Source organism: Amaranthus tricolor, chromosome 11 (assembly GCF_026212465.1).
Source record: "Amaranthus tricolor cultivar Red isolate AtriRed21 chromosome 11, ASM2621246v1, whole genome shotgun sequence".
Lineage (NCBI taxonomy): Eukaryota > Viridiplantae > Streptophyta > Magnoliopsida > Caryophyllales > Amaranthaceae > Amaranthus > Amaranthus tricolor.
This window is the reverse complement of record NC_080057.1, coordinates 19,448,751-19,520,839: the sequence shown is the minus strand read 5'-3', so window position 1 is coordinate 19,520,839 and position 72,089 is coordinate 19,448,751. Positions and strand designations below refer to the sequence as shown.

The window sequence follows — 72,089 nt, the reverse complement described above, 5'->3', positions numbered from 1 at the left end:
TCCCTAATGGTATTTCTTCTACGTATAACTCCAAAGAGGAAATTTGGATGGACTTTGAATGCTCCCACACAGCATCTATAACCTCATCATCCTCAATAGGAAAGGCAAGCAATTCTCCACTCATGTCATATTTAAAGATTATATTTACGGTACTTCTAGTAGGGTCCAAACCAATCTTAGAACATATAAAACGTTTAAAGTGGTTCAAATCCATGTTCTAATTGCAAGCAAACAACTTACGTCTTCCCCCAACATAATGAACTTTGCCACTACTTTCTCGAATATAACCATTCCAAAAACATACTATAGTCACGCGAAATGATGCCATTTTCTACATTAATACAAAGAAAATCAACATCAACATCAACTCATGCCCATACAAGTACATTATATTCGTTTGATTATAATCTTTTTTGGTCTAAAAATTATTAAAATCCATAATGTAACTAAGTTTATACATATATAATACACATAAAATCCAAATAATAAATCAATTCATAAGTTCATAAATAATATTTCTAATACCAACATCAACATCAACATCAATATTTCTAATAATATTATCAACATTGAATTCAACTAATTCAACAATATTACTTCAAAAAATAACATAAAGCTATAAAAAAAATTCAAAATTACCTTCAATACTTATGGATGATTAAGAATAGTCTTGATTTAACAACTAGTAACCTACATTTGAAAAAATAAGCAAATGTAGTTAAAACCCTAAAAAACTACATATGCACCAAAAAAACAAAAAAACTTTTACCTTTGAGCAAGCTAGAGTTTCCCACACTAATTTGGAAGTGCCAAATTAAAAGAGGAGTGCAAGAATTGATGGATTGAATCAATGGTTTTAGAGGGAGAATGTCGATTGTGAAGTAGGGTTTTGAGAAATGGGGAAAATTGCGAAAAACAGAAACAGATCTGCGTATTTGTGGAGCAGGTTTGTTCGTAGTTACTAACTGCGAACAGCCAAATAGGACAAATTAGCTGTTCGCAGTTAGTAACCGCGAACAACTATTTTGTCTTATTTGGCTGTTCGCAGTTACTAACCGCGAATAGCTTCAAACCACAGGTTTGGGATTTTCACGCTTACTTTTGGAGTTTTTTTGAAACTTTGTTTATTGTATTAATTTTATTTCTTTTTGGTTTAACGGATTCAAATTTTCGCTTCTGATGTGTCCAAGGATTGTTAGGAAATGGACAATGGAACTGGGCCTAATTGGAAGGAGCCCAATAATGGCAAGAAGGGAATTGCCAAGGATTTGGGCCAGAAGGTGGCATGCGGCTGGACCGAGTACTACGCGGTTGTGGGCCTCTATGACGATAAGCATGAGTAGGCGGCTGATAGCCGGAGTTGTGGTGGCCACCACGGTGAGGGGTGCCATGAGATTTGAAAGTGTCAGAATTTTTCAAAGTCGAATTCCGTGGAGTAGTAACACAACTTTTAATATGAGTAATCAAAGGAGCCATGGAAAAGGGAAAGAAAAAAAAAAGGAGAAAGAAGGTGGCAGCCACCAAGAGTGGCGGCTGGCAGCTGGCGGTAGATAGGGAGGGTAGAAGAGAGGGAGGTTGTGGGGAGGATCAAAAACCTAGGCAAATGATACCATATTGGAAAATGATTTCTCTTGCCATTCATTTCATGAATTGATGAATATATATAAAAGGGAATCTCTAGTTTTAGAAAACTAAATAACTAGAGAATAATTACCAAATTTAAAAATTTACAAAATATACAAGATATTATTTTATTCAAAGATATTCTATACTAATATTTTAAACAACTGAAATAGGTGTTTTAGAATTCAACGTTAATTTTAATATTTAAAATGATGTACGCTATTCGTTATTTTTTTGTTTGTCCATTTTACTTTTTTGCACGAATTTCAAAGCAAATTTTGAGTCTTAATATCTTTAAATACACATCATAACAATTGTAAAAATTATATACAAAAAAATACTTTGCATCAAAATGAATTTAACAAGATCTGACATGAATATATTTTATCTTCAATATATACTTCAAATGTGTAATTAAAATTTTTTTTCATAAAGTAAAAAAAAAACTTTAAGCGAACAAACAAAAAGGAAGGAAGAAAATATCAAACATTACACAAATAAAAATAAGTATTTTAAAGTAAAAGGAGATGTTTTAATTAGTTTGATCTAATATATAAATGTCTCACGGCGAAAACTCAAGATTAAATAAGAATTAATTGTTATCTTAATTATCAAATAATTCATTAAGCATTATGGGTTGACTTTGAAGTAATTGCAAGATCATTTATTTATACTTATTAATATTAGACTATAATTTAGTGCAGTTGTGTGGAACTACGAAAAAGATGTAGCAGCTTATACAATAAGGGCAGCCATGGATTCAAGAACACTTAATAAAACAGTCAGTTGTAGGCCATTAAAAAATATAGCGTCTTTATTTGATGTTATTTCTTCATGGGAAATAAAGACTGCAAAATATTTAAACAAAGTTCATATGCTTGAAGAGGATGTGCTCAAGCTCACTACTGAAAGTAAGGACATTTATTTCTAATATTTTTCCTAGTATTAGTCTAATATTGAGCATGAAACTATTGACAAAAGTAGTACATGAAAACATTCATCAACAAAAATTAATTACTTAATTTCCTAGTTTAATGTTATTTAATGATACATACATAAACACAAATTAATGTATGAGACGATCTCATCGAAATGCGCCTCGGTTAAATATTTCAACACATATTATATATGAGAATATAAACTCCTTGTTTATGATCGTCTAAGCATCTAAGCATTTATAGTTAAAGTTAGGCTCAATATCCAACTAAAATTATTTTTTATTACTTTTATAGTCAAAAATTTTTAATTTTAATTTTAACATATAAATTTAATAACAAAATAATTAAATTTGTGGATTCAAAAAACAAAATAAATTTTAAATCTTCTTAGCGTTATTAAAGTTTTACCATGAAGGAAAATGTGAATTGGTAAATCTAATGGTAAATTTTACTCATAGTCTCACAATTTTATTTTTCAACTTAAATAATACTCTCTCTGTTTTTTAATGATGATTCCACGAGGAATGTTCACGGAAATTAAGAACAATAGACTCTTTTAGATAGTGAATTATTAATTTATTAAATAATAAATTTGATGGAGGATAAGTGAGAACCATAAATATTAAAAATATATTAAAAGAAAGTTAGTTAGAAAGATATAGCGACCGCAATTAATAACAAAAATGTTTTTTCAAAGTTAGTGGGAAACGTGTGGGGACCATAAGGAAAATAAAAATGTTAAAATAAAGTTAGTAGAAGATATGTGGGGACCATAAGCATTATTAAAATATTAAAATGAGAGTGGACAATGTTATATTGTCCAAAATTTATAATATAAATAAATAGATTCTATATAGGAAAAACAAATGAAACACCCAAAATAACAAATGAGAATTTCTTTAAGAAACAGAGGGAGTATATATTAAATTTATGTTAAAGGTGTATGCTTTTTCTCTATGAACCAACTCAACCAATAACTTAAGATGATGCTTGAGGTGCTCAGAATTGTTATATAGAAGTAAATAATTGAAAATTCTCCTTTAAATCAGTATTCCAACTCATAAACTCTTGTCACACTGAATCTGATATATGTCAACGTTTATGTTTATATCCATTCTTTGCCAAGTATGATATATGTACGTGAAAACCAAAAATGAAAAATATGTTAAAAGCAAATGAAAAGAAGTATCATCAACTTTAGAGGATAAAGTGTACCTGTTAGAATATACAACATATACTGGGACTTTAAATACTAACTTAAGTTTTTGGTTGAATTAGTTTATTTATTATCCCATCCCAATTTTAAATATAATTGTCTTACAATAGTTTATGTGCTTATATGATAATGAATAACAGCAATGCCACAAGAGATAAGCATACCAATGTCCATACTACATTGCATTTTCATCAAAGGAGATCCACTAAGCATTGAACTCAAAGAAGATGAGCTTGAAGCTTCCGATTTGTACTTAGACTACAAATATACTTCCATTGATGAGCTTCTTAACATATGCACCGTCGATCCTCCAATAGTCACCTTGTCAAGATTTGTATGATATTATTATACTTTATACACTATGCATATTTGTGTATGTTCTTAAATAGTCCCTTGGTTATCATGAATTTGCTTTAATAATGACATATTGTCAATAACAGTGTCCTTAGGGACTAAGAAGTGTTTTTTATTTGTATAATAATTTGGAAAAAGATATTTCAAGAAAGTATCCTTTGAACCAAAAAAACTTGATCCAGCGACTAAAGTATCGAATATTAATAGTCAAATAAAATGTATTATGTTGTTGGCAAGTTGTGTTGGAAAACTTAATGTGAGACAAGATTTCATATCAATAAAATAGTGGGTTGTGGACTTGCATATATATTAAATAGGTTAATTCTCCTATTACCATATCATTTTGGGCAGGGGCGTTTCTGAGAGTAGTTTTGAAGTGCAACTGCCTAGAGCCCAATTGATAAAAGAGCCCAAATTGAGTTAATCCTTATTATTAAAATTTAATTTGTGCATAAGTATTAAGTATCTTATCATTATATGATCTTAAATTTGTACATTTATTTCATATAATGTGATGGAAAAAAAATTATATGATTAATAGTTGGAGAACGAAAACAACTGAAATTTTACTTTTGTAAGGGCCTTTTTTATGTTTCACCTAGGACCCAAAAATGATCAGGAACGATACTGGTTTTGGAAAACAATGAACCTCATTAAGTGTATGTGCAAGTCAACGCTATTGACCCGTGGGTTTGTTGGCCCGAGCCCACGGGTGTCCCGTGTCCACACAAGTGGACCTCGGTGAAATTATGTGACAAATTGTCACGGTCTAATAGATTGAATTTCAATATTTATTTATGTATATTAGTAATGAGTGTTTGTCTGGTGGGTTAATAAAGCAATGTCCCTCTGGGAAGGTTTGGATGTAATAAATCTTACCCTTATTTATGATAAAACTAACAAAGAGTATTTATTTTCGATCGTCAGTTGATAGCAAATGTCATGTGCAAGTTATATAAATAAGAAGTGCACTTGATTTAATGAATCATTTTACTTTAGTCCATTTTAATTCGAAATCAAAAACTATAAATCTTTGACCCCTATTGAAATAATGGACATTTATATGCATGTGTGCCTTATTAATACACTAAAAGTTGCATACTACTTGCATCTATCTACACTTAAAAATACATTAGGCACGCTTATATGTGATGCGTATGCTTTCAGCAATGCTTAATTAAGTGTTTTTCTAATTTATGAAGGGTAAATCTTTTATAAGTCTATTTTCCTCATTTAATAAATGTGGTTAAATAGTTTTATACTCTATTGTTTTACTTTTGTTTTTGTGTAAGAAGTATGGCTAAATGGTGCTGAAAGCTTTATCATTGTTTCTATTATTATCATTATCATTATTATTATTATTATTATTATTATTATTATTATTATTAGTTAGAATTATTTTCATTACCTAAAAAGTAACAGAGAGTTTATTATTTGATTTAATAATTGGAATTATTTGATGGAGAAAAATAAAAAAGATTTTAAAAATTTATTTTTTATTCAAGATTAGAATCCTCTTCAAATTTTCAAGCTTTTTAGTATAACGTTTAATTCCAACAGACCTTTAAAAGATGCAATTAAAAGGCTCTAACTTTAGAATTCATAAACCAAAAACACCCTCTAATTACATACTTTCTAGCTAACAATAATCAACATAATATTAAAGAAGTGATTCTGTCACGTCACAATGTCTTCAGTAAAACTTACATTATATTCTTTTTATATATATTCATATCTCCAACCTTGCTTACACATGAAATTAACACAAATATACATAACATTAAATAGCATAAATTAAAACATACACACCTCTAAATAGCATAAAATAGATACATACACATACTTAGAATAAATAGCATAAAATAAATATTTCCCACTTTATGTTGGTTCCAAAAATAATTTCCAAAATACAGTCCACGTAAGACAGCCAGGGAAAAAAAAATTTTCGTTTTTTTTTTAACAATACCGCTACTTCAAAAAGCAGTTAACTTTGGAAAGTAAACTAAACCGTTATTTCATAAAGCGTTTTTCTTTACCATGGGATTTTTAAAAATAAATTAAAACATATGAAACCACCACATCAAGTAGCGGTTTTGTTAAATTATAAATTCTAATTTTCAGTTTCTTCCTCCCTCATTCGATTAGCGACTGGATACTTAAAAAAAAAAAAGCTTCTTTTTCTCCTCTCAATCTCTTCTTATTCACAACATCACTCACTCAACTAAATTAACCAACAACATTGCAATCATCTCTTTGATTACGTGTTCATTCTCATCATCAATCAAACGTATCAGTCTAACCCTAATTTTTTTCAAATTTGCAAATTGATTTTTTTTTGTTCATAATTGTTCTTACATTAGCTTATAATAGTTTGGTTGGTTGTTATATTGTCTCAATTTCATGTAATAATGTGCATTTTACTCATTTTAGTTGACTTACATGATTTGTTTTGTATGCATATCAAGTATTTGATGAAATACTTCAATTAAAATTTCACCAATTTTTTATGTTACTTTAACATTTTTAGTATATAGTCATATTATTATTATTATTATTATTATTATTATTATTATAGACATTAATACGCCTTATTATACATATCATTTATCATGATTTTCATGTCTGGCATATTATCGGGATTCCTTTGACGGACAGCGTGATGACCAGGTATCTCACTATTTAATTATTTCATATAGCTATGGAAATTACGTGCTAGATTAACTTACTGTTTAATTGTTAACAGATGGTATGGCAGCCATACACGGCTGCTAAGCTGGAGGCTTTGCCATATATTTGTACGGTGGGTCAGGGTATTTGGCGCTCCTGTTGCCCGCTCATTTGCTTTGATGCTATAAAGTTTCATCTTCCAGACCGCGTGATGCACCAGTTTGGTATGGAGCAGCGTATTCCAAAGGCTTGTGATACGAGGGTTGATCTTCATAAGATTGATCGGAGGAAGGGGGACAAGAACTTCCTTCATCGACATCGCTCGTACGTGGATGCATGAAGGGATCGAGCATCCAGTCTAGTCCAGGGAGATAACTACACTGGTCAGACTCTAGGTGATTACATGGCGTAGTAAAAGAGGATCACGAGGTTGCGCATCACGAACCCTACATCAGCACAACCAGCTTCACATCACCATCCCACTGCCACACCGACCTCATCTACCGGTAGCAAACGAGGTCGAGGACCTTAGATTGCTTCACTTAGGAGTATGATGTCTCTTGTACATATTGGACTTGTATCATTTTGGGTGATTGCGTTGTAATATATCTTTTATTATTTCGACCTCGTTGATGGATTATACTGATGATTGGTTGAGGTTGTCTTGTTTGAGACCTCGTAAATATTGGAAGTTAAGTTTAATAATGCAGGTTGTGTGCAAATTAAGGAGGAAAGAAAACATGTGAAATCTATCAGCTTAAACCACTACATAGAGTAACGGTTTAGTTTTTTCAAATAAAAAAATATTTGAAAATGCAGACAGAGAAAATCACTACATGAAATAAAGGTTTATTTTTCAAATAAAAAAAATAATTGAAGTTGCAGACACAAGAAACTGCTATATGGAGTAACGATTTTATATAGTAAACAAACCGCTTCTCCATGTAGTGGTTTACCAGAAATATTTTTCCAAAAAAAATACGAACTGACATAGACGATATATAGGGAATTATTTTTCCTCTTTAACGCATACTGGGAAAAATTTTCCCTAATAGAATTATTGTGGGAAAAGATTCATAAAATAAATACATATATGTACATTAGAGCTAGCATTCATCAAACAAGGATCAAGATGATCTAGGATTAGCAAACAATAAAAGTGGAATATTCTTATGGGCAGTAATTCCAATAGCTTCTTCCATATCTATATCATCCTTTGTCATCCCATAAGGCAAACCCCAATCAAAACAATACAAAAGATTAGCAAGTGCAAGTTCAATCAAAAGAACCCCAAAAGTAAGGCCAGGGCACCCTCTCCTACCAACTCCAAAAGGAATCAACTCAAAATCATGCCCTTTATAATCAATTGGACTATCCAAAAACCTCTCAGGCTTAAACTCATTTGGGTCACAATCCCAAATATTTGGGTCCATTCCTATAGCCTTTGCATTGATTAAAACCCTAGTTTTTTGTGGGATTTTATACCCACCAATGATGGTGCATGGTGTAGTAGTTTCTCTTGGAACTAAGAGGGGGACAGGAGGGTGTAACCTAAATGTCTCTTTTATGACTAATTTCATGTATGTAAGTTGAGGAAGATCACTTTCTTCTACTCTTTGTTTTCCTTTGACTACTTGCCTTACCTCATCTTGAACTTTTTTCATTAATGGTGGATTTCTTATCAGTTCAGTCATTGCCCATACAAGTACTGATGCTGATGTGTCTGTTCCAGCTATGAACATGTCCTGGATTTTGTCAATGGAGGATTTGTCACTTAAAATGTATCATACAAGCAAAGATATAAATATATGATATCAAAATGTTTTATTTTCGAGAATTACAGCCTTAATGTTTTATTTGATCGAGAATTACAAGTATCAAAGTATTAATGTCTATATAGTGTACGTTCAAGTAAAACCACGGAATTCCGACCATTGTGAATTTGTAGTGGCCAAATTTTTTGGTTAAGTGGTTGGAATATTGTGATTTGACCTGATGATGTAGACTGATACTTTTGAGATTGTAATTCGCAAAAAAATAAGATTGTGGTTGTAATTTGCAAAAGGTTTAAACTTTAGGACTGTAATTCACATAGTATTATTTTATTAATTAACCAGCTGATATTTGTAACAAGTAAATAGTTATTTTATTTCTATAAAATTGCACCTTCTTTAAGAGTTGTAATTAGGAGTGTTTAATAACATACTCTAAATCTGATCTGAAAATCTAGATATTATAATTGTGATATAGTGGATCAATAAAACTAAATAACCAATATCCGATATTCGGATCAGATAATTGGATATTGGATTTTTTGTTTTTTATCACTGATTTATATTTTATGTTTATTAATTCATATTTTAAGCTACTTTAGTTCTTTGATCCACAAGACTCCTATGGTCTCTTCTCATCATTCAAAAAAATAATTAAAAAATAAATTTTAGAGTTAATATTAATTTGGATTTTTTCATGTAGACATTCATAAATTATAGAGTTTAATTGCAAATTTTTCATTCATAAACAATTGATAAAAAGAAAATTTCTAAGAATACCCTAAATAAATGATAAAGAGCGAATATAGCGGTAGACATATATAAAGATTCATAGACATTCATAGCAGTAGACATGATGACGATGTCATTTTAATTTAGTTTAGGATTTTGAGCATTGGACTGTTAGCATCCTTTATATTTTAAAATAATAAAACAAGAAAAAAAATTAAAACTATTAAAATAATTAAACCCAAAAATCCAAATTTTATAAAAACGTTGATCCAGATTTTGAGATCTAATTTTAAAATCGGATACCCTATCCGAACTACCCAGTTTTCTGGGCCGAAATCTAAATATTCTGAATTGAATAATTTATATCGGATTATGCACACCCCTAGTTAGTAATGCTTTATCTACCCCATGAATTTGCACACTGTTAAATTAGGCTGGACTTATTGTGAATGTCAGCATATTAACGGGGGAACACAAGTGCATACACTTCATAAGCCAAGGAGATATATACCATCCCAAAACCATATGGCAATGGGAAAAAGGTCTCTAATAGCTTATAAAGCGTGCACACCATTTTTAATTTATCGATGTGGGATAACTCATCCCAACACACACTTTATATTTTCATGAATTTGCAGCTTTAACGGAAATATTTTTACTTATTTCATTAATGCTCATCCATTTATGTTCTCTCTTCAAATACCATTCACACAATTTCTTTACCAACGACCGTCTCTGTTTGATATTTGTGTAATTTATAGTGTTGCAATTTATAGAAACCGACAAAATATTGAGTTTTAGCGCAGAATATGAAAAATTACAGGTTGATCAAATAAGCGAAATAAGATGGAAGAAAATATTTTTTGGAAGAAATCAAAAAATCATTAAAGAAAAAATGCAAAACATAGGATGAGCCAACATGAATAGGAAGCCATAGAAATGTTCCCTAATTAAAGTAGTTAAAGTTGAAAATTTGAGAATGACTACCTAAATCTTGTTATTCTCAATTCTTCATTTATCATTTCATAATTAAAATCCATAATTTGAAATGAAATATTTATTCTCAAACACTTTAAAGGGAATGTTACGCTGTAAAATAAATTAAAATATAATAAAATAAAAACAGAAATAGTATTATAAGAGTTAGATAATTTTTGGAGTAATAAAGTACGTTTTAGTTGTTATTAGTAAATCAGTTACCAATTTCTTAAATGAGATGACTTCATCGGTATTACACTGGCATAATGTACATTTACTTATTGTTTTAAAAGTGATGACTTATAATCTTAAAAGCTTAAAAGTGATCATTTTTATTGTCTTAAAGTGATTACTTATAACGTTAAAGTAATCAGCTATAAAAATGTTAATTATAATGGTTCGTCTCATGATGAGACGGGATAAACTAGTTAAGACACTATAACAAATAAATGTTATCAAACATAAATCAAAACACACAATAAATAAATAAATAAATAAATTCTAAAAGAAATATTTTGAAGAAACATGATCATTATTGTACCCAGTATAACCGGTCCATAAAAACTATGATCAATATCTAGAAAGAGATAAAGATGGCAAACCATACCCATTAAGAAGGATGTGACCAAAAAATCCGTTTAACTTGAGAAAGATGGTAAAAAGAAACATTTATGCGTCAAATTAAACATACCGTAAGAATACCCTTGATTTGGTTATTATTCAAGGTGATAGTTTGCCCTGAATTATTCTTCTGAATTTGAAGCAGCACATCAACAAAATCCTGATCATCACCTTCACTTTTTATCACACAATCAAGATGTTGTTGAATAACTTGATCATAAAACTCATCCAAATCTCTAAAATTCCTATCAAGTCTACCATCCACCCCATTAAATTTATTGACTACCCAACCAAACCAAGGATAAAAATCCGCAACATTTAACTCACCCAACAAACATTGTGCCCTTTTCAAGATCTCTTTACCATTCCCATCAAATTTCATACCAAATGCCACACGACAAACAACGTTATTTGCTAGAGAAATCATCAATTCACTTATATTCACATGTTTTTTAGTTGTACAACACCTCGTAATGGAGTCCATTACGAGGTTTACCTCCTCAGATCTAAAAGTACGAAACGAGTTTACTCGTTTCGTACTGAATAGCTCTGATACCGCAATTTTTCGTACGTCCATCCAATACTCGCCGTAGGGCGCAAATGATATGTTGTTATAGTTATAACTTAGTGTTTTTGCTGCGTATAGTTGTGGTCTACCAGAGAAAATTAGATCATGGGGTTTAAGGATTTCTCTAGCCATGTTTGAAGAAGATATGACTAGAGTTGGGATTGAGCCTAATTGTAAGAACATAAGTGGGCCATGTTTTTTTGAGAGTTTTTCAAGACAAACATGAGGCAAATTACCAATTAGTTGATGAAGGTTCCCTAAAATTGGAAGTTTGGTTGGGCTTGGAGGGAGTTTTTTTTGTGTTTTGTTTAATAAGACTACCCAAATTAAGAAGACTACAACAGCCAAAAATATTGGGTTTGGGAATGGATTCTCAAAATTCATTTTTTGATGTCAATGTTGGTTAATTAGCTTTTGTAGAAAGGGATTTAGCTTTGTGTGAGCTAAATGGTAGAGAAGGTACTATTTATATATTTATAGAGAAAAGTACATTTAAATCCGAAATTCACACGTAATAATAATGATAAAAATGTTCATCATAAGTAGCATGTTAATCTCTTGGCAATATCACCTCCATTCTAAAATATTCGTAACTAATTGTAATGTATTATATGAAAAATATATCACTACAAATCAGTTGTACGTATAATAAAACGGAGGAAATAAATATATTACATCTCAAACATGTACTTTCCTATACAAATTGGAAAAAGACAAATATGAAAACAATCATCACTTGTGTTTCTCTTGATTATCAAAATTATATTAGATTTTTATTATAGCTTTTGTTCAATGTATTCTACTCTCTGTCCTATACAAGTAATCTCATGTACAAATAGAATAGAAATAAAAAAGTGAGTAAAATGGTTAATAAATATATATATATATATATATATATATATATATATATATATATATATATATATATATATATATATAATAAAATTGTAAGAAAATTATTTGAATATTTATTTGAATGTGCACAAATGTAAATCAAATATGTAGATAATTTTTTAAAAAGATATGAGTGATAATCAAATTATAGATTAAAAAAGAAGGTTAATTCATTGAGATAGATTTTGAGGGATGTCGGTACGTTGCTCTTAGCCACAGAACAAAGGAGAACTATTTGTCATATTTTTTCTATTGGTTCTTCCGATTCAACCATTATCAGTTTGGTTAATTTCTGATTGTCCTCACCAACTCTATGACTAAAATATCATAATACAATCATATTTTATTTGAAATACTAACAATTATAAATTATTAGTGTATATAGACAATATTGAATTTAATTTTATGTCCAAATTCATTGTATTCAAATGTTACACGTAATATTTAATTTATATTGAAAAAAATGGATAGAATAGTTAAGAATAATCCCATATGATTACTCTCGACGACTTATGCTACATCAACGAAAATGTTGGTATAAGTTCCAAATCAATCAACATGGTTGACCCACTTTACCCACAAGTTATCAGCTTTAGTTGCCACGCTCCAAATATATTTCCCTAGGAGGGCTTCATTACACGCATGGCTTTCTTTAAATCCTAGACCCCCTTCTTTTTTATCTCTGCAAATAAAGTCCCAGGCAATAAGGGGTGTTTTACTACTGCTAGTTTTACCATCCCATAAGTAATTCCTGCATGTCGCAATTACTCCATCTATGACTTTCTTCGGGAGAATAAAATCGATGCCCAGTAAGCGTGGAGATTGAGAAGCACAGTGTTTACTAATTGAGCTCGGCCGGCATAAGATAGAGTTCTCACCCCCCAACAAAGTATAAGTTATATATAGTCTAAGTGTTTTTTTTTAGTATTGCAAAATTGTAAAGTGTCTTTTTTTATGTTGTGTTGTGTATAGTAATAAAATTGTGTTTATTTACTATATCACATGTGCTTTTGGGCTAGTATTTTTTTCAATATCAAGTATTAGAGGAGAGGTATCCAATCGCACAAAGCCTTTAAAATTAAAGCCTTCACTTATAAAAATCATACTTAATAGATTAATATTGTAATAAGATAAAGTAGATGGTTAGAATTTAATTTAACAAATCAAGAGTCATAAAACTAAATCTTATTAATTATATTTTTTCATGCCTTTCTTTTATATATTTCCGAAGCACCTCTTTAACTTCCAAACATCTCATGTTAAATCATTTAATTTTCATTCATTTATTAAACATCATTATTCACCAACTTAATTTAAAAAATTAATCAAACTTTTACACTTTTCTATTATTATTCATCAACCCATTACTTTTTTCTCTTATATCATAACATCAAAGATAAAACTTGTTATTCTTAACAATTTAATTTTAAGTTATTTTAGAAAATCAATTTGAATATAATTAGAAATTGTGTTGAATTTTTATTTAATTATAGTAAAATTAAAATTGAGTTGAGTTATTACTTTAGTTTAAGAAAATTTGTCTTTTAAATTATAAAGGCCTTCCCTTTAAAATATTTATGAATGTTGTGCCAAGCATCAAATATCAAGATGGTCAAGGCAAGGCTCGAGGTGATGATGATTACTTGAGCAAGGAAGCAGCAGCCAGAAACTCACTGTTGAGGCGCTCGAATGGTCGAGCGAGCTTGAGTAGGTCGAGTGAAGGGTCGAGCCAAGTTGCTGTAGCTCATCAGAATGCTTTGGAGTAGCACTCAACTAGTCAAGTGGGTTTGCTCAGTCGAGCGGGCTCCAGTACATGGGTTTTGCGACTTTCTGTTTTAGTTGCGGGATTTGTTTGGGCTTTAAGCCATTTGGTCCTAGGGCTTCTAATATGTGTTAGGCTATATAAGAGCGCTTAGAACATCACTAGAAGTAATGAGAATGAGGCTACACAAGAGAGAAAGCTAGGGTTAGAAACCATAAGAGTTTTCTTCTTCATTGTGCTAGTTTATGGGTGATCTCCATTGGTGAATGGAATCACTATCTTGAGAGCTTAATCTCAAGTGTGTTTGGTTTTTTCATTAGTGTATTGTTAAATATATTAATGAAATGAATTATCTTTTGAGGGGGAGGTATCATTAGATACCTCAAAAACACATTGTGTTGCTTGTTATTATGTCTCTTGATTATACTTTGTTTTTCTACTCAGCTTTTACTCATAGTTCTACCATTGTTGGGTCCGAGCCATTCTCTTTCAATTGGTATCAGAGCTTGGTGTGTTTCCTTGGGGTATTAAGTGAGGGAAGGCTTGGAGATAGGTAGAAGAGAGATGGTGGAAGTTGAGAAGAGTTTGGATGGTTTGTTGAAACCATTAGGGTTTGTTGAAACCTTGGGAGAGAGAAAAACAGTAGGTATTCAAGAAATCGAGAAATTTTTAATGGAGTTCTCAAGAGAGAAGGAGAGCTTATTAACAATGGTGGTAGACCAAAGACTAGTGATAAAGTCTTTGTTATTGAGAGTTGAAAAACTAGAGGGAGCTACTAAGTGTAGTAGTATTGTTGAGGAACTACCATCCATGGGGATTGGTATGAAGGTTGATGATACTCCATCTATGCAAGATGGAAAGGTCATTGAGAGAAATCCATCAGAGGGAGAGGAAAATTGGAATCAAGAAGGCAAGGGTTGAGTATGGGGATAGAGTGTGCTTTCATTGCCACAAGAGAGGTCATATTCAATACACTTGCAACAAGTTGAAGAAGGACCTTAGAAGCTTGGATCTTTTGAGGGAGATGAAGAAGCCAACAATGGAGGTTGGTGATGGTGGGAAACTCAAAGGAAAGAAGAGGGACGTTCCACTTGAGAAGGTGAGAAAGGAAACAACATTCAAGAAAGGGGTTTTAGAGAAAGGTGAGCACCCAAACCTTGATGATGAGAGTTTTGTGAAGAAGACCAAGAGTGATGTTGAAGATGGTCATGTGTTATTGGCCAAGTGATGATGGTGATTGGGTGTTTGACTCCGTACACCCATATCATATTTGTAAAGACAAGAGCTTATTTATAAGGCATAAGAGGGTGGCCTTGCCTAATAGTGAGGAAGTTGTGGTTGAGGCCATTGGTGAGGTGCATTTGAGAATGCACAATGGCATTGTGAGGAAGCCTAGGGGTGTGAGATACATTCCTAAGATGATGAGGAATCTAATCTTATTGAGGAGATTAGAGAAGATTGTGTACACCATGAAGACTAAAAGTGATGGAGTCTTGAAGGTGGCGAAAGGGTGCTTGGTACACTTGAAGGGTGTGATAGGCAACAATGGCCATGTGTTACTAAGGAGTGGAGGTTTGCATCATGTTGAAAGGGATGCAAGGCATAAGTCACGGAGGGTGGCATTTGATGATGGTGGCCACAATGATAGGTAGTGCACAAAGAAGGTTGATGAAGGGTTTGGTCTTAAGGGGGAGCCAAGACCCAAATCATATGTCGAGGTTATGATTGGGACACCAAGGAAGGTGTCATTTGATGATGATGAGAGATTTGGGCTTGAGGGGGAGATTTTCGTGCCAAGCACCAAATCTCACGATGGTCAAAGCAAGACTCGAGGTGAAGATGATTACTTGAGCAAGGAAGCAGCAGCCAGAAGCTCACTGTTAAGGCACTCGAACGGTCGAGTGAGCTTGGGTAGGTCGAGTGAAGGGTCGAGCCAAGTTACTACAGCTCGTCAGAAGGCTCTGGAGTAGCGCTCGACTAGTCGAGAAGGTCTGCTCGGTCGAGCGGGCTTAGTACACGGGTTTTACGAATTTCTATTTTAGTTGCGGGATTTATGTGTGCTTTAATCCATTTGGTCCTAGGGCTTCTAACATGTGCTAGGCTATATTAGAGGGCCTAGAGCATCACTAGAAGTAATGAGAGTAAGGCTACACAAGAGAGAAAGCTAGGGTTAGAAACCATAAGAGTTTTCTTCTTCATTATGTTAGTTTATGGGTGATTTCCATTGTTAAATAGAATCACTATCTTGAGAGTTTGTTCTCAAGTATGTTTGGTTTGTCATTTGTATATTGTTGAATATATTAATGAAAGAAATTATTGTGTCTCTTGATTATACTCTGTTTTTCTACTCATCTTCTACTCATAGATCTACCATTGTTGGGTCCGAGCCATTCTCTTTCAATGAAAACTAAATAGGGCCTCAGAATTTTTTAATTTGCATCATCTTTACATGCATGTATGTCTAGTTTCAATTCTTTTTCCTCTATATCAAAGTTATCTTGTTTAAAGGGATATAAAACATATGCTTGTCTAGTATAGGAAGGAACTTGATGTACCGATTCATTCACAAAAGCCCAAAAATTTTGTATAGGTAGAGCTAGTCCTGAGATTTAAGAGATTGAGGGCGAAACATATATTATGAGGCCTTAATTACTAAACATATTATTATATATCCCTAACTATAAAATATTAATGTATCGTGAGGTGCATTTGAGAATGCACAATGGCATTGTGAGGAAGCTTAGGGGTGTGAGATACATTCCTAAGATGATGAGGAATCTAATCTCATTGAGGAGATTAGAGAAGATTGTGTACACCGTGAAGACTCAAAGTGATGGAGTCTTGAAGGTGGCGAAGGGGTGCTTGGTACACTTGAAGGGTGTGATAGGCAACAACGGCCATGTGTTGCTAAGGAATGGAGGTTTGCATCATGTTGAAAGAGATGCAAGGCCTAAGTCACGGAGGGTGACATTTGATGATGGTGGCCACATTGATAGGTAGTGCACAAAGAAGGTTGATGAAGGGTTTGGTCTTAAGGGGGAGCCAAGACCCAAATCATATGTCGAGATTGTGATTGGGACACCAAGGAAGGTGTCATTTGATGATGATGAGAGATTTGGGCTTGAGGGGGAGATTTTCGCGCCAAGCACCAAATCTCACGATGGTCAAGGCAAGACTCGAGGTGAAGATGATTTGTAACACCCCGAGATTCTCTGACGTCATTAATTAATATTTTAATGACTTTTGGGTATTTTATAATTATATTAAATGAATTTAGAAGTAGTTTTAATAAACTCCTTTTATATATGAATTTAAATATTGACATATATTTATATTAAAAATACAATCACGATTTCTAAATAAAGAGGTTCTAAATAAAGAGGTTCGAATCAAAATAATTATTTTATTGAAATGTGTGAGCACACGAAGGTGAGTTCTTAGTTGGGCCTCGCAAGAAGATGAACCTAGGTAAGCAAATAAATAAATAAGTGTATAAATTAAATAAATAGGATGAGTTAGGGTTTTAAGGGGGTATTACTCCCTCCCTCACTCAATTGACACGCCTCACTTCCCTCTCTTCTCTTCTCTCTCACATCCCTCTCCCTCACAGCTCAGCAGCAGCCCCAGCACCACCAGCCATGCCTCTGCCATAGCTGCCAGCAGCCACCAGTAGGCTGCGTTCGCCTCCTCACAGAAGCAGTCGTGGCTGCGTTCTCCCCACCAACAGCAGCTGAGCTGCACCTTAAACAGTCACGTAGCATTATTGTGCCGCCAGCAACTGGCTGCCTCTCCTCCACCACCTGGCAGCAGCAACTGCTGCTTTGCGTGCCCCAAACAGCAGGTTGTGACGCCAAGGCAGCAGCACCACGCGGCCTTTCCTCCGCCATTTTCGTGCTCCACACCACCACAACACCACCTATACCCTCACCCTTTTCTAGTTTCTCCATTGTGAGCCATCTCTTCTCTTTTCTCTAATTAATTTCTAGTTTTATTTGAAGTTTTATAAAGTTTATGAGTGAGGTGTTTATTTTTGTGTTATTTTCATTGAATCTTTTTATGGGTAAGAATTTGATTGATGAATTAAACATGTTTATGACTTAGGGTTGGAAGAGTGATTTGAAATTATGGGTTGTGTGTTGATTTGTATTAGTTTCTTTGAATCTTAGTATGGGTAGTAATTAAATGTTATCTTTGAACACGAAACGATTAGGGCTTGGATTTAGAGATGAATTTACCAATGATGTGTGTGTTATACTATATTTTGGTGATGATCGATTAAATAACTTTAAAAGTTGTTTTAAGATTTGGTCGATTGGTTATTATTGTGAATAATTAGTAATGGTGATGATGTTAGTTGACTATGAAAGTGATTTTGATTGATTAAATTGGGAATAATAGTTACTAATTGTTGTGGTTTGATTGTTGTAAATTACAAATACCCTTTTTAGGTTGTTATTGAAGTTATAGATACATGATATTGGTAAGCCAAGAGCATAATGTCAACTTATCGTCGATGGTTGATAAAGTTATTTGTCGTGTTGTTTTGATTATAGTTCTTAATAGCTTTGGAGAATGTAACAAATGATATCCCGATACGATAACTCTAAGATTTGCCTTATCGTTATATTAATATTATATTAAAATTGTAAGATTTAGTTGTGATTAGTTAGTTTTGGGTAACGCGAGCCGATATGCTCAAAATTAGTTAATGTAAAGAAACGATTCACACGTACTTCTACTTTAAATTGATGGAAGGACTTATGTTGTGTTGAGTTAATGATTTTGACTTGTATTGAATGAGTTTTGTGCGTGCTAGGGTAATCGGAAACTCATGTTGAATGGGTGATAGCGGTTACTTTGGTATTTAGTTTGGTATGGCAAAGTAGTTAAGGGAACTTATTAGTTCTACTCATAACTTATATAGGTGCCCATTTTGTAAGAGGAAAGTAGAGCCTTAGTCGGGTGATTTTGTGACTTTTGATCGTGCAGTGACGCTTACAAGTACGTACACGCAGTAACGAACCCTTATATGCAATTTTATTTAAGACATTATTGTTTATTGTAATAATATGCACTGCATCAAAACTATGAGATACTAGTGAGTACGCCTTATACGAAACGCTGTCGACTATGAAATCCTTGCGCTTAGAATAGTTATAGAGAATGAAAGTGTTAGTAGGAGGCGGGGACCACCGCCCCCTATTTATTTAAGAATTAGATTATGCCTTAATTGGAGTTAGAATGACTCCTTTATAGGTGAATTTCATATTCTATTGAGTGGCTCAGTGGGTTTTGGCGCGCTGCTATCCCAGGGCACTCATTAATAGTCGAAAGTGGAAATTATTCCCATCTGATAAAGTATTAGATTATGATTAGCTGGCGTGACTCAACTGGATTATGTCCGGTTGATTTATTAGTCCCCTAGGTGAGGTTCGACGGGACCACCGTAAGGGGGGTATGAGCATGCTTGGGTCATTGGGCGCCGGATGGCCGATATCGCCCCTTGACCGAGGTGTTACCATGCGGGCCTTGCAAACCCCAATATGGTGGCCTCTTCACTGGTTTAGTACCCAGTGTGTTATTTTTTCCCCGAAGGTAGGACCCGAGAGGGTCAGCGGGAGGGGCCATGAGCTCGTACTTTGCCATGGGCGCCGGATGGCCGATAACGCTTTTGGCCGTGTCACTATGCCAAGAAATAGAGAAAAATCCACTGATAGAAAATTATTCAGTGATAGAAAATTTATTCATCAATCGAAAGTTATTTAATGATAGAAGGTTCATTCTTTGATAGAAAGCTTACACATTGATAGAACGTTTACTTTTTTATAGAATATTTACTCATTGATAGAACATCTACTTATTGATAGAATAGTTTATGCTAGTGAGAAGTGTGCCTAAGTTAAGTTACCTCAAGGGTATTACAGACTATGATCACACGTACCTTAAGATAGACAAGCTCTATAAGGTCGTGTGTTAGGTATTCTGTTAATGCCTTGGTCGAGTTGATATTATACGTGTTTTGCAAGAGTTTATGTTTGAAAAGAGGAGCATGAAGACCTGCATTCTACCCAAGAACGCATGGTATGGGTTGGAAAGCCCGTAATGAAATTAAGAAGTATAAGTGGCCGATAAACGGTTACTATCTGTGCTTGCGTTTTATGAAATCATCTTACGTTGTTTTATGATATAATGCTATCTAGTAGTTGGCCTTATTATATTTGATGCTAGTTACTGACGTGTATGTGTTTGTGTTTATGTTTGATTGTTGATGACTTTCTATGATTGTCATGCTATGACACATTGGCCTTTGGTCTAATGTCGAGCAGCAGGAGGATCATAGACAGGCGTAGCAGGTACTGGAGCTTCTTTTGCATTGCATTGCATTGCGTTTGGGGAGAGTGATGAGGGCGAAGCAAAACCGGTGTCATACCGCTATCTTTCGATTTTGTAGCTCTTGTTATCTTTTGTAAACTTTGGTTGTATATGTTTTGTTATAAGTCCTTGTGTCCTCCCTCGTATATTTGTATTTCCGCTGCGTAATTTATAACTTTGTATGGTTTTAAGGAGTTAAGTTTTTTTAAAAAAAAACGCAAACGTCGACACTAGAACCACGATCCATGTTTGGCATGTTGATTTGAGAAGCCGGCGACGAATCATTCCGCCGTGACATAGTTTTGATAGGCCGTTGGTACCTTTACTTTATTAGCTTCTTAATAACTTTTGTTTTTCTACAAAGGCGCACAGTTTTAAGGCAAATGCTGCCGAAATTTCCACTCACCTTTTTAAAGTTAATATTTAACGTTTATCTAAATTCTATTTCTTTTTGTTTGATGTAACACCCGAATTTCCTCCCATTCTTTACGGTTTTGGTTTCATTAAGGGGTCGGAAATTCTAGGGTGTTACATGATTACTTGAGCAAGGAAGCAGCAGCCAGAAGCTCATTGTTGAGGCACTCAAACGGTCGAGCGAGCTTGGGTAGGTCGAGTGAAGAGTCGAGCCAAGTTACTACAGCTCGTCAGAAGGCTCTGGAGTAGCGCTCGACAAGTCGAGAAGGTCTGCTCGGTCGAGCAGGCTTAGTACACGGGTTTTGCGAATTTCTATTTTAGTTGCGGGATTTATTTGTGCTTTAATCCATTTGGTCCTAGGGCTTCTAACATGTGATAGGCTATATTAGAGGGCGTAGAGCATCACTAGAAGTAATGAGAGTAAGGCTACACAAGAGAGAAAGCTAGGGTTAGAAACCATAAGAGTTTTCTTCTTCATTAAGTTAGTTTATGGGTGATCTCCATTGTTGAATAGAATCACTATCTTGAGAGTTTGTTCTCAAGTATGTTTGGTTTGTCATTAGTATATTGTTGAATATATTGATGAAAGGAATCATCTTTTGAGGGGGAGGTATCATTAGATACCTCATAAACATATTGTGTTGCTTGTTATTGTGTCTCTTGATTATACTCTGTTTTTCTACTCATTTTCTACTCATAGATCTACCATTATTGAGTCCGAGCCATTCTCTTTCAATGAAAAATAAATAGGGCCTCAGAATTTTTTAATTTGCTTCATTTTTACATGCATGTATGTCTAGTTTCAATTCTTTTTCCTCTATATCAAAGTTATCTTGTTTAAAGGGATATAAAACATATGCTTGTCTAGTATAGGAAGGAACTTGATGTACCGATTCATTCACAAAAGCCCAAAATTTTTTTATAGGTAAAGCTAGTCCTGAGATTTAAGAGATTGAGGGCGAAACATAAATTATGAAGCCTTAATTACTAAACATATTATTATAGATCCCTAACTAAAAAATATTAATGTATCGTTTTTATAAGGCATAAGAGGGTGACCTTGCCTAGTGATGAGGACGTTGTGGTTGAGGCCATTGGTGAGGTGCATTTGAGAATGCAGAATGGCATTGTGAGGAAGCTTAGGGGTGTGAGATATATTCCTAAGAGGATGAGGAATCTAATCTCGTTGAGTTGATTAGAGAAGATTGTGTACACCGTGAAGACTCAAAGTGATAGAGTCTTGAAGGTGGCGAAGGGGTGCTTGGTACACTTGAAGGGTGTGATAGGCAACAATGGCCATGTGTTGCTAAGGAGTGGAGGTTTGCATCATGTTGAAAGGGACGCAAGGCCTAAGTCACGGAGGGTGACATTTAATGATGGTGGCCACAATGATAGGTAGTGCACAAAGAAGGTTGATGAAGGGTTTGGTCTTAAGGGGGAACCAAGACCCAAATCATATGTTGAGGTTGTGATTGGGACACCAAGGAAGGTGTCATTTGATGATGATGAGAGATTTGGGCTTGAGGGGGAGATTTTCGTGCCAAGCACCAAATCTCACGAGGGTCAAGGAAAGACTCGAGGTGAAGATGATTACTTGAGAAAGGAAGCAGCAGCCAGAAGCTCACTGTTGAGGTACTCGAACGGTCGAGCAAGCTTGGGTAGGTCGAGTGAAGGGTCGAGCCAAGTTACTACAGCTCGTCAGAAGGCTCTGGAGTAGCGCTCGACTAGTCGAGAAGGTCTGCTCGGTCGAGCGGGCTTAGTACACGGGTTTTGCGAATTTCTATTTTAGTTGCGGGATTTATTTGTGCTTTAATACATTTGGTCCTAGAGCTTCTAACATGTGCGAGGCTATATTAGAGGGCGTAGAGCATCACTAGAAGTAATGAGAGTAAGGCTACACAAGAGAGAAGCTAGGGTTAGAAACTATGAGAGTTTTCTTCTTCATTATGTTAGTTTATGGGTGATCTCCATTGTTGAATAGAATCACTATCTTGAGAGTTTGTTCTCAAGTATGTTTGGTTTGTCATTAGTGTATTGTTGAATATATTAATGAAAGGAATCATCTTTTGACGGGGAGGTATCATTAGATACCTCATAAACGCATTGTATTGTTTGTTATTGTGTCTCTTGATTATACTCTTTTTTTCTACTCATCTTCTACTCATACTTCTACCATTGTTGGGTCCGAGCCATTCTCTTTCAATGAAAAATAAATAGGGCCTCAGAATTTTTTAAGTTGCTTCATGTTTACATGCATGTATGTCTAGTTTCAATTCTTTTTCCTCTATATCAAAGTTATCTTGTTTAAAGGGATATAAAAAATATGCTTGTATAGTATAGGAAGGAACTTGATGTACCGATTCATTCGCAAAAGCCCAAAAATTTTGTATAGGTAGAGCTAGTCCTGAGATTTAAGAGATTGAGGGCGAAACATAAATTATGAGGCCTTAAATACTAAACATATTATTATAGATCCCTAACTATAAAATATTAATGTATCGTTTTTCTAATTTTTTGGATAGGGTCGGGGCACATATTATCCCCTTGCCCACTTATAAGGTCGGTCCTGTGTACAGGTTATTAGCTCACAATATTTAATTTTTCCTAACAAATAAAACTCAATTAAGAAAATTCTTCTTCTAGCTTAATTTATGCTTGTATGTGATTATTAAATTCTTTTTTGTCTTCAAGGGTGCACTAAGAGAATCATTACATGCATGAAGGATTAATCCTTTATATGTAAGTGGTGAGAATTAAACCTATGTAACAAGCGTGATAGGAAAAATCCTAAACTACGAGGCTAATCTAAGATTTTTAGGGTGTGTTTGACGTAAGGTTTTAAGTAGTGTTTAGCAGATTACTTTAAAGTGAAATATTTAGCGTCAGGTATGAGGAGACATGTGCTGCATCCATACTTCTAGTCCAATGGACTCTTTTATGAGGGGGCATATTAGAGTATATAACATATCCTTGAGTCTTAACCATTAGCTTAAGCTTTTGGTTTAGTTGGTTCCTTGACAGTGAAAAGCACAAAATCTTAACTTACAAATTTAAATGCGGAAAAAGTAAGAATCATTATAATCAACAACATCAAGAGTTATCGAGTTTCACTGAATGTAGATTACGTCTTCCCAAGGCTGGGATTTGTTTATTAATGGATGAAATACAAAGTTCTTGAAGAACTTCCATAGAGGTCTAGGAGGGAGGTTTTTAGAGTTAAAGAATATAATTAAGTGTTTTAGGCTAGAAGATTAGGATTGCAATTGCAAGAGAATCATCCAGAATTTGGATTAGTTAAGAATACATGTATATAGATGGTATTTGTATATCATACCATTAACCCGTACAATAGAGAAAGGAGTTTAAACAAAGCAATGCACAAAAAGATTTGCCCCGATAAGCTTAACTCGAGTCGGCATTCAGAAGAGCATGCCTGAAGCCAAGTCGGCTTTCAGGAGGGCAAGCTTGAAGCCGACTCGGCTTTTTCACATGCCTCAAAAATCGACCTATTTAACAGACAAAAAATTGAGTTTCTTTGGGACATGCACAAGTAAAGTCGACTCGACTTACTCTTCTATCCCTAATCTTCAATATTTTCCTCTACTGCTCAAATAATCCTTTTGGTTCCCAAAACCAAACCTCCTACATAGCCCAACAATACTAAACACTAATAAATAAATCGGCTATCCACTTGAGAAATATACAACAATTAACTTTTTTTCACATTCAGCTCTAAATTAAAGTCAACATTAAGTAACTCTGTTGGTTTGTGTTTTAGTTTTTACTTGCAATTTGAATTTTAATATTGTCCAATTTGTTTTTAATTGTAGTAACCTATTAGGTTAACTGGTTCCCGTGTTATATACGGTTATGATAAATTATTTCTTAAATACTTGTGAAAATTAGAGGTGTTCATTTGGGTGATTGAGTAGGTTGTGGATGGGTGTCATTCAGTTCAGTTGTATTTCGGATCGGTTATTTTTCGGATGCGTGTTACGACGGGTCACACTCGGGTCAGGTCGGTTAGTCATGGTTCGGTTGAAGATCAGTTATTTGAGCTATTGGGTTAGCATCGGTTCGGTGTCGGTTAAAGTTCGCATCGAGTAGTCAATCGGTCTCGGACTGTCATCGATTAATAATTGATTCGGTTTTACCGAGTACAGATCGGGATCGGGTTCGGGTATTATTTTCCAGTAGAATTCGACTACGAATTAATAATTACTATAGATCGAGTCAATATCAGATTAAGTTGTTAGACATTTTTTAATTGATGATAAGATTCGCCTTAGTTAAGGCAAAATAGTTAAAATGCAAATCAATTGGTGATTATTACTTTGTTACTTTTACTTGTTTGACTGTAAATTAAAACTAAAGTTTTATTATTTTTCATCTAAATTGATTATAAATAGTTAAATAAACATTGACCATTGATTATTAACTCTAAATATATGAAACCATGTATGTATAAAATTTAATTTATTAAAATTTCTATTACTTTATTTATTAGATTAACTAATAAGATGATTAAATATGAGTCGATCATACCTCTATGTTAAAAATTGGTTCAGGTTTATAGCATTTTGATTAAAAATTCGTTCGGGTTAAGTCGTTTTTAGCTGATCAAGTTCGGTTTTGAGCATGATTCGGGTCGGTCAATATTAGGTTCGGGTAATCTCAATTAACGGTTATATATCGGTTATAAAAATCGATCGCAGTTCGGGTTCGATTTTACGATTTACGGTCGTAAATCAGTTCTGGCGCAACTTGGGTGCGGATAATGTCGGTTCGATAAACCTAAAAAAAACACATATTTTTGGGTCAGTTAACTTTCTATTTCGGTTCAAATTTTCGGGTTGGATCACATTTGAACAGCTCCAGTGAAAATCAAAAAAAATATATATTGTTAGTAATAATATATAAGCTAGCGTATTAATTATCTTTAATATTAAAGAACCATTCCAACATGAATTGTAGTGAACTCATTAAAATCACCGAGTACTAAGAATACAAAATATGATTGTAACAATGCAAATGACGTCATCATAAATTTTTTGGGGGAAAAAATTTTCATGATAGCATGATACGTAGTCATTTTTAAAAGAATCTGATATCAACTAATTAATTAGTTTTTAAAAGAATTAATGTAATACAGTTGAGATATCTTTTAAGAATGTAATATTTATGCATCGAAGAATAGGATGGAAATTTTAATTTTTAGCATAAATTTTGCTTATTTTAGTCTTTTTGCTAATAGCCATTGTTATTTTAGTTGAATAAATTTCACGAATTTTTTTTTTGGTTTTAATTTTCTCACCCCTCATATCCTATATAAATTAAAAACTATTTTATTCAACAAAATATAGTATTAATAATAATAAAGCCTGGTAAAGAAAATAAGGTGAAATAAACCAGGTGAAAAACTAGGGTGTAAATAAATATCCAAAATGGCTAAACAAATTAATATTATTTTTGTTAGTTTTCTCGTTATTAATGTAGCTTTTTCAATCAATGCGCAAACTCCTATTCCAGCAAATAAAGCTGAAATCAATAAATGGTTTCAAACTGCAATTAAACCAATTGGGTATTTACATAATTAACATTTTATTTTTTATTTTTGTCATTTTTTTTTACATGTTTATTTATTTATTTATTTTTATTTTATGTACGCAAAGATACACTATATATATAATTGTTTTTATATTTTTGAAATCGCAGTAAACAAACTTCATTAGAACCTAACGTAATTAAAGCAGAGAATGGAGGTGTACAAATCATCGAAGTGAAACAAGACGGAACTGGAAAATTTAAGACAATATCAGATGCTGTTAAACATGTTAAAGTCGGAAATCAAAAGCGAGTAATTATCAAAATTGGTCCTGGAGAATATAGAGAAAAAGTTACAATCGAAAGATATCAATCCTATATCACATTTTTAGGTGATCCAAAAAATAAGCCAACAATAACATTTGCTGGAACCGCTCTTCAATATGGAACAGCAGATAGTGCAACATTGATTGTAGAAGCTGATTATTTTGTTGCTGCAAATATAATTGTTTCGGTATAAATTTTTTTTATTCTAATTATTTATATCGAGTTTTATTTTGACATTTTTTTAAAATTTCAAATATTTATCCTTTTAAATTTTTCAATATATGATTTGTTTTGCATAAAAGAATGTTAAATAATAACCACTACAATCAAAACTTTTGATAATTTGGATATGATGTTATATGTAGAATTCAGCTCCAAGGCCAGATGGTAAAAGAAAGGGTGCACAAGCTGTTGCATTGAGAATCACCGGTGATAAAGCTGCTTTTTATAACTGTAGATTTATCGGATTTCAAGATACCGTTTGTGATGATAGGGGAAACCATCTATTCAAGGATTGCTATATCGAAGGAACCGTTGATTTTATCTTTGGCAGTGCAAGATCACTGTATTTGGTATAAAGAATTTGTTATTAATTCATATTATGTTTTTATTTTATTTGAAAAAACCATTGAAATTATGTTGTATTTAATTTTGCAGAACTGTGAGATTAATGTTTTACCGGGTGATAATTACGCGGTGATTACTGCTCATGGAAGAAAGAATGCAATTGAAAGAGGAGGATACTCGTTTGTACATTGTAAAGTAATTGGATCAGGTGGTAATGCACATTTAGGTAGAGCATGGTTTGAAGCTGCTCGGGTTATTTTCTCTTATTGTGATATTAGTGATGTCATTAAATCTGATGGATGGTCCGACAACAACAAGCCACAAGTTCAAAAGTATGCTAACCTTTTCCCTTGTCTTATTGCTTTAGCAACACCAATATATCATTTATTTAAATTCATATTATTTTAATGATCAAATGTATCACTATATTATACTCCCTTCTATTCACCTTAGAAGTCCCATTTGACTTTTTACGGATTTTAAGGAGAGCTAAAAGTGGGACCCTAAGGGTAGGAAAGAGAGTGATATTATGGGTTTTTAATGCAAGGGAGGAAAATTAGTATGGGTAATAAAGGGTATAATTGAAAATAGATAAAGCTATTAAGGGCATAAAAGTCAAAAACCCATACCAAAAATAGAAATGGGACAATTAAGGTGACTTGACCATAAAAAGAAATGGGACACATAAGCTGAATAGGAGAGAGTATATGTTAAATTAGGCTATTAAATTAGACTGAGCTTATTGTAAATGCCAGTAATTATCAGGAAAAATACGAGATGCACACACTTCATAAACCAAGAAGTATATACCATCTCAAAACCATATGGCAATGGGAAAAAAGGATCCAATAACTTATAAAGTGCGCACAACATATTTAATTTGTCGATGTAAGATAAATCATCCTAACAATATATAAAATCTAGATCGATATTAATTAAATACTATAGAAGATACTTCACCATGTAAAATAAGAAAATTATATATTACTCCTAAGTTATTTGTTGTATGCAGGACTGTGTTCTTTGGAGAATTTAACAATAAGGGTTTGGGTGGAGCAACAGACAAAAGAGTTCCATATACAAAGAAGTTAACTCATGTACAGGCTAAGACATTTATTAGTTTGGAGTATATTGATGGAGCAAAGTGGCTACTTCCACCACCTCAATTGTAAAGCTTATTTGATTCATCATAACCAAAAACATCACAATACAACTTTTAAAATAAGTACTTTAAAAAATCACATTTATGTTTAATTATGTACAATATGTGCTTTGCATATAAAAATGTAAAAGCTGTTTATTAGATGGTCAATTTTGTTTAAAAATTAATGTATAATTTTTAGTGAATGTTTTGTGAGGCAATATAGCATAAAATGTAGAATGGTCGTAATAATTTTGAACAACCATTAAAATAAAAATTACACAAAATTTATATCATGTATTTAATGGTCTAGTATAAATGTTGTATATCCTGGTATAAGTTTTTTTTAACGATTCTAGATTTGATTAATTCAAATGATATACTTTCTATAAAAAAAAATTTAATTTAATAAAAATTAATGTAAATACTACAACTCTTTTAACTTTTATTTCCCAAGTTAGGGGAGGGATGGGGAGCTAGGCACGGGTAGAAAGGGGTGGGGGACGGCGCACTGATGCAGGGGAGGGCTAGGGTAGTCATGTTTGTGAAGGTGGGGGTTAGAATTGGTTGGTGAAGGTTTTGTTGTTTAATTAATAATATTTTTATTAGTATGTTCATACCGTCCCAACTTTTAAAGACCAAATTATAGAATTTTCTTGATTAATAATATTAAACCGCTTGTGTATACTACATTACTTGATTAGAAATTAGAATTTTTAGTTGTGCATTTATATGTAAGATTCATATAAATTAAGAGCATGGTTTGTAATAGAAGAAATTTAATTATAAAAACGCAATTTTAGAAATTGTTTAACTAAAACAAAGTGGTTTGTTATATATTATGTTTTTGGTTGAGTGTTCTCTCAAATCATTTGTAATGCCTTAAATATTTCCAAATTGAATCTTATTTCCTACACCTCTATTTAAATATTTCAGTAATAGATGAATAAAAACAAAACCATCCAAGTTAGATGATACATTTCAATGGAAAGTTAATCAATACTTGATTGTGTACTCAGAAAATCATATATCTGAACCCACAAGCTTATCTCCATAAAAAGACAAAAATCATAAATCTAATCAGTAAATCATGCATTTCTAGGCATTACAACTGCCCATACAATACCTACTATTGTCGTGAAATTCACATGTAATCTCTCTTTTCACTTTTTATTGATCCACTTGTACGAAAATAAGTCACTCACATTATATGACTGACTATTAGTATCAAAATATCTTAAAATATAACAAATTAAATTAACACTGTAATAAACCACAGCACAAAATAAATATGTCTACAAAATAAACTCTTATTTTCACTTTAATGCAAGTATAAAGTACTTATAAGACATAATAACCAAGAAACTTCATTTAGAAAGAAAACCAAATCAACCTTTGAAATGGAACACAACACCGATAAATAATCAAAGAATAGTTATGTTAAGTTGTGTAGATTGTTACATTATGTTAGTTAGTTAGTTAGAACTTAGCTTGTTATAACTGTCTCGTTTCACCTTAGTTATGCTAAGTTAGTTTCTTTATATATATATATATATATATATATATATATATATATATATATATATATATATATATATATATATATATATATATATATATATATATATATATATATATATATATATATATATATATATATATATATAGTAACTCTTATGTATTTATTCTGATTATTGAATAAAATCAGACAGACAAGTTTTGTATTCTTCTTTTCTTTGCATTAGTTTCTAGTCCTTCTCTTTTCAACATATAACTACTTGCTGGTTTGTGCACCTAACTTATACAGTCTAGAACATATATGGCTCGCTTATGTGTGTTTTGAGGTAGAGATGTTTAAAATGGGTGTGTATAGTGTGTATGAAAATAACAACAAAAAATATGCAATTATGAAATTAATATTCTATTTATTTCTTTTTATTTGTCCACTTTTCTTTTTTACGTATTTTAAAGTTAATTTTGAGCCTCGATATCTCTTAGTACGCAAAATAAAAAATTGTAAAAATTATATATTAAATTTCTTTGCATCATGACGAATCTAATAAGATCTCACATGAATATAAAGCAAGCAGAAGCCCACTGATGTGGCCACTCATTCGAGCGCAATTATGCTCGTCCAAGCAAGGAGTAGCAGGCCCAAAAGTGTGGGTTTCTATTATGTGCGGGATTTCCTTGAGAAATAAGTTTATTTATTCTTGAGTTGCTTCTAATATGTTGTATGCTATATAAGGGAGCTTAGAGCATCATTAGAAGATATGAGGAGAGCCTAATACATAAAAACAACTAGGGTTTTAGCCAATAGAGTTCTTTCTATCGTGTTTAGTGCATTTGAGAATGATTGTCATGAAAGGTTTAATCTTTACTTTGAGAGATTGTTCTCAAAGCTTGTGTGAGGTCTATAATTGAAGTATTTCACCTAGCAATATGCCAATATGGTACAAAATATCTATTTACTTTGGTCTAAAATTTGAAATAGATAAGCTTTTTAATAAAAAAAATCAATTAATAAGCTTTAGCAAAACTTATTTCCAAAAATAAGCGCTTCTTATCCCAAAGCTGAGGTTTGGCCCTGTTCGCCGTTGGTAACAGGGAATAAAGCTCTGTGGTTAAGAAAAAGTCAAGCTTTTTGTTAACTGTTACTAACAGCGAAAAAAGAGAGCCCTAGTCAAAAGGGTCAAACCTTTGTTTGATGTTTGCAATTAGTAACTATGAACAAAGATTTGACCTTGTTTAACCTCGGGAGAAATGAATTAAAATGAGTCTAAAACAATTTTTAAAACACATCAGTTCGAAGTTAGTAAGAGACTAACATGGAACAAAGATGTGGTCAAAAAAAGACAAACACCTTTATTCCCACTAGTAAGTGGGAACAAAGATGTTTGACTTTTTTGAACAAATCTTTATTCGCAGACTCGCAGTTACCAACTAAGAACAAACTAAGTGATTTTTTTTGCCAAATTATTTGTTCGTTGTTACCATTTGTGAACATAATCCCAAGTCCTAACCTAAAATCTGGGCTGTAGGTACTTATTTTTCGAGAAGTTTCACCGAAACTTATATTTTGATCCTTTTGTTTTTGTTCAAATTTTCCTTTGATCCTTTTGTTTTTGTTTTTCCTATTTTGTTTCTTAAAAGCCCAATCCAACCCTTTTTTAGCCGGTTGCCCAAAGCTAATTCGCACATATCTATAAAACTAAAAAACTATTTTGTGTTGTAAAACAAAAAAAAACATTGGAATATACATTGTTCAAAGTTGCTTAGAATTAACGCAACTGAATCCAATCCTTTTTCCAAGTCCAATATAAAAGTATAACCCAATTTTATTTTTCATAAATTTTCAGTAAGATTATTTTGTTGGACTGGTTCATTATGCACTTATTATTTTAAAGTGAATAAGTGATCACTTATAACTTCAAACCTTGAAATGATTACTTATAGTTTTAAAGTTATTAATTTTTATAGTTTTAGAGTGATTTATTTTACAAAATTTTTTATATAAGACGATTTCACGATAAGACATGCTCATACATAACTTATATAGTCAAATCCATACATATTATCAACCTACAAAATTTTTATTTTAAAATTATCTAACCCAGGTCTATGAGAAGAGTAGCTATTTATTTTGACCTCAATAAATGGTTGATGTGCATTGTGCACCATACAGAATCTAATCCCCATATAAGCTGTAGCGCAGCATCCCACACCGCCCATTTTTCCGAATCCAATTCTCAAATCCAACAACAAATACCCATTACAAATACCCATTTCTTACCATTTCTTCCTCTACTAAATCGTCATTTTCTGCACAATCTTGATCTTCAAACCCAAAAAATCCCCAAAATGCAAATCTTCGTCAAAACCCTAACAGGAAAAACCATCACACTTGAAGTCGAATCGTCGGACACAATCGACAATGTGAAATCAAAGATCCAAGACAAAGAAGGGATTCCACCAGATCAACAGCGTTTGATCTTTGCTGGAAAACAATTAGAAGATGGAAGAACACTTGCTGATTACAATATTCAGAAAGAATCAACACTTCATTTGGTTCTTCGGCTTCGTGGAGGTACGATGATTAAGGTGAAAACCTTAACTGGGAAAGAAATCGAGATCGATATAGAACCAAATGATACAATTGATCGAATTAAAGAAAGGGTTGAAGAGAAAGAAGGAATTCCTCCTGTTCAACAAAGGTTGATCTATGCTGGGAAACAACTTGCTGATGATAAGACTGCTAAGGATTATAATATTGAAGGTGGTTCTGTTCTTCATCTTGTTCTTGCTCTTAGAGGTGGTGCTATCGATCTTTAAATATGTTAATGGGATTTGGGTAAAGATTTTGGCTTTTAGAGTATTTATATGGTGTTTGTTATTGTTGACAATTTGGAAATGTTAAATACAGTATAATTAATGCTATTGCTCTTACTGATTCTGGCTTGTTTTCTGTTTAATTATTGGGTTATAATATTGGGTTTTTGCATTGATTTTGGTTGATTTAATTGTTGTTTATTGTTTAAGTATTTATAATTTGGGTGTGATTGATGTTCTTGGAGATTATTTTCCTGACATTTTTTATGCCCAAGAAGTTGAATGTCTTATATGTTTGTCTTTTACCTTCTTTGCAAAACAACTATTAGTGGGAGATCTTCTTTAAGGTTTGATTTGATTATTGATACCTTTAGAGGCCGTTAGTCGGCAGGTATGGTTAGTTGGAAATGCTTAGTTGAATTTCAATTATCAGGGTGTTTCTCAAATGACACTGTGATAGCTGATAGTTGATTACATTGGCCGATTAATTTTAAACCTGCTGCTATTAGCTTGTTCAAAATCACCTTATTTACCAAACATTAACATTGACCGGTTTAATCACCCAACTCGTTTATTGAGTCAAAATAAGCTAAAATTATCCCCTATATGATTTTCTTCACTAAACTCATTCTTATACATTACCTTTGAAAAACGTGGTATTAGATGGTAATGAAAAATTGTGAACAAATATATTTTTTATTAATTAAAGTTTCATTACGATGGGAATGATATGTTACATTTCATAAAAATTCACACTACAAATTAATACTATTTTTTTACTATTTAGTACTAATAACTAAACGAACGAGCCGTTAGTAGTTTAGTGTATGAATTCTTTGATTGAAGAAAGATAGTGTCCGTTCTTAATTATGGTCTTGCCCAAGTTTATGCTAAGCTGAGCCTGTTGAAGAAAGACATATACGTTGGTCCGCCCTTATCAGAACTGTTCAATTGGGTTTGAAATTCGAATAACCGGAATCCAAGCTTGACACCACCCGAATCCAAAATAAGCTCTGCACCTAAATGTACACCTTTGCTGTTATTGGTGTAGAAAGTGGCGAATAGACTGTTGAGCGACTTAACTATGAATGTATGATTAGTGCTGTATAGTGTATAAATTTCTTGTTTGAGTTTCTGATTTGATAAGATCCAGAATTAGTGAAATCTGATGATTAGTGAAATATGATGGTGTTGCCTTGGGGTATTGTAATGGAGTTTAGAGGCTATATATATTCAGATTTTGGTTTCTGGTTTGGGGTTGTTAGGGAATGTGCAATTAGAGTAGATCCTGTGGTGCAAGATTCTAAGTATTTGTCCCTTTGTGTTTGTATTAAATGATTTCTTTGAATTTAAATCTGCACCACATGAGTTATGAGTTATATGGCGCAAACTCAATAACACGAAAAAAGTAACTTTTTTTAGTCATTTTAGGTAAAAACTATGGTTGTATGTTGGTAGCATCGTATCTAATGATCGATTTTTGAAGGTTTTCAAATCTACTGAACTAATAGTATCCTACCATTGTGGCTTGTGTACTAAAGGCTTATCTTATCTTGATCAAAGTTCAACTTCGTGTGAATAAGAAGCATCGAAAATTTTACATTTACAAATTACAATGCATTGCAAATCAATTGATAGATGCATTTATAAATAAAATAGAGTTTTTTTGGTAGAAACTAAAATTTAGTTAGTTTCTTAAAAAAATCATTTTAATTAATTTCTAATTAAAATTTAATTTTTGTAGGTAGTTTTTGATAAAATTTTTTTTATTTAGATAGCTAATGATAATTTCATTCTTTATAAGGAATGTTTTACAGACAAAAATTACAGCTTATCTTATATGAGACCGTTTTACTATGAGATGAGCCCATATAATTAATCCATTTATTTAATTGATTACTTTAAGATCATTAGTGATTGTTTTAAGATTATAAGTAATCACTCTAGGACCATAAAAAATGATTATTTTAACATTGTAAGCTGGAATACACGGACACGCCACTGAACCTGCGTGTCGCGTGTCGGACACGGACACGCGAAAATTCGTGTCCGACATGCCAAATGAAGTGTCCAATATTTTAATATTTTTTCGCACACGTGGACACGGCAAGGACACGGAAGGGACACAGCAAGGGACATGGCAATGAGTCAAGGACACATTTTTTAAAAAAAAAAAAATAAAAATAAAAAGTATTTTTTATTTCTACATGGTGTTGCCCCACCTCCATTCCCATTTTTTTGTATATCTTCTTTGAATATTTGTTAATTGTTATTTGTTAATGTTAAATTGTTAATGTGTTATTTGTTAATCTTAAATTCTTAATCTTAGTGTTTGTAATTTGAATTTTGAAAAGTTGAAAAATTGTGAGTTTTATGTTTTTAAAGTGTTTATTTACATATATTAAATGAAAGATTGTAAAATTATCTTTAATTTGATATATTTATTATATTACCATTTTCATGTCCCCGTGTCCCCGTGTCCCTGTGTCCGCCATTTTTAAGTTGGCATTTTCCCGTACCCGTGTCGTGTCCATGTCCGTTTTAGTGCAACCTAGATTGTAAGTGATCACTTTAACGTTATAAGTAATCACTTTAAGACAAAAAGTGTATATTGGATCAACCCAATAGAGATGGTATCACCGTAAAACCGTCTCATTTAAGAACTAGTGCAAAAATTAACTTGTGAGAATATTAGTATTTTTTTTATCACAAATTCTTGTATGAGACGATCTGACCGTGAGACGTACCCCATACTTAGGTTAAATAGTCTAATAATAGAAACTTTAACATAATGAGCTTTTTGTATGGACCCGTCTCACAGTGAGACAGTCTCATACAAGAGGGTTGATGTGTGAATGAGATTATAATAAAGTGGTATGATTATTTTTCAAATAAGAAATTGAGGCAAAAAGAATTAGATGGACAAAAAAGAAAAATAAGAAAGGCAAAATTGGTGGGACTAAAAATGTTAATACAAATATTGGAAACTTAATTCGAATGCTCCTTTTGTCCCATTTAAATTGTAACTCTTACTAAATGTATAAATTTTAATTTATAGTTAATGGATAAGACAAATAACAAGTTAAGGATAAGTAAATGAATTAAAAGAAAGAAATGTGTTTACAAATAGGGGTGTTTATAATCGGATATCCGAAAAGTAGGGTATCCGGAACATCGGGTATTTAATTTAGTGGCCCGTGTCTCGGCCCGACTTATCTAGTGTACCGTTAGTGAAACGTAACAGGTAGCAGGTAACAGTATCCTCTCTATTTTAGTTTGGTTAGTAGTTATTTCTTTTGTCCCTTAGAGTTTCACCTTAACTTAAAATATGTGATTGTTTTTTTAGTGTTATAGTGTAAAGTTAAAGGACGGAGGAAGGATTACTTAGTCTCATAGTTAGGCAACCGCACCAAGTCAAAAATTTTTTTTTATAAAAAAACTCTCTAGTATAACGTGTTGGCGGGTACCCCTTAATATTTTTTTGTAGCCCATGACCCGACCCGTAAAATATATTGTTTTAGAAAATTGACCCACCGTTTAAGATGCGGGTCGGGTCAAGAGAGTTGAATTTTTTTGAACACCCCTATTTATGAATGTGATAAAAAAAGATTTGCGAGACTATTATCACAAAAGTCAAGTGAAAAAGATGAAAGCTAAGTGAAACAACCTTAAATAAAAAACCACAAATTCTTAATTTTGACAGTTTCATTGAGAAATAATTCTGAATTAGGTTAATTATTTCAACTAAATTAATTAAAACATCCCAGCTCGCCTTGTGTTTAGAATAATCACTTTTAATTGTTTAACGTCTATTGCGTTATTTTGGATGATAAATTTGACAACTTGGACATCAAATACTCTTTTAAAAACTTTTTTGGCTCTTTTTATGAACTTGTCTCGTCATTGGACGATCTCATACAATAATTAATATAAATAAGTCGCAAATTTAATAAAATTAACAGACTAGATGTCATAATAAATCTGAATTACGAGTATCGACTCAAATTTCAAACCAAGCCCATAAATAATTGCTGGATATATTTACGAACGTTTAGAAAAAGTAAGCTTGTTTAAGCATCCATGCATCCAAGTAGAGTAGGCTTTGTTTGTTGTTAATAACAACGAATGAAGGAATGACAATCTTAAAAATTAAAAAAAAAAGTCAAAGGGACTTTGTTCCCTGTTAAATAACAACAAACAAAAGAGTGTTGATAAAAAATGTTCAAGTCCTTGTTCGCTGATGTTAACAACGAACACAACTTACAGTGAACAGCGCGTTGACCATATTTGACCAGCATTCCTATGCTTATTGTTTAATAACCGTGAACAAAGGTCTTCTAGATTTGTATTGTTCGTTGTGAGTACTTCAATTAGCCGTTACTTAGTTCGTTGTTACTAACTGAGAACAAGTGTTCTTTAAAACTGATAAAAATGCTTATATTCTATCTATCCAAAGTCTCATTCTTCTCTTAATTAAGTATTGTTTTAAAACATACGGTGATCACAAGTTTAGTTAAAGTATATAGCTCTAGTTTGTTTATATGGTAATTACTCATACATACTAATAAAAATGTTGGAAAATAACAAGTGTTTTTTTTATAGAGCCTTGACAAATGAAATTATTTTAGTGGATGATAGTTGATTACATGATAATATTTACCTAATTTAGAATATTTTTTTTAATTGGAGTTAAATTAGGTAAAATATTTAAATAATTTCTTATAGCAATTCTATATACCCAATCTAGAATTTGATATGTTAGAGGGTCTTTTCCCTGAATAATATTGCAATTTAGGGACATAATTCCCACCTTACGTCAATGAAAAACATAATTCTCTATCAACCGTGCATGTAGGATGGATTTTTTTTTTTTTTTTTTTTATAAATTTTGCCATATAAAATCACAATGTAAGATAGTGTTTTCCCTTTGAAAACAAAACGCCATCTAAAATGGCGGTCTACTGATTTATTTATTTATTTTAGTTTCTTGTGTTAATAAATAGAATCGCCATCTGAGATAGCGGTTTAATATTAAGAGCAATCCGGCATCTTAAATGGTGGTTTACTTATACACTAGTATAAAAATAAAAAAAAAATAATAAAAATCTCATATTCGTTGCGTCCTGGAGTTCAGCATTGGACATATAGATTCCTTGCTACTGCATGATATGATATTTCTTTGATGATTATATGTCTATCAATTATTTTTTTTAACTATTAACCGCATGAATAATGCCTAGCGCTGTATTGAACGAAAAAGTGGAAAATACACCTACGAAAAACCTTTATCTGAGATGGTGATCTATCTTTTTTTATTTGGTTTAAAAATTTTTTATTAAAATAAAACCGTTTTTAGATAGTGGTTTATTAATTTTTTTTGAAAAACCGCTAACTAAGACAACGATTTTATTTAAATATAAATGAAAAAATATATATTACAATCCTACGTGGACGTATATAAGAAAATAAGTTTGCTTGTTACACAAAATGGGAATTATGTTATAAAAAAACAATTTTAAGGGAAAAGACTCTGTTAGATCGAAGAAAAAGTGATGAATGCAATATATTAATTTTTTTAAAATCAGCATTATATATTTTCTTAAAAAAGTCATATATTCGATAAATTTAATCACGATAATGCATACTTACATTTTTTTAAAGTTATATTTTATATATTCGATATTAATAAATTCGTGCATTGCTACATGTTTATTTTACGATGATGAAGCATTTAGTTGTAGTTGATTTTGGTGGGCAGATCCAGATGACACAATATGACAAAAAGATACTCAATGTAGAGAAAGAAAAGTTTCAAATAGAGATATGTAGCTTGAAGAATTGGTTCGATGATGTTTTGAGTACGCACTTGAGTTAAGAAATGGAGAGGATCATATGGATTTAAAAAGTTATGACGATGGTGTATTTTGTTTATTGACGTATAACAAGTTTTGTAGTAAGGTTTTATCTATGGATGTATGTTGGAGTTTGAAAAGGCTTTAGAATAATAAGTAAGTTTTTGTAGAACATTCGACAACATTTTTCCTATATCATTGATTTTGTTGATGAGTTTTCAACAAATCAACTTCTGAGCGATGCTAAGTCAAAGTTTCATTGACTAATAGATTACTCATGGCAAAATATTTCATCGTCGAATCCTCTGAACATTAATGATTCCAATTGAAAACAACAAAAATTATATATATGTATAGTGTAGTAGTCCAATTAGGGTTTAACAATATATATATATATATACAAATAGTTCTATATATACAATAAAGTTTGTAAAATGACTATTCTTTAAATATCCTAATGCTCATCTCCTATGTAACTGAGATGGTTTAGTCCTTCTATTACAGTAGTAAGAGGTTGTAATGTGTCATTTAGGTAGTGGAGAAACAAGTATTGGACACCACAATAGCTTGAGAGGACCTCACACCATTATGTGGATAGGACTAATAGATATGTTCCCAATGAAAATCCGTTGGTGGTGACGAACTCTGCGCATAGCTAGTTGGTGCAAGGCTTCTCAGCATATGGATAAGTGGCTGAAATTGTGAACCTCAAAAGGAACCTCAGAAAGCATAAGAGTGTCTTCCTAACTACTATAGATGGAAACAAGAGCTTGTTGCTATGAAATGATTGACTATTTTAGAACTTTCGATCTTCAGTAAAGGTCGTCTCACATGCCTACGACCTTCAAGATCATCCTCTATGTGTTTTAGTAGTAGATAGACTTGAGTATATGGCGAAAGAGCAACAATTAGAGGAATATTTCCTAGTGTAATGTCATTGGCTGATGCATCCTCATTCACAAAAGCATTATCCTCGGAAAGGAGCTTTCCTAACATCAACACTATCAATTTCAGACTCCCAATTAACTTCGTCATTTGTTGATCCTAGATTAACTTCTACGACACATGCAAGTTCCGTTTAAAGGGGTTCCACGTACAGGAATACAAGATGATGATGAAAATTAGGAATTTTGACTTTCTTGGGTTAAAAATGGCATAGGCGTAGGTGAAGGATTAGATGAAGTTACAATCATATCTTCTTGTGATTCTAGAGTGTACATATTTTTATCCCCAAAGGTAAGTCTTCCACATAAAACTCTAAAGATGTAATAAGTGTAGACTTTGAATTCTACCACATAGTCTCTAATGCCTCTTTAACATCAATGCGTGTTCCTAAGAATTGTCCATTCATCCCATGTTTAAAACTTAACTTTACACTACTACTTGTTGAGTCAATTTTGATTCTTGAGCATATATGAAGTGTTAATTTCCAATGTCATATTCGAATTGCATACAAATAGTTTACGTTTACCACCAACATACTCAACATTCCTATAACTTGTTTGAATTTCTCATTCAAAAAAATTCAAAAAATAAATATAGTCATACGGAAAGATATCATTCTCTAAAAAAAAATACATCTCATCTAAAAAACATCATCAACTTTATGACATGAACAATTCCTATTAAAAAATGCATCTCATCCAAACCATTATCAACTCTATGCATGAACAAATATAATAGGTACAAGTACATACAATATCATCATCAAGTTCAAATTCAAAAAAAAAAAAAAAAAAAAAAAACTTAACTCTAAAATCAATTTCATCAAGTGGGGATGAACAAGTGAACTCAGTTAGAATATTGGTGGCCTACATTCAAAGGAATAAAGACATTACTAATAAACCCTAAAAAGAAACAAAAAAAGAAAGTGTAAATAAAATTTATCTTAATTCAACCAAAGTAAGTCCTAAAATACTTTAGTATAGCTGAGTTGAAGGAAAGAGGTGAGTATTGAAGGTGCTAAGGTGTTTTAATGGAATTTCTTGAAAGGTGAAATCATTTTTTATTGATTAAGAATTATGAAAATAACTGTGAATTATACATTTTCTGTTTGAAGTTATAGATCGACTTTGTTTGCTATTATTAACAGCGAAAAAAGAATTCCTGACTTTGTTTGACTTTGGTATCCTACTTTTGTTTGTTGTTATTAACAACGAGACAATTCATAGCCTTGGTATCCAAAAAGTTCCCAATTTACTAGTCTACTATGCATTTTTAGAAAGAAAATTTGAACAAAATAACCTTATTTTTAAAAGAATTTCCAAAATAAGCCTTGAAAATTTTAATTCTCAAAAATAGGTTTGAATATCGAATCCCAAAATAAGCCAATGTCACAACAAATAAACAAAATGCTTGTTAAATATGTAATTTTTTTTGTCTCTTCAGACGATATGACATTGTGTTCCTTTTGTTTATTATTAGTAACAACGAATATAATTAAAATGTCTCTAAACTTATATTGAAATGTTTTTTTGTTAAATTTATATTATTCAATTTTAGAAACAGGCCAAGATGGGTCAGCCCGTTGTGCCGGTCATATTTTAATCACCGTTAGATAGGGCATCAACTCCAAACAAAATATCTTGAGTGGTCAAAGAGAGTATTCTTTTCAAAAACACATAATTTTGAGGAGAAAATCTCCCAATTTGTGACAATTCGAACGGTAGTTTCACAGGTACTTCTTTTTTTTCCAACTCAATTCCCTCGTTAAGTTTTTGATTAATTTCTTTCAAAGATTTTTTTTGCCATTGATTTTACTATTTGAAGATTAACAAATTTTAGAATTTCAGGAAATTGTGTATATTGATTAAGTTTCTTAATATGTTCATGTGATTGGTGTTTTTTCTATTCTGTTCCGGGGTTGTTTTTATTAGAATTAGCTATTCAAACCTAATTTTCAAATTAGGGTTTTATTGTTCTTGTTGAACTTTTAATCTTTCGTGTAATTATTGCATAATAATCAAGCGGTTTAATTGGTTAATTTTGCTAATTGTTGGTTTTTTTTTTGTTCAGGGTTTGAATTTGATTATGCATCTTTTAAAATTTTGTATGAGACAGCAATAGTGTAGTTTCTGCTAAGAATTGAGCTATTATGATAGTTGATGCTTGATTAAGAAGTCAAATAATTGAGTATATTTCTTTTGCTACTCTGTCGATCAGATTGGAAATTAGAAAGACTGACAGTGGTTTATAATTAGTTGGTTTGCTATATTGATTGCTGCAGGAGAGCTGATAATGGCGGGAAGGAATCGTGTGCCTCGTGCTGCTTTCAATGATAGGCATGGGCACCTCCCTGGGGGAAACATTGTTCGGGGTCCTTTGTCAAGATCACCACTACCTCATCCTGCCATTTTGGAGGAAGAAATTGAAATTCAGCGTGTTGAGATTCGAAAGCTCTTTGATGATAATAGAACACTTGCTGAAGATCGGGTGGCTTTGCAGCGAGAGGTGAATGCTGCTCGGGAGGATATTCATCGCCTGAATCTTGTTATTTCTGATATTCGTAGGGAGCATGATGCTCATTCGAGAGAGCTCATTGATCAAAATTTGAAGTTGGAGGCTGGGGTTCGTGAGGCTGAATCATTCAAGAAGGATGCCAAACGATTGCGTTCAGAAGTTCAGGGTTTAGAAAAGATACGACTAGAATTAGGTGCACAAGTTGCGGCCTTCACAAAGGATTTGTCTAAGCTACAAGCTGAGAATAAGCAGATTCCGCATCTAAAAGCCCAGATTGAGAGTATGCAGCAGGAACTGATGCACGCAAGGTTTGTTCCTAGACATCCCTTTGTACTCTTATTCTCAAACTCGTGCATATATTGAGTCATGTTTCATTATCCACAGAGCAGCTATTGACTATGAGAACAAGGCTAAAATGGCACTTATGGAACAGAAGCAAGCAATGGAAAATAATGTGATTTCTATGGCACGTGAAGTTGAAAAACTACGGGCAGAACTCACTAGCAGTAATGCCAGACCATGGCCTACTGGTAACTATTTAAATTTTTGGACTCCTCTCTTTAATTGTTCTACTATATATAACATCCTACTTGCTGTTGTGGAAGCAAAATATTTGCTTGCTTGGTATCTTAGATTGTTGTTTGTTTGTAGTTTGTTTATTTCCTTTTTGGTTTTCCCCAAGTCTAAGATCATCTTTTTTTGAGACTGGTGGAAAAAAGAAATATTTCTGGCTTGTAATTTGTCAACTTTTAGAATACTGGGTCTAGTTTAGCTGTGTGGGCATAACTAATTTTCTCTGAGATTCACCAAAGCATTTGTGACTAAGTTTGAACTTACCTCAGCGCATTTGCAGGCATGGCATACAAGAGTAAATTTAAAGGATCAACTTTTACCTTCTCTGCTAGGATGACTAGAGTGAGTGTAGTGCTGGCTGGAGTTGTTTGTGATGGGACATGTCCTATTTCATGAGGATTTGACGATCAACTTTCACTTTCTTTGTTTTTTCTATTATTGTAATCTTGAAAGATTACATTTTCTATGATTTTATTTTATTATTAAAGCCTTTTTTTGTTTAGTTCCCAATCCACTCATTCTTAGATTTGATAGCTTTCAAAACATTAGTAAATAATTTTCTATCCTTTAGTGTTGAGATTAAGTTTTCAACATTGTTGTTGTAGAGTTGTGCATATCAAATAATTTAAAAAAGATGTTTTGGGTCACAGTTGGTTGTTTTTTTTTTTTTTTTTTTTTTTTTGTGAATATTTTGTATGATGAATATTTTTGCATTATGATGGATGTTTGGTGGTTTGTTATTTATTATTTATTATGAAGTGTATTGTAACTTTGAATTTATTTATTGTTTGTATTGCCGTATACTATTTTGAGTGTCTGAATGTCTTGGAATGGATTATCGCTTTTCAATCATTTGTTTCTTACACTCAGCATCTAACACAAATTCCTTGGCTTTATCTTTTTAAGGTGCACCTTATGGAATGAAGCTTAATAGTCCTGAGGCTGGCTATCCTGGTCATTATGGAGATCGCTATGATCCTCATATGGTAGGAGATGTACTTTTGTTGGTCACACATTTTATCTTTGTACCTTCAGGTCAATTTGCTTGTTGTCTTATGTTGAAATGTCCCTCAGGGTGCTGCTGAGAAGGCTCCTCTTTATGGATTGGGATCTTCTGCTTGGGGTGGAGTTGAAAAGCGTGCATGCAGATGAACAATTGATTATGGATCTGCCAAGACTCTAGTGCTTTGCTGCTGTCAAATATATCATAAGGTTATAATTGGTAGATTGATAAGTCTATATCTATTTGCTTGTTGGATTAATGGGCCTAGAAGGGATCTAGAGTTTGTTGCTGAAAGTATAGTGGACATGTCACTGTTATTTCCTAGTGTGTCAATGCAGATGGCTGTGTTTTATTATCATTTATTATATGGTTTCCGGTGTTTGATTTTGTTCTTTTTTTATAAATTGGCATTTTAATTTGCTGTGTTTTCTCCTTGCCTATCTAAGATATTACTTGGTGATTATGATAAGATATACTAATGAAATTTCCTATAGGTGTTTGTTGACAATGTGGGGTTGGGACTCGGTTTTGTAATTAGGGAAATCCCCCCCTTTTTTTTTTCTTTTTTTTTTTTTTTTTTTTTTTTTAACTTAAGGGGTATAGGAAATTATGATAAGCTGGAGACTGGGATGTATTTAACAAAATTATACTTAGGGTGACATGTATTATATGGCAGACTTTGAATTTGGATATTTTACAGTCCATATAGGGATATAAAGCATCGGGATTTTTCCTTTGGGTTTTGCAAAATTTATTTGCTGTTCCCAGCTTGCAAAGCAAATAAGGGAATAGAAATTACTTGATGAATTTTGCATCACTCAATTCCAGTTGCATCCTGTAATGAACTAGTAATTTGAATAATTAGTTCATGAAGGGGTAATTTAGGTAATTACTATGTTAGTGGTAACTTAGGCAATAAATTAGTATTAAGAGGCATTTTATTATAAATAGGGGGCATTAGGAAGTTATTAATCATCAGGAAAATCAGTATAACATTTGTTGGGTGGGTTTTACTCATTTTAGGAGATCTCAAGCTTTTCGAAGTGCTTGATTTATCTTTTGTTATTTTGTAATCATCCTTTAATCGTTCTTTGTTCATTCATTTTATAATACAATTTCACTTTTGTCCTTTTATTTGGTTGCCATTTTTACTGTATTAGTGCAATTAATCAGTTCATAGCAAACATGGCATTAGAGCGGTACGATTCCAGTGACCAAAATCTTGTCGGAGATGTCACAAGTCCAGATGTTACAAAGGTAGCTAATCTAGATGCCTTTTTTTTGGGGGGGGGGGGGGGGGTGTTTGGAACTGAAATTTCACCCTTAGAGATGCTCTAAATGGTTGTCCAAGATAATGTCATTCACTTATTCAAATCAACCTCGATGAATAATATTTATGAAAAATGGGGAAAAGGAATTTGTGAGTTTTGTGACGAACAGTTAGAAGAAACGGAACTTGCAGGACATCATTGTAGCCACAAGGCATTTTCAATGCTTTACCTCCATGAAGGGATGAAGGATGAACTAATGGTAATTGTTTATCATGAATCCGCAAAAGAAGAAAACACACAAAAAAGAACACAAACCATATCTCAGAATATGTATTTCGAAAAGAACACACATCTCAAAGAAAGAGAAGAGTTAACAGAACTGGAAAATAATGAAGAGTACACAAGAGTTATGCAGAAGAGAAAGAAAGAAAAGAACCATTCGGAGTTCAGGGACTACTACTAGAGAAGAAAAAAATTCAGGAGGAAAAAGAAAACAATAAAGATATGTGGAAAAAAAGAGAAAAATAGGAAGAAGCAAAGCATGAGGTTTCAAAAGAACAGGGTAAAGAAAAGGGGTCAGTAGGTCAAGGAGCTTGTGGTAGCACGTGGGTTAGGGCTTGGAGGCTTAACCGAAGAAAAGCTGCAAGGAGGTGGTTTGTTGAGCGCCCTCGACGCGTGGGAGCGAGAGAAAGAGAGGAGTAAAAGAAGAGAAAGCAGATGGTAAAACAGTAGGGGTTGTCGGAGACCGTTTGTTTGATGGAGACGTTGGCAGTAAGAGGAGAGGGAAAATAGTGCAAGACAAAGTGAGTGCTGAGACCGACGGTAAACTATGGCAGCTGACCAGTGGTGGGTAGTATCACCGGAAAATGTCGGTGGTATGCCAACAAGAGTAAGAAGACAGTGACTGACAAGGGGGGTCGTGTGGCCAGAAATTTCTGGTGGTGTCGGATCCGAGAGAAGAGTAAAGGAGGGAGCTGGAAGCGGGTGGTGCAAAATCTTGCTGGCCGACAGGTGGCATAAGCAGTGATAGAAGCTTGGTTTGCCGGCCTGAAGAAGGAGGCAGCAGCTGTAAGTTTTAAGGTTAGGGTTCTTGGGTTTTAAGGAGAGAGAAAGGGAATGAAGAGGCAAGGAGGAGGTTTGTTTAGAAAGGGAAATTTAGGGTTTGTTTTTAACCTCAATGGTGATGTCAACAATGATGATAGGGAGGCTGGGAGGAATGGAGTTTCTGATGGGTTTTTTAATTTTGTTTAAAAGTAAGCCAAAGTCATTTTAAGCTTTTAACATTGTGCAAAATGGGGAATTTTAATGGTGGAAGGCCAAGCTAATTTTTACCCACCTTGAGTGCAAGGTGGAACTTCAAGCGGTGGGTATTGCAATGTACTAGTAATTTGAATAACTAGTTTACGAAGGGGTAAATTAGTTAATTACTATGTTAGTGGTAACTTAGGCTATAAATTAGTATTAAGAGGCATTTTATTATAAATAGGGGGCGTTAGGAAGTTATTAATCATCAATAAAATCAGTGAACATTTGTTGGGTGGGTTTTACTCATTTTAGGAGATCTCAAGTTTCTCGAAGTGCTTGATTTATCTTTTGTTATTTTGTATCATCCTTTAATCGTTCTTTGTTCACTCATTTTATAATACAATTTCACTTTTGTCTGTTTATTATTTTGTTGCCATTTTACTGTATTAGTGCAATTAAATAGTTCATAGCACATACTTGCTGATTGCAAACTCTAATCCTGCATGAGTAAAAACACTTTTGAAGTTCATTTTCTCTTTTTCCAAATATACTATCCAAGATTAATTCTTATAATTTATGTAAAATAATTGTCACTTGCTCTTTTTTGTAAGCACTAAGATATTCTACTGCAATTTGTGTTATTGGAAACCCATTGTAAGTAGCTTTTGCCTACTATATATAGTGCTAGGCAGACTTAGAATATGCGACTCATCTTGTTATGGAAACTTTGTGTGGAGCTCCTCCCAAGCTTTTAATCGGGCTCTTTCTTGTACTCAAGCTATCTGTTCGAGTGTTATGTCTACATAGATTCATGCAAGATAAATGGTTGTTGAACTAGCTAGCGCTTTTGAGAACCGGTTATCTACAAAGTCATTTGCGTACTATGATAACTGGCAGCGTGGAATCAAAATCGGAATTCTCTGAGAGGTTACAATTTTTCAGGGTGTCATATGGCAGCTGTCCTTTTTCGGTGGATATTAAATTTGTCATCCAAAGTTACAGGGTGTTTTCGTTTACCGTGATTGCAGTTCATATTTGTTTTGTTCATAGTTTTGTTATTGTTCTTTCGATAGGTGAAGTTAAGAACTTGTGGAGAAATCATGCTGTGCTAGCTTTATGTAGCATGTTTCTACAGGATAATTCTGGCAAAGTACAGTAACAATGGTTCCAGGGTTTCAAATGGCTGGTGTTGTAGCGGTACTAATCTTTGGCCAGATTAATTCATGTGGTATCTATTGGTACATACTTTATATCTTTGATGGATCAACTTGAGATGTATAGATAGGGCTTATGGGGTTCAAGGAAACAATCTCTCTATTATTTTGGTACATAGAAATTCTCCTTATTACTTTAGTTCGTATTCTATTGATTACATATTACCCTTATTCCTCAAATAAAATCTCCCTTTCCCATGAAACCCTTTGATCCCCATTGAATTCCGTCTTTCATTTTTTTCCTTTGCTAAAGCAGACACATGATGATTGCCTTTCTTACTCAACTACCCCATTGAATAATCTTATTAATCTTTGATTATTTGCGAGTTGTGATGTTTTTTAGTTGATCCCTTTCTGACGACTCCTTCCACGAATGGATTCCAACAAGTGGCCATCAGTTTTATCTTAAACTTGTAAGTTCTACAAGCTCTTTTAAATGATTGAAGAACTGTGAGGTTTAGTCTTTATGGATTCTTATTAGGTGTTTTCTCTATTATCAATTATGGAATGTTTTATCTAGAATCTGGATTGAGCTGGTAAAAGTAAGTTATTATTGTTGGGGCTTTGCTATATCATATTTTTTAAGCTATGTTATGGAGGGAAGTCTTGGCACTATTTAAGCGAGTTTTATTGGCATCCTTGGATGCAGATTGGCATATGTAGTTTCTATGTTTGAATCTTGAAGAGCTTTAAAGAGATTAGTGAAGGAGTGATTGGATGGCGGGCTTTCTGTGGAGTTGGTTATGAGAAATGATATTTTGAACTAACACATGCAGTTTGTTTTCCCTAAATTGTTGCACGTGAGCTTTTCACAGAATTAGGCCTTTAGGTGTGGAAAGTAGAAGGCAGTTTTATTAATTGGTTTTTGGAATTTTTTTGAAGAAATTATTTAGAGTTCTTTTAAGCTCAGTACTAGTTTGATATTTTATCATGACATGATGAATGTCTGAGACATGTTCATCACTAAATCATGTCATAGTCTTTTCTTGTACTAACTTTCCTTCCATCGTTCTCGCCCTCTCTCTCTCTCCTTTTGTCTCTCTTTGATCTGTTACTATGCAAAACGGGTTGAGTGGTTTAGATGTACTACTTGCTTCTTGTTTCTACCTCCGGATCGAAGAAATTGAAGTTAGGATGATGGGAAAGCATCAGCAACTGGCTAGAGCATCAGAACAGGTATTTTTGTCTTGTAACATACCAAATGTTGTGAATAACTACATGAGGCTATATCCTTTCTGCATATTTTGTAGTTTATGAGTAACTTAGGCGTTATGCAACATTGTAGTCTGTTGGTGCTTATCGGGAGTCAAACATTTTAAATCGTGTGCTGACTTTATAGTTTGAAGAATATGAAGTGAAGCCTTTCCTTTCATGCTTACTCTCACGGCTTTTTGAGTATGTGACTCGTTCTCAAATTGAGTCGTTAACATTTGCTTTATCTTGAGGGAAATGAAGTGAAACCCATCTCATCATAGAATTCAGACTTTGAGAATGTAATTCCTACTCCAACAGTATTTACTTCATTTTCAAGTTTAGTTTTATGAGTGCCTTCATTTTAGCGTTTCTAAGTTTTGTCATGGTTGTAAAATTTAGCTGCTTAGCGATCATGCAATTTTGAAAGCATACAGTGATGAAGGACCTTGTCACAGAGGTGTCTGATTTTTGGATTTTATTGCGTGTATACAGTGTTGAGTTGAAGGCACTCTTTTGAGCTTATGAACTTTCTTGACAGTCCCTGACCAGATAAACATTGCCTTCCAGATAGTTTTGGATAGTTTTTGAGAGCAGGCAAGCCTGAGTGGAGACACTAAGCAGATGCTTAATGCTATGTGACAACACTTGTGTGCCACTAATTGATAGTTTGTTGGGTGAGGAAAGGACTTGGTGTTTTACTCACACGTACTATGGTTTCACATCTCAACCTCCTGAACTGAAAGTTGCTTCCTCCAAATTTGTTGCTAGGATCTACAACTTAGAATACTTTCTTGTAAACGTTGCGCATGGAGTTTTGCTATGAAAATTTTATGTTACTTTAGACGGAAAAGTCGAAATTGTGAATAGCTCATAGGAAATGTTTATACATATGCTACGCAACTGTGACACATCAACATTGTACGTTTATCCTTTTGTTCTTTTTGAGTTTGCGGCTTTTTATAGAAACCATTGAGATAGATATTCTCATTTTGCGTCTACTATGTATGATTTTGCAAATTGTTTCCTTCCCTTGCTAGACTTGACGTTAGGCGTTGACGCAATCTTATATAACCCCGAGGAGAAAGCCACAATGTTTTCTTTTGCTTAGCTTTGTTAGTTTTGCTTTTGTATAATGGTTATTATGGAAACTCAAAATACGAGCTTCACTGACCGAAATCTACATGTATAGAAGTTTATTGTGCTGTAGACATGTAGTGGCTTATACTTCATGATATGATTCATTTTTTATGCCTCTCTATAGTCAATATCAAGTCATGCATACATTAGTTTTCAGGAAGTCCAAGGCCTTACAATGTTTGGTTGTCAGGTGTTGATATTGTATTGCTTGTTATTAAGTAGAGTTTCTTGTATCTTTTCCATTGATGTTTGATGCTGCTTTTTTTAGAACTTGTTTTCTTGTGATTGTGCTTGTTAATTTTTTTTTCTTCCATACTCAATACTGATGCATTACCTATACATTTCTATGCAGATCAAGTGGCGTTATCTTTCAGTTTTGAGCAGCATGCTTATAGAAGCCAAATAGGTATTTTCTGTATACAAAATTTATTATGTTTTCTTGGGTAAGATTGAGTAAGCAGAGAAGAAGAGAGTCGTTAGTGTGTCGGGCATGCTTGTTTTTGCTGGAGTTTTTTTATGCAACTTATCTTCACTCAAAGTTGACGAACAATTAATTTTATTATCTGGTTGTTATTGACTTATTGTGGCATTCTTTTGCTGAGCTTTCTAAGGATATGTAGAGTATTTGCTTGTGATTTTGTGAATGTGTGTTGTTGATGATTTAGTCCATCATATATTTCACATTCTTTACAAAATCTCCGCCTCGTCTTGCTTTTATCAATCAGAATCGAAACTGTGGTTTATTTGTTATAGTACTCATAAACTTTTCTAGAGTTAAGGATACATTAGGACTTAATTAAAAATAAATAAAATCATTTCCAGCTCCTCACTTTATTAAAATGCAGTTAGAGACTTAGAGTATAGCAGTTCATTTAGAATGTAGGTGGAATTCTGGGTCTGCATATGGTTAAGCCACACGATTGAGAGTTCTTCATATTAGGATTACCTAAAGAAGTAAGATATGAGGATGAATAAGCATTTAGCTCAACTGTGGCAGCTGAGTGGTGGGTCATCTATGCTCAACTATTGTATTTTGCTGCATGGACTTTCAGGTTATGCTTTGGTTTCTCGGTTTCTGTCTTGAAATTAAAGGATATTGAAGAGGAAGAGCCATGATACGTTCTTTGCAACTTCTTAAGCTTGTGAGAAACTTTAGTTATTAATGTCCATTAAGAACAAAAAACAGTAAGAAGGCACTTATGAATATTTGTGAATAAGAGAGAATATCAAGTTTTGAATTTCAAATTGAGAATCGGTAATAATGGAGTGGACTTGGAGAGAGCAAGCTATTTTTGATGAACTCTTTTTAATCTAACATGCTCCCTCCAATTCACACCAATTGTCCCATTTGGTTTTTTACTCTTTATCCAATGTACTTATTCAATCCTAAATATCTTTAATTTTTCTTAATTACTGATTATAAAAAATTGATATTAATAAAATTTATATAGAGACGAATCAAATAAGATTTCACTTGACTATATTTTGATATCTAGATTAAGAATGAAATACAAATTAAGAGTGATCAATGAATAGTGATAAAAAATCAAATGAGACAATTCCTCTAAATTGGAGGGAGTATAATTTACCAAGTAAAAATTACTATCTTTGGTTCTTTTTGTTTATCCACTTTTTTGTCAGATATGGAATAGAGATAAAGATATCATGAATGGGTGAGTGCAGATGTAATAGTAAGACCAAAGGTAAAAAAGGTGGGGGCATGTTGGAGGTAAATGTATGCTAAAAGTGAAAAGGAGTGAACAAATACAAAGAAATAGATGAAAATGGAACGGTGTGCAAACAAAAAGAAATGGCGGGAATGGATCTCAAATGCTAAAAAGCTTGGAGCTTTAGTCCCCCAAAGTATACTCGCAGTTGGTAAAACCTCATGTTTCCTCTTGTGGTAAATGACAAAGACACATATTTGACTGTAAAAAGTTAAGTTATGCTTGCAATTGAAAGGTGTTGATTTGCATTTTAGTTTGGTTGATATAGGTTTCCTTTGCCTTTGAAGTTGACATATCTTTAACTTCAAAATTTAGGAGTCCCCTTGCCCCCTGCAAAATTAAATTTCCTAGGCTAAGGACCCAATTTCCAAACAACTCGTCTTGTATGAGACTGTCTCACTATGAGACGGGTCCATATAGTAGCCCATTTCTTCAATTGTTTACTTTGTGATCATAAGTAATCGTTTTAAGGTTATGAGTAATCACTCTAAGACTATAAAAAGTGATTATATTAAAATTATAAGTGATCACTTAAACGTTATAAGTGATCATTTTAAGACAAAAAATGTATATTGGGCCAGCCCAATAGAGATGGTCTCACCGTGAGACCGTCTCATTTAAGAATTAGTTCTCTTAATTATACCATACTTATATCTATGTAAATTAGAGAACGAAAACGCCCCCTCACTCCCCTTCCTTTTTTTCCCCATTTCCACTTTATTTACGACATCAAGACTACTCTTTCTGAAAGTTCTCTCTTTGTAGACCATTATAACTTCCTTTTCCAATAACACCCATCTTATTTCTCCTACACTTCTCTCTAAACATTCCATCTTTTTCTATTGATGTCGTTGATAATATAATTAACATCTTAGAATGCTAATTTGGTGTCAATGGAATCCGTTGATAGTCAAATTCGTTTATGTAGTGTTTTGGAACAAGTATTTCATTTCAAATTATGGATTTCAATTATGAAATCATAAATGAAGAATTTGAAAATGACAAGGTTTGGGTAATCATTTTCAAATTCTCAACTATAACTACTTTAAAAACAATGATGGAATTTGATCCAAATCCAAATTTGAAAATTTTTGATTTGCCAAACAATATATTTGAGCCAATTTCGATTTTCCAAATAAAATCATCATTCCCAAACATGGCATTAACAATATACAAATTCATAACAATACATCTTTTGATTAGGCTACAACTGGCTCATGCTCTACTTAACAAACTAAGAAAAATAGCCCAACCATTCCAAGTTAATACCTCACAAATTTTTCTTAATATTAATAAAAAAACTATATAAAAATGATGTCTTTCCAATAAACATATCAAAGTTTTAAGTTTTGACCTTGTTGGATTTTAGGGGAAAAGTTTTTTAGGTTCCTATAACTATACTAAGCAAATTTATATGTATCTTAAAAATTTACAAGTCTTTTAGGGTTGGATTCGGATTGAACATTCATCTTACTTGGAAATGTTTTAGGCATATGTAAGTTGGTTAATTAACCTCTTTAAAAAAATTTCAAGAATAATAAGTTGCCAAAAGATGGGAGGATAAGTACTTTAGTACTAACGTACAAAAACGGTGGAAATGGGTAAGATTATTCTAAATATTGTGGGAATAAGTTATGAGCCACAAAATGAATCTATGATAGAGTTGATTAGAATGCCATCTAACATTTTCGAAAACTAAGTTGGTTCTATGCTTGGACAATTGACTATAGAATGTATCTGACAATAAATTGAATGCTACTTGGTAAAGGAAAAAGATTTTTATATAATTGTTAATCATGTAGAAAAAACGTAGGATTGTAAGAAGGAAGGTACTTTGGTGGTTTAGGGATAAGAATTTTACATAATTTCTAGTCCAAGATATGTATGACGATTTAAAAATCAATACTAGGAGTTAGTTAATTGAATTACGATTGGTCTATATAAAGGATCTTCTTTTTTCCTTTTTTGTTTGCAAATAAGATATCAGGACTCATTTAAGTCGGAGTTTCATAGTGCATGTTATTTGTTGATAACATTGTATTAGTGGGTGAAATTAGAGATATGTCAATGCGAAGCTAGATATTTAGATGCTACCTTTAAAATCAAAATGGTTTAAACTTGGTCAAGTCAGGACATAATATATGGAATGTCGAGTTGTTGTAAATTACATATGAGTGAATGTTTTATGTACACTGGCTCAAAAGTGTCACAAAATGGAGTTATCAATCAAGGTGTTAAGCATAAGATTCAGTTTGCATGGTGCAATCGCAATATTATGCGATCAGGGTGTGCTAAGGTTAAAGGGAAAATTCCACTAGACTATCACTAGACGAACATTACTCTATTACTTGATGAGTGATAATGTGAGATTCACCTTAAGAAGGTTCCTTTTCTGTCCATGATCTTCGAGATTTTGATAAAACAATTATGCTAGGATCTTTGTAGTTGGTATGAAAAAACTTACTAACATGTTTGTTCCAGATTTTGTCTGACTTTTCATGTCTTGGATGTGAAATTTTAGTGTGATCTGTTGATCTATCCCTTTTACTTGTCTGGTTTATGAAACAAACTTTCAAGCAGGCCTTATATCAAATTTCTGTTCCCTACTTCATGTAGTTGAAATAGGTGGGAGAATCTTTGATCTCTTTGTCTGTATTCGAGTTTGTCTATCAAAAAAGTTACTTAATTTTGATAGCTCTTGCCCATCCATAGATCTCTAGATGTTTGCAGATCCAATTAACATGTATGAATCTATGAATAGCAGACAGATTGTTTGGAACTATATAGTAAGAAGTCAGCATGTTGAAGTATCTGAGTTCAAATTAAATATGGCAAGTTATTTCTGAAGGCCTCCTTGAGACCTTGACCAGTGCCCATATTTACTATTTTCATGTAGCTATTCTATTCCTAAATCTGATTACTTGCTCTTTTAACAAATACCTTTGATTGTATTAACTTAAGATTGTTCACATGTGAATCTTTGGTATTCTGTTTAATGACTAATGACTAGCTGGTTTCTTCAGAAAGTTGAACTTCAGTTTTTTAAAAATTATAAAATGAAACTGTAGTAGGAAACTTGCAATTTTGTAAGCAACTATCCATACCTTTTATGAGCTTGGAGTGGATGTAGACCATGAACCTTCTATCTGTTTTGGCATTCCAGTATGATGTTAAAACATGAAGAGAAATGGAGGAACAAACTCTTCTTTCTCCCTTTTCTTTGCAGTAAAAATTCCAAGTACTTTAATGTGCTTGCTCTCGTTCTTCTTTTCTTGCATTTTCTATCAATCTGTACGTCGTCTCTTCCATCTTCCGTTCAATATATCCTGTAGGCTTTTACTCTTGGGTATCCCTTCAGGCCAAATCAGTTTAACCTGATAGATTGAGAATCTTTCACTTGCCCTGATTCTATTTCCCACCGTCAGTGCTATCGCTCAACAGGAATGAAAATTTTCATCCTTCTGTTCTGTTCTTTGGTCCTTAAATTGTATCATCCTATACATACTAATTCTTGTATTTGAGTCTTATCTGCTTTCATGATTGCCTCTACATAAGCCCTGATGGATGCTTTGCTCAGTGCTAACTTTGTTTGATTATGGACTTGCCAGAGAAATGATCAATGATCTAAAGCATGGACTTCTCAATTTCTGTCTTATATGCTTGGAGGAGGATTACCGGTTTTCCCTACGGTGCTTGCTGGGACTAGTAGAAAAGGGTTGTCTTGCTTAAGCCATCTCTGCTCGAAGTTGGTAAGCACATCTTAGACTGCTTCACGTGTTATGCAAGCTTTTGCATCATTCCACGGTTCTCTTGGTCCACATACAGGAGGCTATCCCCTGCATATTTCTTAGGTAGAAAGAATGAGTGCAGGATTCTTCCTTCGGTGTCCTAGATAGAGTGTTCTATATCATTGTCACCATCTGTCTATCTCTGAGATCTACTCCACCCACAAAGCTCATGATTTCACTATTGCTCGTGGAGTTCTCTACCTTAAAATCTACAGTTATGGCCTTCTAATGATGGCTGAATAATGTAGGAAACTTATTGTTAACGCTAGCCTTTTGTTTCAGCAATTCTCCATTTGTCGTCTTCTTGTATGTGGAATTTCTGTTTTGAGAATCTACATTTACAGCTTGTTAGAAACACAAGTCAAAACGGAAGCCTAATTTGAGCATGATATTACGAGACCTTGTTGTTCAAGCTACGCATAAAGTCTTTTTAGTTCAGGATAAACTTTAGCTACCACTCTACCTGTGATCCAATAACCTTCCTGATAGCTTTTGTGGAACTCCGCAATGGTGGTTTGATGACTATGTATAAGGTGCGTTTCTCAGTGAGACCATTTCCTACAATAATTTTTGAATATTAGCTACTTTTGTAAGAAACCGTCTCCCAAAGAGACGACCTCAAAACAAGTAGTTCACGTTTTTATTTTCTCTTTAATTTGTATTAATTGGGCTATTTACCCCATATGTATAATGCGTTTTTTCGGAGAGACCGTCTCTTACAACACTTTGTGTTCTTTATTTCAAAAAGAAAAACTCTTTATCTTCCTAACGTCAACTCTTCAAGAACAAGTTCTTTTTTCTCTGATCCATCATTAACCATCGATATAATCGACACAAAAGTTAAGTTTTTTTTTTTATTTTTTTATTTTTTTATTTTTTTATTTTTTTTTCCTCTTTTTATTTTTTTTTCCTTTTTCTTTTGTTATCTTTTCTTTGTCTTAATTTTTTTTTGATTTTTATAGGCCGTTTGGTTCGGTTAAAAGTGTTGAGCGATCTAAATTGCGAATGACCTGCAATTGGAATTGAGCAATCCAAGCTCGCATATCGAAGTCTGGGTCTTGGCTACACTGATCTTTTCATTGGTTTAGATTATTGTATCTAATTATTTTAGCCCTAATTTCCATAAAAGTACTTTGAAACTAGTTTTTATTATATAGACGGTCCATTTAAAAGACCATTTCTAATTTGGTCAGCTCATTATTATTTTTTAGTTTAATTAAGTTTTAATGAATTGGGTATGAAAGATGTTCCTCAGAGAGACGATAAAGAGATTGGTTGTTTATTATTAGATTTATTTCAAGACTCATTTTTTTTTCATTCCTATTTTTAAATGTTATGTAAGTTTTTAACTTATGTTGGTCTTTATTATTTTCTTTATTGTTTTTTAAATTAATTTAATTTAGGAAAAATGACCTAGAATAACCTACTTTTCTTTGATTTTCTTATAATAATTCTAATTTTTGATTAACCATAAATAATATCAATTTTAGGGTCAGTTGCCCAAGAATATTATTGCTCAAATGGTGATTGATTTTTGCAGGTTGCTAAAAAAAAATGAAAAGAATACAAATCAAAATTATTAAAAGTAAAAGTTAAAATTAAAAAAAAAAAAACTTGATTTCTCTTTTTTATATATATTTTTTATTTCAAGTTTTTATAATTTAATTTTGTATTAACTTTTTTATTTTTATGCAAAATGACTTGTTATATAGGCAATAGGTTAATTTGGTGCATTCTTAAGAAGCATTCCATATGATTGAGATTATTTATGTTAAATTTAAAGTTGGGATTATTGTATGAAAATAAGTAAAAGGTTGAATTATGTTAGGTAATTTTTTTCTTTAATTTATGTACTTTATAATATCATTCATGTTTGAATCATGTTTTATTTCAAAATTTCATCTTATTTATTGTTGATCTCCAAATCTAGTGAGTAGATTGTTTTTCTAGAGTGTAGAGTTTAAACTTAATTAGTCCAATAAGATTGGGTCAGGAACGAGTCCAATAGGATTGGATTTTGGACCTATAATTATTCCTATGTCCAATTTTTCATTTCTATCGCTTTCCCTTTTAATTACTCTCTTTTCTTTCTCTCCTAAATAACTACACAGATAAAGTGTAAATTTACTAAATTATGTGGGTTGTATATAATTATTAATTTTATTTTACAAATAGTAATATTTAAAATTCAAATTAAAATCATTTCTTAATATTATAATAAAAGATGAAACTGATATGGTTGTTTCCTTTAATAGTTTCCAAACAAATACTCATCTTTCCTAATAGGATTTCATCAAAGAGAAAGTGAATGATTTTTAAGAACGTGGTAATAAATGAAGAGAGAAAATAAATTGTATGGATGAAATAAAAAAAAGTGGTGAATCATTGTCCAAAAATAAAAATGATACAAATTAAATGGAACAGACTAAAATGAAAAATGCTTCAAATTCAATGGGGTACTGGGAGTAACCCATAAAATCATGTAGTATTTCCTTTTCATTAATTATTAGAATACAAAGTGAAAACACTTTACATACACCTCATCAAATAAAAATGATTAAGTAGGACACCAAGAAAACAACACACAAAAAAAAAGGAAGAAAAGCAAAGCAAATAAAAAGTCTGTAAATTTATGAAGACAGTGAACGTGATCATGATGCCCTCAAATTCAATTTGATTTGATATGTTATGCGTTATGTTATGATCTTTGTGTTTTATGCTTATGATAGTTAGTATGTGCCTTTTTGCAAATGTTTAGGCCATGCTCAAACATGTGGTCTATCAATGACAATTGGCAGAGCAATAACATGAATTCCTAATTGATGCCTTTTATTTATTATTAAAAATTTCGTGTGATAATTTCGAGTTTTTGGCTTTTCTATATGATAGATGAATGTTTTTTTATCTGCGTGATAATCCTAAACTTTTAACTTTTTCATTTTTGATGGGCAAAGGGTTTAAATTAATGTTATTATAGTCCATCATAACGTCCGTTTTTCATATGAACAAATGCTCCGATCAACTATAAGGAGCACTTTTCAAAAATTTGGTCGAAATAAGTATTTTATTTAACAAAATTTTTAATATTTTGTCTACCATTTGGAAAAACTAAAAGCTTATGGTTACCATGCAGATTTTAAAATGTTTTTCTAGCTATCACATGGAAAAGTCAAAAATTCAGGGATATGACGTGAAATTTCTTTCTTATTTTACTTAGATAGTACCTGTGTGATATACGGTAATGATAACTTCTTTCTAAATACTTTTGAAAATTAAGAATATAGTATTGTTAGGCACAACTTAAAATTCTAGCCACTTAAATGGTCGAAATTTAATGAACAAACCTGAATGCTGAGGACATTGAGATTTTAAGGGTTGTAATTTTACAAACAAAAAATATTAATATTATAATTCATAAAATGTCTAACTTAAGATTTGTAATTCGTAAATTATTCTAAATTATTAGATAGAAATTCAAAAAAGCAAAAGTTTACTTAATTACTTCTATTTAATTTTGTTTTCATGACTCAGTTTCAGTTTTAATGCGTGTTGTAAGTTGCAGTTGTTTTTTCAAGTGCATTGTATGTTATTCACCCTTTTCTTTACAGAAGTTTATCTTTTAAGACTTTTCTAAATGCGCACATTTTTCTTTGCCTATTCCTTAGAGCGGACACTAGACACAATAAATTTAGTCGCTATTTTTCTCCCTGAACTCTGACTTATAACTCTCACAAATATTTTCACTTTTCCAATTAGCATTCATTAATCATCAAATCTCCCATCCCAATAAATTACAAAGTACACGTCCACCTTTCCCAGCTCGTCTTCTCACTTCTTCAAAAACCAATTACACGCACCGCCATAACAATCAGCAATGGCATCATCCTCTCCGCTCACATCGACATACTCCTCCCCACTCTCCGCCAACCTCGACTTCATCTCTCGCGCTAAACACCGTCTCTATGACACTTTCTCCACTCCTCGTCCATGGCGTCAAATCTTTCAGTACCACTCTCTTTCCTGCCCTTACAACCTTCCCGACGCAATTTCACGTCTCAAAACAAACCTCTGCTACTTCCGAATGAATTTCGTCATGTTTATCCTTTTTGTTCTCTTCCTCTCACTTCTTTGGCATCCTTTCTCTCTCATCGTATTCCTTGTAATGATGATTGCTTGGCTTTTCCTGTACTTTCTACGTGATGAACCGCTTGTTTTGTTTTCCCGATCTGTTGATGATCGGATCGTTTTGATGGTTTTGTCGGTTCTGACGACCGGTTTTCTTTTGTTGACTGGTGCGACAAGGAATATTTGGATTTCTTTGGCGATTGGGGTTGGGATTGTTGTTGTTTACTCGATTTTTCGAAGGTCTAATGATTTGTTTTTAGATGAAGAGGAAGGTGCTGCTCGCGGTTTACTTTCCGGTCGGACCGGAGTATAATTTTTCTTTTAATTTCAAGGCTCGTTTGGTTGCACATAAAAATTCACAATTACTGCTGCAATTCAAATCTATTAATACTCTTTTGGTAATTAATTTTCTACAATTTGCATGAACTTGCACTTATAAAGTTATAAAGCAGAATTTATTAATGTGCTTGCTAAAAAACTGTCAACCAAAATTATTTAAATAAACAATTTTCAAAAAATTGAAATTCCAACGGAATTATGAGCCAACCAAATAAGTATTTTTTATTTTCACTTACTCATTTTATTGGTTAGCTTTTTGGCATTTGGCATATCATTTGTAATTGAAATTTTGAGGGAATTATGAGGTAACTAAATGAATTTTTATTTTTTGTTTTCACTTTTTTTTTTCGTTGCATGCCATTTTGGCTTATGTGTAATTGAAATTGCACCTATCCATTGTTATTGGTTTCTAAACGGTAGTTAATTTGCGGTTATTTTGATGAGTAAAAATCTTGTATTAAAAATTCAACTATTAGTGAACCTGATTTGTTTAAAACTTGTAGTTCGTATTTTTTACATGTATATATTATTAGTAGTATAAAAAGCTGTGTAATGCATGAATTTATTAATATTAAGATATAAAATTATTGTGATTTTTAAACAATCTTATAATCATATATTATCGTTATCAAATTGAAAATTTTCACATTAAAATTTTATGATTTTTGAACAATGATATAATCATATATTATCGTTATCAAATTGAAATTTTCACTTAAAATTTTTAAACAATGAAATAACCACGTTATTTTATCGTTGAATTGTCTACATTACCTGGGCTTTTTATGGTGTTTTTTTGGGGATCTTTTAGCGCATAAAAATAAAAATATTAAGCATTATTTGGAAATAAGACCTGGGTTTGATTATAAAATATTCCCTTTCATACTAATGACATGGGTTCGATTATAAATATCTATAAAAGTGAACCATTATAGAAAGGAGTATTTGAAGTAAGACCCGAGAATAAAACCCGGTAACAAGTTGCCATATTCTTAATTAATGTAGGTTTTGTAATATGCTATATATTAGGTATTTACCCGTGCTATGCATGTGATTATAGAACTATTTTATAAATAAAACGTAATATTAATTTAGACATTATTGTTAAGTACAAATGTATTTTAAACAATTATATCTATAAAGTTTTAACATAACCAGAAAAAATATCAACTAATTATAATACAAAATATCTTTAATTTGTGTTAAGTTTATTAAATAACCTAATATTAATATTTTTACTCAAAATATTCACTAACCCTTGAAAAGAAGTGATACTTAAAACAAAAGCTACTCATATGCTTACTAAACTTGATCATTATATATCATAACAACATATACTACTATTTGATTATTATGAGATCCATAACTACACAACATGTCAACATGAAAGCAAATTAAACATCATCTTCATCAATATCTTATTTCTCTTTGCTTCCATTTCTTTTCCACTCAACTCTTCGAAATTTAATCTCAATTTCTAAATCTTATTTTATCTCACATCTACATCCATAAAAATTATGAGATAAAATTGCATCTTCACATAGCAATGAAACAAAAACCATATCTTTCTCCACTGTTATCTTAATTTTCATACTAACTGAAATAATCAATAAACTGAACTCTTAAAACAACATCTACTCTTTCTTAAGTATGTGGGATGCACTAAATGAAGAGTTTGAAATTCAATCACATAAATAAGGTAAGCTATGTATGTGGCACTAACAAAAAATCTTAAAATTTTGTCTTTTCTTCTTCAATATAATTAAATTTAAAAGACAAAGAGTTTAATTTTCTAGCATATGTATGTTTATACAAAAAAAGATGAATTAAATCGATGAAGACTAAGAGTTTCAATGCAAAAAAAACATATGAAAATGAAAATTGTATTAATTTGTTTCAAATTGTGTTATATATAAATACTACGTGGCACAAAATTTATTGAATTATAATATGTATATGATATATAATATATGATATATGATAGAATTCGAATATGTTGACAAGTACAAAAGTAAAAACACTACAACAATTTATCAATGTGATGGGGCAGATTTGATGGAAACATCAAGGAGATACATTCAACTTCTTGCACCTCTCTCTGCATGAATAAAAGCAATTCTCCAACTGCTTCCCATCTGTAGTAAAAACCAAAAATATAAAGCCATCAACAATAAAATAAAAATATTTTTTTAAAAAATTGAGCACAAAAAGAGGGAGAGTTCAAATGTGTGTGGAGAGCCAGAGGGATATTATAAATATTAGAGAATCCAACTAAATTTTACGAGCTAAAAACATAAATAAGTGATGACTATGAAGGAACTAATTCAACCAAAAAACTTAAGCTGATGGTTAAGGCTTTAAGATATGTTATACTTTCTTCTATTCACTTTAAGTGTCTCGTTTGGTTTTTCAACATTATTCATCAATCACTCTTATTACGTGTTTTATTTTACTTTATAAGTCGAAACATAGTCAAGAAGGATCTTATTTGAGTTGTGTTCTTGTAAATTTTATTAATATCAACTTTTTATAATTTTTACTCAAACACAATTAGAGATATTTAACATTGGAAACGTGCATTGGCAAATGTGCCAAAACCAGATGGGACGTTTAAAGTGAATAGGAGGGATTATATTCTAACATGCCCCCTCGCGCGAGAGCCATTTGAGCTAGAAGTGTGGATGTAGTACATGTAATTAAAATTTACACTTTAAATTATTCTCATTATCATCTTTTAGTATCAACAACCAAACGAATCATAAATGCATAAACAATTTTTTTAAAATTGAGCAGAAAGTAAAAATAGAAAATATAAAGGTTGTGAATTAAAATATTGGGAAATTTCACGTGGTAACCATGAGGTTTTGGGTTTTCCACGTAATAACCAAAAATTTTAAAACATCTATGCGGTAACCCTGAGGTTTACCAAATTGTTCCACCGCGACCTTTTTCCACATAAAACGTTAGCAAACGTTAATTTCGAAGCTTTAAGGCTGTTGTACAGCTATTTATGCGACTCACCATTTCAAATGCCATCAATTTCAATCTTTTTCTCCAAAATATAAACCCCAATTCTATCATCATTGGATTTAGAGGGAAAAAAATATGATTTGGATGAAAGATGGTAGAATTAAGGTTTATGTTTTAGGAGAAAATGTTGAAATTGATGACGTTTAAAATGTTAAGTCGCATAAATAGGCGTACAGTTGCCTTAAAGCTTCGAAATTAACTTTTGCTAACATTTTTATGGCAACAAGTATAGTGATTTTTAAACAATCTTATAATCATATATTATCGTTATCAAGTTGAAAATTTTCACATTAAAATTTTATGATTTTTGAACAATGATATAATCATATATTATCGTTATCAAATTGAAATTTTCACTTTAAAATTTTTAAACAATGAACTAACCACGTTATTTTATCGTTGAATTTTCTACATTACCCGGGCTTTTTATGGTGTTTTTTTGGGGATCTTTTAGCGCATAAAAATAAAAATATTAAGCATTATTTGGAAATAAGACCTGGGTTTGATTATAAAATATTCCCTTTCATACTAATGACATGGGTTCAATTATAAATATCTATAAAAGTGAACCATTATAGAAAGGAGTATTTGAAGTAAGACCCGAGAATCAAACCCGGTAACAAGTTGCCATATTCTTAATTAATGTAGGTTTTGTAATATGCTATATACTAGGTATTTACCCGTGCTATGCATGTGATTATAGAATTATTTTATAAAAAAAATGTAATATTAATTTAGACATTAATGTATTTTAAACAATTATATCTATAAAGTTTTAACATAACCAGAAAAAATATCAACTAATTATAATACAAAATATCTTTAATTTGTATTAAGTTTATCAAATAACCTAATATTAATATTTTTACTCAAAATATTCACTAACCCTTGAAAAGAAGTAATATTTAAAACAAAAGCTACTCATATGCTTACTAAATTTCGAAATATTTTTTATAGATATTTATAATCATAATATTTTTTATAATAATAGTGATGTAAATATTAACGAAGCTCTTCACATAACCAAAAATATATTTATATAAGTCTAAACAAAGAATTGTCTTAAAATGCATGCCATCTATAACAAGATATGTCACCTTAAATTGATATATTTAACCGCAATAATTATTTGTACCAAGTTAGCCATTTTTACTTGCATCTTGCAAAGTATAGAAGTTTTAGTACGGACCATAAGTCATTGCAAAATATAAAATTATTTCTTTAATGCTAAAAGTCATCGAAAAGCAACTAGCTTTTGCAATGAAAGTAAACGTTGCTACAACTCAAAGATTTAGCAATGACATTGAATGTAAAGGGATTCGTCTTTATTATTTTTTAAGTACTTATAAAATATTAGAATCGATCTTTTATTGGGAAGGCTCATATCTATTATTTTGCCTAGGGCCTATGAAATATGAGGAAACGACACTTGCTGATGGTCGTTGCACTAACAACTTAACAATCAATATCCTATGCCTCGTTTGCAATACATGTTTGAGTAGAGCCTTACTCCAACAAAGCATGGCTTGTATGAGTAGTTGGTGATATCATTTCAGCTTTGCAACACCTTACGCTCGTTCATGAGGTTGAGGAAACAAATTAAACTTCTCCATCTTTTTATGAATGATTATTATACTTAATATTATTGTTCAATTAGATGACATTCTTGTTTATAGTAAAAGCAAAGAAGGTCACCTAATTCATTTAAGGAGGTTGTTTAAATAAAAATAGAGGTAAAGTTGGTATGGGAGATCAACATAAAATGAAACAAATTTTGTATGAGACTATTTTATTATAAGAAAGCCAACGATACAATATAATTTACTTTTAGTGAGATATATTTAGCGACATTTAATTTAAACACTGTTTCAAATTTCTAATAGTATATATAGTGAATTTAGTGGTATTTTATAAGACCCTTTAGTAGCATAATAAAAATTCATACTAAATCTTTTTTCGCAATATAAGATCAAACGATATTTCTCATAAATGCCACTATAGACTATAGTAACACTTACATATGCTACTAAAGACCAAATAAAGTGTTATTAAATTACTTTATACTAGAACTTAAAATAAAAACGAACTTTAGTAAACTAAAAATATAAATCAGTGGCCTTTTTTTTAATGCCACAAAATCTAATCTCACGAAAATAAATCTATTGTAGTGCCATATGATTTGTTGAGTTTTATAATTGATTGTTTTGAAATTATAAGTGATTCCTTTAAAGCTATATTTAAAAAATAATAATTTTAAACTATAAATGACATTTTAATATTATAAGTAATTACTTTTAAAAAAAATAAATATACATTTATTCAATACATTCGGATTTTGAGAATTTGTGGAAATAAAAGTCTTAAATGGATTGAGGACGTAAGAAGTTTTTATGGACGGACCTCCTTCTAGAAAATTTGAATGAAATAATCTTATTTTTAATAAAAATTTTTTTACAATAATGCATGAATTTGCAATTAAAGCAGAATTTATAATTTGTGTGCTTGCTATAAAAATTGTCAATCAAAACCTTATTTCATTTTAAATGCCTCATTTGCTTTTTACATGTTTGTTAATACACCTATTAAATACTTAATAGCGACAATTGTGTATAATTAATCATTATAAAATTTAATATTAATATATCTTATACTGAGACAAATGTATTAAGAATAAAATACAAATTAAGAGTGATTAATGAATAAAAACTCAAAAGCAAATGAGACATTTCAAAAGATAATATTAAATAAGCAATTTTAAAAATTTGAAAGTTTGAGGGAATTATAAGCCAACCAAATGAGTTTTATTTTTTATTTTCACTTATTTCATGTTATTCATTGGCTTTTGGCATTTGGCATTACTTGTAATTGAAATTTTGAGGGAATTATGAGGCAACCAAAAGAGTGTTTTTTTATACTTTTTATTCGTTCTATTTTGACATTTGGCATTATGCGTAATATATTACAATGATAATGTATTACAAATATGTTACAAGATGAAAATGTACACTATTTGTAATCCCTTTATTTATGGTCTTGATTTCTTCTTAAATCACCAAAGTAACAAAGAAGATATGGTTGTGACAAAGAATGTAGTCACTCGAAAACTCGATATTTATAGAATTCATTCATACACTTTCCTATTGTGATATTTCTCCCACAAAAGTGTTTGAGATGATGATGAAATTCACAATGAGATACAATCTACACAATCACAAAGAAGATTACAATATTAAAGACAATTATTGCAATGGATTTGTTACTTTGATGATATTTAAAGTTAATTATACTCTCTCAATATGATCTCATGTAAAGAAGAACAAGAACAATAAAAGTTCTTAAAGAGAGAACTCAGAAAAATGATTAGAGAATGGGATGGATTGTCCCTTAGCACACTCTCTCTATATATAGAGAGGAGTATCAATCAATGCATCTCTATGAAGCAAGTGTGTTTCATCAAGAAAGCATATGAACCAAAATGATAATTCACCATAGCTTAGCAATTAGAATTAACCTCTCAACAAAAGTTAATCAACCATTAGTGATATTTGGACTAAAGTAACACTAGCAAATAAAACGGACAAAACTAACAAAACCGCAAAAATAACAGAACAGGGACTGGCGACTCGTCCACTGACGAGGCAACGAGTCGTCGCCCATAACGTCGACTCCTCGGCTTTTCCCCTATAGCGAACTCGACTTCATGTTCTGTCTCATGTTGAAACATCAGAACCCAAGCGACAATTCGTCACTTATCAGACGACGAGTTGTTGTTTTCTTCTGTTTTTTGTTTTGTGTTTTTCTTTTGAGGTATTCATTTGGACTTGTAATATAGCGTATATTAGTCCCACTACTATACTTTGTGTGTAGTATATATATTCTAGGTCTACATACTTTAAATGTTCAACATAATAGAACTTGTATCGATCTATTATTAATTGTTATTGGTTTCTAAATGGTAGTTAATTTATGGTTTTTTTAATGAGTAAAATAGACATTTCTCTTCTTGTCTTAAGATAAGGGTTCAAATTTAAACATCTATACAAATTATTACTAATTATAAAAAGTGATTATTTGAAAGTAAGACCTCAAAATTAAACCCTCAAACAAGTTGTAATATTATTAATGAATGTAGGTTTTGTGATATGCCATTTCAACATGTTGACAAGTAGAAATGTAAAAAAACTTGACTGTTTAACAATATTTCTTGTAGAAGTATACATGAAATCCATTTGATGGGGCAGATTTGATGGAAGCCATGCATTACTTTTATTTGATCATGGAGATACATTCAACTTCTTGCACCTCTCTCTGCATGAATGCAAGCAAATCTCCGACTGCTTCTCATCTGTAGTAAAAACCAAAAATATAAAGCCATCAACAATAAAGTATAAATATTTTTTAAAAAAACTCAGCACAAATAGAGGGAGAGTTCAAATGTGTGGAGGGATACTATAATTATCACAGAAATAACTAATTTTAACACGCTAAAAGTTAATATAAATAAGTGATGACCTTTTAGTTATTATGTTAGACAAATGAGGTTATTTTACACCAAAAAATATTATTTTAAAATAAAATATTTTGTAAAATTTTCATTTGAGAAAAATGAGAAAACAAATAAGAACTGAGAGAATTTATTTACATTTTTTATTATTATCACTTTATTTCTAATTGCAAACTTTCGATTTTGTCACCTGCGTTTATTCTCGACCTATTTTCGTTGAATATATTATGCTCATCAATTTAGCATTGATAGTCGGTATTTAATAGTAGAAACGATAATGAAAAGTTCGTGTAATATGGTTATGCTTATTTTCGTTCGGTCATCTTATTTTATTCACCAACTTCATTCCAAGACATTGCCATCTAAAAATTTAGTATTAGATGGTAATGGAAAATTATAAACAAGGAAGCATAATGAAAGTTCTATTACTATAGGAGTATCATATTACATGTAATAAAAATTTGCACTTCAAGTTATTTTTGTATCAACAACCAAACGAACTATAAATGTAAAAAAGATTTTTCTAAAAAATTGAGCAGAAAGTAAAAACGGAAAATGTTAAAGGTTGTGAATTAAAATATTTAGACATATTCTTTATTAAGACCGTCTCACCGTGAGATGACTTAATATGGACTGGCCCTGTGATACCCTAGATTTATCGTTAAAAAGATTGATAAACTACTTATATCAACAAGATGCATTTCCTTTTCTAGAGAGCCCATTTGCTAAAAACTTCACAGTTAAACGTGCTTGGTGGGGAGTAATCTTAGAATGGGTGACCTCTTAAGAAGTTATTCTTGGTGCGCACGAGTAAGGCTAAAGTGCGCTGGAAAGACTTATATTGGTCTATGGGCTAGTCTACAATCACCATGAGTATCACCAGCGGTCAGAGGGGCCGGGTGTTACAGGCCCAATTTAAATTTATTAATATTTTATGAAAAAAAACTGTTTTATTTAGTTAACTTCTATATAAGTTCAACTTTAAGCTGCTTATATGAATTTGTGTCACGATCAACTTTGTGAAATACTTAATGTAATTACAAAGGTGGAAGAATAGAAATAAGAAATAATTAATTACCAAGGAGACTGGATGTGCACTTCCCAACACAATTATTTTTGTTGTGAACATTTGAAGCATCATTCTCAAAATTACAAGACTTTAAACACCTTTCAAAACAAACTTTATTGAATGGCTCACATTTAGGCACAAAATTGCACAATATTAGTACCACTAAACATAAGATCATTATTCCTCTCATTTTCATTTTCTTTAAGATTATCTTATTTCTTTTGTTGATTGAATCCTTTGTAATGTTTTACTCTTTTCTTGGGATATTTTATTTTGGGTTAACTCATTTATAATAATGCAACATCAAATAGGGGTTGATTTTATAAATCCTTTACAATTATTTGTTGTGATTTGTGTGTGCTAAGATTTATGTATATGGGTGTGTTATAATTGTGCAAGATTTTTATTTATTTCTCTAATTCATTGTATTTTTGATTCTTTTTACAAAAATTCTTTTAACATATGGAATAATATATGATCACACATTCACACTTGATATAATACACACATTATGCAACCTTGAATTTTTTAAACAATCTTTTATATAATTAAATGATTTCTCTCATTCCCTTTACAATATCTTTTGTTAATCTCATTCTTTGTAAATTTTCTTTTCTTTAGAATCTTAGAAATCTTTTTGAAGTATTTTTTATGATTTGTGTTTATTAAGATTCATAGGTTTATAATTTTGTAGATTCTTATTTGTTTCTTTTATGAGTGGTTGTATAAATTTATTTCAAATATGAAATTCATTTGGATCATGTAATATAAGATCACACATGATACAATACACTGTACACACATTATATAATCAAATCTTTAGGATTTCAAATTTATGAATATTTTATCGTTACAATCTTGGCTGAAGGTGGGGGGCCTATTTATTTGTCACAATGCATATTTTTTTCTTAGCGGGTGGAACCCGCAACCAATAGACTTTTTATTTTAATAAATTTTTAGATAAATAATTAGATTACAACAACTTACAATAAAAAAACCAGCACTGTTAACTTAGAAACGTAATTTAATCACATATTTTCAATAATAATAGCGATAAAAATATAAAACAAAGCTCTCTACATTCAACATTTTATGGTTAAAGTTCCAGAACTATAATAACAAAAAAATTTCTTAAAGTCCAAACAAACAACTAGCAATTGCAATGAAATCTATCATTGCAAACATACACTTAGCTTGCAGTAAAAGATGGTACTTAATTAGAAAATTTAGGTTGATAGTCGTTCTATTATAATGCTAACTCTAATGATCAATTTTAATAGGTTATAATACCAACTCTAATAGGTTATAATACCAATTTCAATAGGTTATAACACCAACGACAAATAAGTTTTAATACCAACTCTAAGTACCAACTTTAATGGGTTGTAACACCAACTAAAAATACTTATAACTTTAATAGGTTATAATACCAACTTCAATAGGTTATAACACTAAAACCAAATTGAGTCACACATCGCGCATTTTTTTTGTAGTAATAATGGGCTGACCCATTTGAGACGCATCTCTTATAAAGATGGTCTCGAGTAAGAATTTTTGTTTGTGAAAATGAAAGAAGTCTAAGAGCTGGCCCAACAAAAGTGCATGAGGTACGTAGGAAGTTTTTGTGGACCGGCCTCCTTCTAGAAAATTTGAAAGAAAAAGTCTTATTTTTAAAAAAACTTTTAAATAAGCTTTAAAAATTTTTAATTCTCAAAATAAGCATCACCATGTCAAAGTTGAGGTTAGATATTTGTTCGTTGTTACTAATAGCAAACAAAGAAGCTGGTCAAAAACGTCAAAACTCTTTGTTCGCAGTTAGTTCGCTGGTAATAATAGCGAACCAAGAGGTGATGTTTTTTTGTCCTTTTAATCGTTATGAAATTGTCTTTCTTTTATCGCTTTTAATAACAGTGAACAAAGTTGTGGTAAATCTTTTTTCTCTTATTCGCTGTTAATAAAAACGAACAAACCCTAATTTTAAACTCAAATACGGATCGAAGACACTTATAAAATTAAAAGTTTGTTAAGCTTGGGAACTTTTTTTTAACAAAAACTCAATTTCATTCAATTTTTACGCTATCTTCTATGGGTGGTTCATTAAGAAATTTTTACCATCGAGGTAACAAATACAATTTTAGATACTTTGCTGGTAGACTTGTTGGTAATTCCAAAAAGACAACAGAAGTATTGTTGTCTTGAAGTACTCCATCTACTATGACCAAAAAAAGTTAGATGATATATAAGACTTGAGATACATAAAATAAAATAAGAATCGAATGTACATTAAAATTTCACCTTGTTGCTATCTACTAATGATGTGCATGTGTGTAAATATATGTGTCTTCTACTATTGTTCATAGAATTGATCTACGATTTTATGATTTTACGATCCATAAACAGGTGAGTGATCTAAATCGTAGTAGGAATCGTAATAATTGTAGAATCTTACATCTTAACTGGTGTAACACCCCGGCCCCATCGAACTGTTGGTGACTACCTATTGAGATTGTATACAGTTCATTTGTGTGCGTCGGCGAAAACATCTTAGGTTGTCACCAATTCTAAGATTACTTTCCACTAAGCATGCTTAACTGTGAAGTTTTTAGCAAATGGGCTCCCTTGAATAGAAGATACACCCTATTGATATAAGTAGTCTATCAATCATTTTTAAAGCTCAATTCGAAGTATCACAACTAAAATAAAATTTTAAGTGGTAAAATCATAACACGAATTTACAATTCTACAATCCGATCCAGCAAATTTAAACTTAATTACAATTGATTTGTCTTTTTATCAACATTTTTCACTACATTCATGTATATTATTATTGAATGTTTTTCTACTTTATTTCTTTAAAATGAAGTTAAAGAAATTTAATATGACAACTATAAATTTTTAAAATAAATAATTAGGATGGGAGACAAAGGATTTTTAGCATATCAAATTTATTCGTAGGATCGTACAATTACACAATTTGATCACGTCAATTTGATCCTACCACATGATCGATCAATTCTAAGTAAAATCTCAATCATAATATCCTTGCGTCTCCAACTCAGCAAAAGCAAGAAAAGGATTTAGAAAGGACAGAAAGCTTAATAGTCATCTTATTAATATGCTCTTTTACTCTAATACACCATTTTACATGGAAAATTAAGTTAAAATTAATTAGAATCAGACCTAATAAATAGTTGGTATTTCATACATACAATCAAACATAAAACAATCGGTGAAACAAAAAAAAAAAAAAAAGTGATTTTACAAATTCACTTAGATTGTACAATTTTGTCCATCAATAATAAAATTTTAGTACGTTAATTAGTGTTTCTTTGCATATGCTATTACATTACATTACATTACAAAAACGAGTAACGTAATTATTTTTTAAGTCTCCTCATATTTAAAGGGCTCAATATGCGTGGGTGATACTTGAATGGTCGGCAAGCGGTAGACTCAAGAATTAGTCAATCATGGTCATTATTATTACAGCTCATCTTGTATTACTATAAGAATATCTCACTACTGAGATAAACTCATATAATTAGTTTATTTCTATATTGATCATTTTAAAATTATAAGTGATTACTTTAACACACTAAATATATATAAGTTTGTGCAATAGATCTGATCTTACCATTAGATCGTCTCACTTAAGAATTTGTGTTATTGTTATGAAGTTATTAATCAAAACTAAAGGTTTAGTGATGACTTGTCTTATAAAAATCAACCTTAACAGAGCA

At 31.9% G+C, this 72,089-nt stretch overlaps 6 protein-coding genes across 13 annotated transcripts in view; 5 read left to right on the top strand and 1 right to left on the bottom strand.

Moving 5' to 3' along the window:
* LOC130827152 (isoeugenol synthase 1-like) overlaps nucleotides 1-4,367 on the top strand; it is a 14,523-nt gene extending 10,156 nt beyond the window's left edge. Inside the window, exons 4-5 of the mRNA XM_057692799.1 lie at nucleotides 2,328-2,534; nucleotides 3,918-4,367. Coding sequence (XP_057548782.1) covers nucleotides 2,328-2,534; nucleotides 3,918-4,117 — 407 coding nt within the window. The 3' untranslated portion in view covers nucleotides 4,118-4,367. The remainder of the gene's footprint in view (nucleotides 1-2,327; nucleotides 2,535-3,917) is intronic.
* Nucleotides 4,368-7,807: 3,440 nt separating this feature from the next.
* Nucleotides 7,808-11,944, bottom strand: LOC130827357 (cytochrome P450 71A9-like). The gene is made up of 2 exons (XM_057693050.1): nucleotides 10,972-11,944; nucleotides 7,808-8,543 (listed from the first exon to the last, which is right to left on the bottom strand). The coding sequence occupies exons 1-2, from the start codon at nucleotides 11,851-11,853 to the stop codon at nucleotides 7,926-7,928; spliced, it is 1,500 nt and encodes a 499-aa protein (XP_057549033.1). The 5' UTR covers nucleotides 11,854-11,944; the 3' UTR covers nucleotides 7,808-7,925.
* Nucleotides 11,945-26,281: 14,337 nt separating this feature from the next.
* Nucleotides 26,282-28,736, top strand: LOC130827165 (putative pectinesterase 63). The gene is made up of 5 exons (XM_057692813.1): nucleotides 26,282-26,492; nucleotides 26,627-26,969; nucleotides 27,148-27,354; nucleotides 27,440-27,681; nucleotides 28,362-28,736. Exons 1-5 carry the CDS (start codon nucleotides 26,356-26,358, stop codon nucleotides 28,519-28,521), a joined length of 1,089 nt encoding a protein of 362 aa, XP_057548796.1. The 5' UTR covers nucleotides 26,282-26,355; the 3' UTR covers nucleotides 28,522-28,736.
* Nucleotides 28,737-32,103: 3,367 nt separating this feature from the next.
* LOC130827236 (ubiquitin-NEDD8-like protein RUB2) lies at nucleotides 32,104-33,005 on the top strand. Its single transcript, XM_057692899.1, has one exon. The coding sequence runs from the start codon at nucleotides 32,112-32,114 to the stop codon at nucleotides 32,820-32,822; it is 711 nt and encodes a 236-aa protein (XP_057548882.1). The 5' UTR covers nucleotides 32,104-32,111; the 3' UTR covers nucleotides 32,823-33,005.
* Nucleotides 33,006-41,198: 8,193 nt separating this feature from the next.
* LOC130827936 (protein FLX-like 3) lies at nucleotides 41,199-56,466 on the top strand. 8 transcript variants are annotated; one of them, XM_057693849.1, is made up of 9 exons: nucleotides 41,199-41,348; nucleotides 41,898-42,438; nucleotides 42,515-42,660; nucleotides 43,610-43,689; nucleotides 43,778-48,612; nucleotides 50,120-50,173; nucleotides 50,820-51,645; nucleotides 55,103-55,243; nucleotides 56,245-56,466. In XM_057693849.1, the coding sequence occupies exons 2-5, from the start codon at nucleotides 41,909-41,911 to the stop codon at nucleotides 43,853-43,855; spliced, it is 834 nt and encodes a 277-aa protein (XP_057549832.1). In that variant the 5' UTR covers nucleotides 41,199-41,348; nucleotides 41,898-41,908; the 3' UTR covers nucleotides 43,856-48,612; nucleotides 50,120-50,173; nucleotides 50,820-51,645; nucleotides 55,103-55,243; nucleotides 56,245-56,466. The 8 variants fall into 8 exon arrangements, with proteins under 8 accessions (XP_057549832.1, XP_057549827.1, XP_057549825.1 ...); XM_057693844.1 differs by lacking the exon at nucleotides 50,820-51,645 and having other exon boundaries at nucleotides 43,778-43,915; XM_057693842.1 differs by lacking the exon at nucleotides 50,820-51,645 and having other exon boundaries at nucleotides 43,778-43,915; nucleotides 55,103-55,815.
* Nucleotides 56,467-59,013: 2,547 nt separating this feature from the next.
* LOC130827182 (PRA1 family protein F3-like) lies at nucleotides 59,014-60,224 on the top strand. Its single transcript, XM_057692834.1, has one exon. It carries the CDS (start codon nucleotides 59,157-59,159, stop codon nucleotides 59,718-59,720), a length of 564 nt encoding a protein of 187 aa, XP_057548817.1. The 5' UTR covers nucleotides 59,014-59,156; the 3' UTR covers nucleotides 59,721-60,224.
* The last annotated feature ends 11,865 nt before the right edge of the window (nucleotides 60,225-72,089 follow it).

Coding starts and splice junctions, on each gene's coding strand:
- LOC130827357 (XM_057693050.1), bottom strand. CDS start 11,853: ATGAATTTTGAGAATCCATTCCCAAACCCAATATTTTTGGCTGTTGTA. Junction 8,544..10,971: donor AAATCAAGGGTATTCTTACG/GTATGTTTAATT, acceptor GACAAAATCCAG/GACATGTTCATAGCTGGAAC.
- LOC130827165 (XM_057692813.1), top strand. CDS start 26,356: ATGGCTAAACAAATTAATATTATTTTTGTTAGTTTTCTCGTTATTAAT. Junction 26,970..27,147: donor CTGCAAATATAATTGTTTCG/GTATAAATTTTT, acceptor TGTTATATGTAG/AATTCAGCTCCAAGGCCAGA. Junction 27,355..27,439: donor GTGCAAGATCACTGTATTTG/GTATAAAGAATT, acceptor TTAATTTTGCAG/AACTGTGAGATTAATGTTTT.
- LOC130827236 (XM_057692899.1), top strand. CDS start 32,112: ATGAGAAGAGTAGCTATTTATTTTGACCTCAATAAATGGTTGATGTGC.
- LOC130827936 (XM_057693844.1), top strand. CDS start 41,909: ATGGCGGGAAGGAATCGTGTGCCTCGTGCTGCTTTCAATGATAGGCAT. Junction 42,661..43,609: donor TGCCAGACCATGGCCTACTG/GTAACTATTTAA, acceptor TATCTTTTTAAG/GTGCACCTTATGGAATGAAG. Junction 43,690..43,777: donor ATCGCTATGATCCTCATATG/GTAGGAGATGTA, acceptor AATGTCCCTCAG/GGTGCTGCTGAGAAGGCTCC.
- LOC130827182 (XM_057692834.1), top strand. CDS start 59,157: ATGGCATCATCCTCTCCGCTCACATCGACATACTCCTCCCCACTCTCC.